The sequence below is a fragment of the Clytia hemisphaerica genome, unplaced genomic scaffold (assembly GCF_902728285.1).
Source record: "Clytia hemisphaerica strain Z4C2 unplaced genomic scaffold, Clytia hemisphaerica genome assembly, whole genome shotgun sequence".
Taxonomy (NCBI): domain Eukaryota; kingdom Metazoa; phylum Cnidaria; class Hydrozoa; order Leptothecata; family Clytiidae; genus Clytia; species Clytia hemisphaerica.
The window spans coordinates 1-50,963 of NW_027103443.1; the positions used below are offsets into that span (position 1 = coordinate 1).

At 35.1% G+C, this 50,963-nt stretch overlaps 3 protein-coding genes across 3 annotated transcripts; all 3 read left to right on the plus strand.

Moving 5' to 3' along the window:
- Positions 1–5,389: 5,389 nt before the first annotated feature.
- Positions 5,390–13,238, plus strand: LOC136798159 (ubiquitin carboxyl-terminal hydrolase isozyme L5-like; the record flags this gene model as incomplete). Its single annotated transcript, XM_067054740.1, has 10 exons — positions 5,390–5,522; positions 5,686–5,791; positions 6,321–6,446; positions 6,720–6,781; positions 9,078–9,208; positions 10,307–10,370; positions 10,654–10,768; positions 12,202–12,297; positions 12,561–12,659; positions 12,847–13,238. Coding segments are annotated over 10 exons (1,004 nt in total), but the record flags the coding sequence as incomplete, so codon positions are not given.
- Positions 13,239–16,103: 2,865 nt separating this feature from the next.
- On the plus strand, positions 16,104–38,707 carry LOC136798172 (valine--tRNA ligase-like). The gene is made up of 27 exons (XM_067054753.1): positions 16,104–16,482; positions 22,583–22,667; positions 22,806–22,882; positions 23,235–23,258; positions 23,463–23,590; positions 23,772–24,138; positions 24,368–24,476; positions 24,715–24,803; positions 24,967–25,057; positions 25,401–25,543; positions 26,157–26,260; positions 26,713–26,794; positions 26,947–27,023; positions 27,264–27,525; positions 27,780–27,905; positions 28,184–28,311; positions 28,787–28,911; positions 29,171–29,301; positions 29,563–29,718; positions 29,902–29,966; positions 30,656–30,791; positions 31,045–31,156; positions 34,314–34,398; positions 34,778–34,868; positions 36,837–36,950; positions 37,792–37,827; positions 38,129–38,707. The coding sequence occupies exons 1-27, from the start codon at positions 16,153–16,155 to the stop codon at positions 38,207–38,209; spliced, it is 3,354 nt and encodes a 1,117-aa protein (XP_066910854.1). The 5' UTR covers positions 16,104–16,152; the 3' UTR covers positions 38,210–38,707.
- Positions 38,708–41,076: 2,369 nt separating this feature from the next.
- On the plus strand, positions 41,077–49,943 carry LOC136798166 (uncharacterized). The gene is made up of 5 exons (XM_067054746.1): positions 41,077–41,162; positions 41,371–41,504; positions 46,000–46,209; positions 49,161–49,388; positions 49,836–49,943. The coding sequence occupies exons 2-5, from the start codon at positions 41,385–41,387 to the stop codon at positions 49,902–49,904; spliced, it is 627 nt and encodes a 208-aa protein (XP_066910847.1). The 5' UTR covers positions 41,077–41,162; positions 41,371–41,384; the 3' UTR covers positions 49,905–49,943.
- The last annotated feature ends 1,020 nt before the right edge of the window (positions 49,944–50,963 follow it).

Below are 50,963 nucleotides of genomic sequence, written 5' to 3' on the forward strand. Positions count from 1 at the left end.
TTAACCCGATTTACTGGAAACGAACCGGACTTCCAAAAATAGCAATTTCAGGTAAGGTCGGGTGAACCTGATACACCCGAAATTGAACCCGAGTTGATTTACCAGGGAAGCGACCAAGATTCGATTCCCACTCACAACAGTTCACTTGGAAAAAAACGGAAATCTGGGAAGTTCTTTTCCGAAAATCAGAAAATTGGGGAAACTTTTCCCGAAAATCGGAAAATCAGGGAAAAGTTTTTTCAAATGTCAAAAATGCTTGAGAAATCAAACTTTTGAAAAATTGCGTGGAATGCGTGAGAGTTGGCACCTCTGCTTACTCAAAGCATCTACACCGTGAAGTTGGGTAACTTGCATCAGTGGAGGCTAACATGCATAGCCCTCAAATGAATGACCTGTCTGGTCCTTAAAATACAAAGTTAAATCAAAGCAAAAATGGTAGAGTAGAGCTGCGAGCGAATCTGCGTACTGTAGTTCATTTGTTTTGAAATTTTGTTGCTTTGATTGGTCAGTCATTTGATAGCGACTCTAGAAGTCATGCAACATTCATTGACGTCAAACCAAATGTTTCATTTTTCCGTGAACTTTGAACCCTTCTAACTTTTTTTCTATGTATCAGGGTTCGAATTATAAACTTTAAGAGCTTCGCTTTTTTTTCGAGCAAAGCGAGGTAAAAAAGGAGTACCGCAGGCGAATTCTTTTCACTGTTTGCGAAGCATTTTCATTATTTTGCAATGTTGTTTAGAAGAAAATGCGAAAGTATCTTCAATGCATTTCTCGAGAAAAGCGAAGTAAGACAACTTGAAGTAAGAAATTATAGACAAAGCAAAGAAAATTGAAGTTTTGAAGTAGCGAGTAAAGCAGATAAACGAATGAAGAAAGTTGCGGTAGCGAGTATATAAAGCAATAGATGAACAAATGAAAAAAGTAGCGAAGTGGCGAGTAGATAAAGCAATAGATAAACGAGTGAATAAAGTTGCGTTAGCGAGTATATAAAGCAATAGATAAACAAACGAATAAAGAAGCGAAGGGGCGAGTAGATAAAGCAATAGATAAACCAGTGAATAAAGTTGCAAAGTAGCGAGTAGATAAAGCAATAGATAGACAAGTGAATAAAGTAGCGAAGGAGTGAGTAGATAAAGCAATAGATAAACGAATGAATAAAGTAGCGAAGTGGCAAGTAGATAAAGCAATAGATAAACGAATGAATAAAGTAGCAAAGTAGTGAGTTGATAAAGCAATAGATAAACAAGTGAATAAAGTTGCAAAGTGGCAAGTTGATAAAGCAATAGACAAACAAGTAAATAAAGTAGCGAAGGAGTGAGTTGATAAAGCAAAAGATAAACGAATGAATAAAGTAGTGAAGTGGCAAGTTGATAAAGCAATAGATAATAAATAAATGAAAGAAGTAGCAAAACATGTGTTTTTCTAATTTTTTAACTTCGCATTTTTGAGCTACAAAATCTTTTTGGGTCGCTAAATCTAAAACTCACTTCACATTTTGCGAAGTGCGAAGCTATGATGCAAACCCTTGTATGCTTAAGCGTTCCGGTTTTTACTAAAAGAAAGCCCGTGACCTTAGCTTTCCAGCGGTATATAACACTGTGGACACGGGCTAGACGGGAAATTGGTAAATTGCAGAACATTTTTGCAACATTTAAGAATTTGAATTCCGTGGGAGAAAAAATAGTTGCTATTGTTGATGAACAAATGTTTCTGGAAATGGAGGAACAAATAGTTGAAGGCAGAAACTTTGTATGTTTATCAGAAAAAGGGTGAGGAATAGACCTTTTCCCCTTTCCATCCGCCATATTGAATTGTATGCAAAAATTATGGTAGTGGAATTACCGTGGTGAAATTCCCTTCGAAAGTATGCAAAACATATGCAAAAAGAAAGTATTTTAATATAAAACTTACATGCATAATTGACATTATATTAAAGTGTAATCTTGTAGAAGAAAGATTAAATTTGCTTCTTTTGAAAACTAGAAATAATCAAATTCACTCAACTCTTTAGAACAAGCACTTCAAAAAACCATAACATTAGACATAAACTAAAGTGGGAAAAATCACCGGCGAAGGTACAAAAATAATCCTTATTCGGCTGACGGCAAATTATTCTCCTGGGAATAGAACCACCAAAGGATTAAATCAAAACATTGATGTGAACCTGCTGAATGTGTGACGTCATAATTACTGATTTGAGTTTGCGTGTTTTGAAAGTTTGATGTATGTACTCCCTCTTGGTGGAATTTTTTAATGGCATGAAAACAGAATATGCAGTGTCTTTAACAATAAATTTCTAAAAGGCTTTTGTTGTTCTGTAAATATTTCTTTTTGGGTTAAGAAATTCCATCTTTTATTGTTCTAATGATTATAATATTTCTTTATAAGATGCTTTGTTGTCTTTTCTGGTCTTTTAAATCTTTGTGTAAACTTGCATATGTTTTGCATACTTTCCAATTAAATCCAAGCACTGCTTTTTCGTTCCTGTATTTTTGCATACAATTCAAGATGGCGGATGGAAAGGCGAAATGGTCTGTTCAAAAATCACACTAATTCCAGTTCTTTCATTTTCATGTAGTTTTTTTCAATTTTTTGCTTCTTTAGCATGGGAATGTCCCAAAAAAAGTTTTTATTTCTGCCGAAACAGATTTTCTTTTGATTTGGGGTTCCTTTCAGAAAAACTTATTCTTTACTTATAACTTTTTGTTCCTCCATTTCCAGAGGCCCCTTGAAAATGGGTCCTACCACCTCTTCTGGCTCATTTCAACCTTTTCCAAGCTATTTTCTTCAAAAACAAAAATAAAACAATGCAATGTCTTTCAAAGCTCTACAAGATAAGATAGGTTTTGAAAAAAAAAATTAAAATTTGAAAAATCTTCTGGAGTTGCTAAAAGTATTTGTAAGATATTTAGTATATATATTTATGAAAATAACGAAAGATGTATCATTTTTTGAAAAAAGAAGATATTGCATTATTTGTTTTATTTTTGTTTTTGAAGTAGCTTGGAAAAGGTTGAAATGAGTCAAAAAAGTTGGTAGGACCCATTTTCAAGGGGCCTCTGGAAATGGAGGAACAAAAAGTTATAAGTAAAGAAAAAGTTTTTCTGAAAGGAGAAACCCTAGTCTACACAATAGACAGATCCAGGCTTTTAGGCCTTACTCTTGGTCTATAGGCACTGCTATAGGCGGCCACTAGTGACCCCCACCGGGAATTGCTTATTAATAGGTTTAAACATAATAGACAACATTCACAAAAGATGTTTATCAATAGAGATTTTAAATAAAAGAATGTTTAAAACACAGCTGATTGGCTTAGGTTTCGAAACTCTCTATTGTTTCATTAAAACCTCATTGCGCATGCGATTTATCTGGAGAATTTCAATATTCAAAACAAGAGCAGTGCTCATAGCCCGAAGAGTAGGAGTTTTACGCTCGAAACGAAGGAAGATATGACGTAGCCTAAGAAACCCCAAATGAAAAGAAAATCCATTTCAGCAGAAAAAAAAACATTTGTAACTCGATGAAAATTGGAAAAAGCTGGTTTTTGACTGTTTCTGATCCTAAAGTGCTATTTTTTGGTAAAACTATGCAATTCATGTTTGGATTTCTAGAAAGCTTACCCATTCATTGTCAATATATTTTTTATTTGAAAGTAATAGCTTCATGGAATAAAGAGATAATAGTCAAATCGTGTAGGATCATTTTTCAAAAAAAGAAAAGAAATTGTTTATTATTGGATTTTGCACCTTACAGATTTTCAAAACCCCATATCTTGAGAACCGCTTGAGATATGAAGCTGAAATTTTCAGGATCTTCTTTTCTCATTAAAGGGATATTTGATAAAAATCTCAACTCTTAGAGTCTTAGAAAAAATGGCTCAAAAACAGTATATAATAGACGATATCGGCTTTCCGAATTCTCCCCAAATGATTACCCATGATGCATTGTGCAAAAAAATCACGGAAAGTCGATATCGTCTGTGAATTTTTTTGCGCAATGCATCATGGGTAATCATTCGGGGAGAATTCGGAAAGCCGATATCGTCTATTCAATTTGACTGAAATGTGCCAAAAAAGGGATTTTCTTTAATTTTCTCTTTAGTTTTTTCTGATTTCTTGTTGGACCTACCCCGGTGGAGGTCCTATAAATTAACCTTTGTTCGTTCGTTCGTTCGTTCGTTCGTTCGTTCGTTCGTTCGTTCGTTCGTTCGTTCGTTCGTTCGTTCGTTCGTTCGTTCGTTCGTTCGTTCGTTCGTTCGTTCGTTCGTTCGTTCGTTCGTTCGTTCGTTCGTTCGTTCGTTCGTTATTAGCTTTCCTCATGATTGGCTCATTAGTTTTTTCTGATTTTTTGCACAAAGATGCATAACTATAAACCCTCGAATGTGACGGAGCCCGATAATTTTTTTGGGCAAATTTGGGCCAAAAACGGCAAAAAAACAGGTTTTTTGGACTTGAAAAATTAGGTCGTTAATTTTTTCTGATTTTTTGCATGGAAGTAGGGTACCATCGTAGGTAAAAGATGGCTTAAGCAGATTTTTGCAAAAAAAATTTGTTGGCTCAAAAAATGCATGTTTATCTATAAGAATCACTATTAATAAGCATACACCAATGTTCTTAGTCAAATTACTCAATTTTTTTATGAGATAGATGTTTTTTTGCTCAAGAGGGCTTACTTTTACAAAATATGTGTGTTTAGACATGAAATTTTGGTTGCTTGGCGTGTTTTTGTAGGAAAATAGGCCAAATTCGATATTCTTTTATAAGCACATTATCAATTACTTAGGTATTAGCTCTTCTCGAGATTGGCTCTTTCATTCTTTATGAATTTTTGAGCAAAGATGCATAACTATAAACCCTCGAATATGACGGAGCCCGATTTTCGAAAAAACAAACTTAGGGGTAAATTTCAGCTAAAAAACGGCTAAAAAAATTTTTTTTGGACTTTGTGACATATTGGATCATTGTTTTTTCTGACTTTTTGCATGAAAGTAGGTAAAAGATGGCTCAAGCAGATTTTTGTAAAATAAGAATTTTTCAGCTCAAAAAACGCATCTTTATCTATAAGAATCACTATTAATAAGCATACATCAACGTTCTTGAAATTACTGAATTTTTTGATGAGATATGTTTTTTGCTCTCGAAGTCTTGAATATGAAAGAATATTTCAAGAGCATGAAATTTTGGTTTCTAAACATTTTTTTATAAGAAACAAACGACTAATTTTAATAGATCGTCACTATTTGTGTTCTGAATGATTGTTTCATGGTCACGCTTATGTAGATATCAATTATATATGTGTTAAATGCGTAACCAGGTAGGTCTATAAAAGTATCACTTGTTTATTTTTACATTTCTTTTTCCATTGACTAGACAGGTAAGTCCATAAGAACATCACTTATTTTATCCACTTAAAGGCAATGCTGGAAAACAAATCAATAGTACAAACCTTATTCTATTTTTAGGATGTAAAGGTTTGCAAGTAGAGGAACTGTGGTCGCTTGACTCGTTGCAAGATTTGAGGTGCTTTTATATCTTATTATTTTTTCTTCAAAATGTAAATTTGACCATCCAATTTACTCATTTATGAAGTCTCAAGTTTAAGTTAGTGCAATTTAGAAAGCTTGGAGTTTTTATCTTTTCTTTACTTTTCGATGGTTTGAATTCAATGGGTAATTTCTTCTAGTCCAGTACATGGCTTGATCTTTTTGTTCAAATGGAGATCTGGGGAAGAGAGTGATGGTTCACTGGTACAAGATAGTCGTCTTGATGAAATCTTCTTTGCTAAACAGGTAAATAGATATCACACATTCTTTTTATTGGCAAATTTCTTTGATCCTCCAATACCTTTGAACTCTGCTCATGTATGTAAACTACTATTGCTTATAAAGGTAAATGGAATTTAGATAGTAGTAGAGGGCATTTTGTAAAATCGCTCGATTGTTTTTATCAAAACACTTGTTATACATTTTTGGAAAGCTAAGGGGTATGGAAATCGAAATTACAATGTTTCCAATTTTTTTTCGGACACTTTGGTGTGATTTCCGGACAAATATGACGGTCTCAGGCAAAAATCATAGGGTTAAAAATTAATGAAAATTTTAGCTCAAAGTTTTAGAGAAAACGGAGACCTGTTGTATATTTTTGGAAAGCTCTCAAAAAATTAAGATTAGAGATATATTGCAAGTATAGGTGATTTCAGTACCCAACTCGAGATATTGAGCTTCAAAAAGCGCAAAAACTGGACAAGATAGCTGTTTCTGGCTGAAAAACACGGTTTTCAAGGGTTATAGATAGTTTCACTGTTTAATTCCATTAAAGGTCATCAACAATGCTTGTGCAACGCAAGCTATCATTAGCATTCTACTCAACCTCTCACATAAAGATGTTCAACTTGGAGATAACCTAAGCTCTTTCAAAGAATTTTCAAAACAATTTGATCCAGCAGTAAGTATGTAGGTGTTTGATGTTGATTTCAGTATCTTGCCGTTAAACAAGGAAAACTTTTTAACAAATTACATTTTAAGAAATTTTTGGAAAATATCTTTTGCTCAGCTTTATTAAATGTTAATTTTTCACAATTTTTATTTCAAATTTTGATTTTAGCGAAACAGGAATATTACTAGGACATGATAAGAATATGTACATTTCAGGGAAAGCTTTTTTATTTTCTTTAATTTTCCCTTTGACATATTTAAACATCACCTCGATATATTTCAGCTTAAAGGATTGAGTTTGTCGAATTCTGACGTTATCAAACAAGTCCACAACAGTTTCGCTAGGTATGTGAAAAACACAATTGTTTTGTAGAATCTAACAGTTTTGTGTTGCGTCCACATTCAGAAATATAATATCTACCATTCACAGTCAAAGTCAACCAATAAACCTTTTGAAGCTCCTTAAACATAATAAGGTCCCACAGACCTTGTTGTGCATCCAGGAATTTATGTTATCTTTTAGGAAGTGATATCCCTCACCCTTCCCAACCACCAACACTGCAAATCCAATTAAGAGGTCATTTCGACCCATCTTAGTTTCAATACAGTTGACTCTCGCTAATTCGAACTCGAACAGGGGAATGTTATTTGTTCGAATTACAGAGAGATTTGAATTATAGCAAGTATTTTAAGAGGGTTTCTCCTTGACACGGGGACTGAGAATATGTTCGAATTACAGAAAGTTCGAATAAGCGAGAGTCTACCAGTGCTGCAAATAAGGAAATTTCAGTTGGCCTGTAATTTTTTGAGTGCCACGAAAATAATTTGAGCATTAGAAAAGTCTGAAATGACCTTTAGATTGGCTAAACACATGTATTAATTCAAAATCTATTCCTCTTTTAAGAAACGTTATTAAGTCATGGCTGGAACCCTCCCCCTGGCCTGAGGGGGGGGGCTAAAAGGTCAAGCAGCAATTGGTACCTGATTTTAGCCTGTGGCTAGGGGGGACTAACCATGTTAGGGGTCACCTAAATTTTTTCAGATGGACCTGGGGGCTAGATTCTATGTTTGGTGATTGAATTATAAGCAGCCTACCAGACCATAGGTTGGCACTTTCTTATCTTATATTTTAATCTAAGCAATGCTCAAAAACTGACAATTTGGTATCTAATTTATTATCTGCAGTGCCGTAGCAACTGGGGGGGGGGGGGCTATGCCTCCAATAATTTTTTCAAAATGGTTATTTTGCAAAATGCAAAGTTTTTCTTTTTTAATTTGTCATAATTGTCTTATAAGTGCGTGTTTTGAGTGCATTTTCAAGCAATCTAGAGCTCAAAATTTTCAAAACTTTCCCCCTCGCGCCTCGGTGGCCAAACCATGGTTGGCCCTTGCGGTGTCACTAAACTTCAGTCCCCCTAATATAAAAATGTTTCCTACAGCACTGATCTGTAAAAATTCTTTAATCCTGTTGCATTTACTTAGATAAAAAATCTGTCTGGCAAGGGACCTTGATAATCTGGCATTATTCAGTACTTAGCTTATCTCTTATTTCTTAGGGCATTTATTCTATTTAGCAATAAGCTAAACTGACTGCTGTATTTGTTCGATTGTTTGAAAAGGATTTTCAACGAAAAGATTTGACGTGTCATTGGCTTAGCAGTCTAAACTTAAACTCCTATATCAGGATTAGAAACTAGGCTAGTCTTACCTCTTTTATCTTTTCCTTTACAACAATACAATGCTGCGCTGATAAGTTGACACAACACATGTACATTGACAAGTAATCCCTGAGAGAAGTTTTTATAGAAATCAGCAACAAAAACGAAAGTGGTCTCTTCTACTGACTGCTTCTCAGCGCTCCTTCGCAGCTGTTTATCAAATTTCCACCAATGAGGTTGCGGCATTTCAAACGGCCCTTCTTTTTGGCACCCGTGGCCTTTCAGTGCCTTGCACGGCGGGCGGCTGTAAAATCCCACCCTTCATATATTTGTTTCAATCCGTGATCCGTGCCTTAGGTTTTTTCTCATCTTCAATTTACTGAAGAAAGCGGGATTTTGATGCGAGAGTTAGATTGTCAGCAAGGTGCCGTAAAAAATCATTGAATAAAAGAAGGACTTAAAATCTTAAATATTTTCATTTTGAAGAATAGGTGCAAAAAAGTGAAACATAGAAAAGTTTCATTTTTCATTGCATTAATCGAAATGGGGGATTTGGAAAATTTTCTATGTTTAGTTTTTTGCACAAACCACTGTAACTATGGGCAAGCACCCAGTTAATAAGAGGCTGGCTTGAAATCGAAAATGAAACCACTCAAAACGAAAGTAAGATCAGCCCATACTCGAAATCCCGTGATCTTGATATACGAGTTTAAGTCTATACTGCTTAGGGGTCATATAAAATATTTGGCAACCAGGGGTTACCTAAATGTTAGGGGGCACCTAAAACCTGCTGCCAAGCCATGTAAGTATTCATCTAAGCCTCTAGTCTTTAAATTTTAACCGGACAAAATGAAAGATTGAACTTCAGATTGGCCGGTTAGTAGAAACTACAAAATGACCGTTAATTACCAGTCACCGGCCGTTATTTGCAGCACTGCTACTGTAGATTTTTCATTCTTTTTTCGTTTATTTTTTTTGTGCAGACAACAAATGTTTGAATTTGACCAAACTGTACAAGATGAGGATAAAGATTCGTATCATTTTGTCGCTTATCTTCCCATCAATGGACGTATGTATGAGTTGGACGGTCTAAAAGAAGGTCCAATCGATCTGGGTATGTAGATGCTTCTTTTATGAAATTCTGTGAGGCAACACCAGTTGGTCTCATTAAGGTCACTTAAGAATTTTATAGAATAAAATATTTTATAAAATAAAATCAAATAGAATTATCTACCAGCTGCGTCAAAAGTAAGTTTACAGGTTTGTCAAAAATTTTGGGAGTTTACAGATAAGAATGTTTTGGCGATTCATTTTTTTAAATTTTACACTAGACTTAACATGGTATGAACCCCCCCCCCCAGAGATTAGGGGGGACCTAATTTATTTTTTACCATATTCTGGCTGGGGGCTGGCAAAATTTAATTTTTTAGGGGGTACCTATATTGCTGGGGGGACCTACAATTGCATGTGAAAGATCTGGGGGCTGGCTTTGTTTAAAATTGGGAGTAATCTTTTTCTGCTTTCAATCCACAGATTCATTGTTTTAGTCCAACTTTATTTTATCTGTTGATCGCGGCTGAGAGGTTTTATGTCAGGGGGTACCTAATTTTTAGGGGGGGGGCTAACTTTTCTGGGGGGACCTAGAACCCCTCTGCATACCATGCTTAACTTAAATTTTAGTGTATATAACTGTAAAATCGAAGGTCAATCAAATGTTTTGTTGAATGACCTCAAAATTTTGACGTCAAAATTGTCACAATTCATTAAAAACAAAGCATTTCCTTGTTAGGTGGCGGAAGTTTGCGAAATGCATGGTTGATAATGCTCTACTTTAATGGGATAAATTTTCGCGGGGATTAATTTTCGCGGATTTGGGTGTCATCCGCGAAAATAAGTCCCGTTGGAAATTTGAAAAAGGCCCATCCGCGAAATATTTCTAAACAAAACTCAAAATATGTCAAATAAATACTATTTGAATTGTTACTTGCATCAAAGAGGCGCAAATAATGTGTATTTCAACAACCAATATGCATGATTTGACAGTAAAAGTCACAAAATCGAGAAAATAATGCCCCCCAATAGTGCCATCCGCGAAAATTAATCCCCGCGAAATCTTAAAATTTCGCGGATGAGCTCAACCGCGAAATTTAATCCCCGCGAAAATTTATCCCATTAAAGTAGTTAAGAGAAACATTTTCCATTAATTTTTCAGGTGCGTCAACATACGATAAATGGCTTGAAAATATAAAACCTATTATTGAAAGACGAATGCAACGGTAAGATAAATACTCATAAATAAATACTAATATACTCGATTCCAAATAATTGCTACCCTTTGTCACCCAAAATCAAAAAGTCAAAAAATCAAAAGTCAAATTCATGTGGATTATATTTTCTCTTTTACCTTGATTTTAAAAATTAAGTGCTTGGGTTACGCTTTCTTTGGAAAATTTGAAAATAATGAGGCACTTTTAAAAAGTTATTTTCTGGTATGAAAATTAGAATGTTGCAGTCAAAACCGAAGTGCAAGTCTTTTTCATGACCTTTGATTTATTTCAGTTACTCTGCAGAAGAAATTCATTTCAATTTGATGGCTGTCGTATCAGATCGCCAAGACCTATATTCAAAACAAATCAACGAGCTTAAAACACAGAAAGATTCATTAATGCAATCGGTATGAAACATTTCACAACAATACACACCCCTGTCTCACAGCCCCGTTGGAGCTTTCTTCTTCAGTGGGGAAAAAAACCCAATGAGCATAGAAATTATATTGTTCCAAGGTTAAAAAATCCAGTGTGGATGGCTTTGGGGTGCAATTTTAAACATTGAATTTCAAGTGGGGATGAAATCAAAGTCAGTTTTAGATTGAATGAATTATTTTGAGACTTGAGAGTAACAGATGATGTTATTTTTGACTGACTCCATAGATACCCAGCGAAAAAATACCTTTGTAAAAATTACGCGAACGAAGGGAGCAAGAAAACTTTTGGGTATTTTTTTCTCTTTTTGGCTGAAAACTGCTAATTCTAAAGTGTAAAAGCAAAGGGGTGCCAAAATTAGTAATGAGATACGCCTTTTTCCAACCCTTGTCTTTTAGCGCCCTCCACTGCCCCCCCCCCCCCAAAAAAAAAAAAATCGGCCGCTGAGGTGGTAGCTACTCTCCCCTTAGACTAGAGTCTACTTTTGGCTGAACTTTGCTTTTTGATAATTTGTTATGACGCTGAGTCCAGTGATGTAGACTAGGAGCATTTGGCGAGGTCGCCATTTTGAAAAAAAAATGTTAAAAATCTAAATAACAATAAAACTACTTGGAGTTGAAAAATATAATCAAAAATGAGAAACAAACACGATGAATAGATTTGCAATCCCTTATTCTCAAATAAAAACATTGCTTCATACTGTTTTTACCTTCCAAAAACAACTAAAATCTGGCGGACTGTTTTACAGTCCGCCTAGGCAAAAGCATATTACAATATACTACCGGGCCACTTAATCGCGCCATCCAGTCTATAAAAAAGCTTTAAGTGGACCCCGGGCTACTCCCCTGTCACCACGCTACTGTGATGACCCTAGATAATATTCAAGTTTTGAAAATATTTATAGGAGTTCTATTAGATTTGAAATTCTTTTGGTCTTGTGAGGCAATTGTGAGTTTGGCATTATGGATTTATGTGCAACTGTTCTTTTAAAGTGATACCATGAACATATAAAATACTGGACGTCTATCTTCTTTTGTGTCTTTGAAGTGAGCTTCGTTGCCTCCTGCATTTCAAACTTGTAATAAAAAATCCTACTTTATTTCGTCATAATTTTGACGCTCAATTTTCGGGAAAAAAAATTTTGAGCCCAAAAATAGGTTTTTTTGGACTTTGTGAAAAATCTGTTCATTAGTTTTTCCTAATTTTTTGTTCAAAGATGTAAAATTACAGTGTGCTAATATGAAAAAGTTCCTTTTTCGAAAAAAATTTCTACGGCCTAAAAATGCCCAAAAATAGGGTCAATATTTTTTATTTTGACCAGTTATGTCTTATGTTTTTCATTGTTTTAATGTTCAGTTTTGATAACCAGGTAGGTCCATAAAAGTATCACTTGTTCCTTTTATAGGGTATGGAAACTGACCAAATCAAAATAATCGATGATGAGATTTCCAGATGTCATTCGATGTTGGAAAGAGAAAAGGAAAAATTACAAAGATACAAGGTATGCACACATTTTTTATAAGCAACAGAGTTGCTAAGGGTCCAGCGCTGAGAATGGCCAGATTGAAGCATTGGTTGAGAAATAATAAGCAAAGCTAAATTTAGTGCACACTTATCGTGAATATACTTTAGAACCAATTATAAAAAAAGATGATTATTCTTTTAAAATTAAAAGGGCGAAATAAGCCAAACGTAGAAGCTTCAAGAAAATAACTTACTATTTAAGGCTATTGTGTTTAGTTTAAAGCCTTTCTTTTGTTACAGACTGAAAACGTCAGAAGAAAGCACAACTATCTACCCTTCATCATGGAGTTGTTAAGGATACTGGCTAAGAAGCAACAACTCGTACCCCTTGTTGATAAGGTGATAATTTTCATCAAATTTTAAACATTATTTTTCCTACCAATACAGTCAAGTCAATGCCATTTTCTATTTTTTTCCCTTCAAAAATCATTTTGCAGGTTCGGTAAGATTGAATATCAAACTTTTTTTCTTTTGCAGCGTGCATAAAATTTATCAAATTATTTACTTCCTTGTGTATTTATTCCAGGCCAAAGAAGTCACAAAAACACGACGTGAACAAGATAAAGCAAGGAAACGAAAATTGGAAGAGAAAAAATAATCGAAGGGAACCTTGAAGAAACTTTGCAGGAAAGTTCTGCGTATGAATAAAAGGCGATTAAACATTCTCCGTACGATTCGGCCCTGAATTTGTTATTTATTTTGAAGGCGGCGAAGAATATCTCGTTCACATCATCTTCATAAAAAATTTAATGACAGTTTAATGTTGATTTAATGACGTGACTTTAGTGAATATAAACTTTTTAATAGAAGTTTTTCAGTTAGTTTCAGATAGTTTTTCAACTTGGATTTTTTATTACATAATGCATTTTAAAATGAAAACATTATCATTGGGCGAGATGAAATCACTTTGGATTAGCATATGTTTGACTTTGTTTTCATCCTTCAACACTTTCAAAGACCTCTCCATGTTGGGTCAAGCTGGAGTTTTTACAAGCTCTTGTTTGATTTAGTTGGTTTTGGATATCAACAATTATAAAATAATATAATGAAATAAAAAACGATTTAATAATTTTTTTCCGAAAACGCGTTATCTCCATTACATTAAATTACCAATTAAAGTCTATTCACGATAAGTGTGCACTCTTTTTTCTTTTACCTATAACTTTTGAAGGAATTCTTCAATCTTTATAAATTTGGTATCAATGGAAAGATATTAGTGAGTGGAACAATTTAAAATAAAAAAATCTTTAAAAAAATTCCAAAAATGAAGATGAAAATGAAGAAGAAAAAAATGAAGATCTTGTAGAATACTGCTATAACTTTCATTTTCGCTGGAGAGATTCTTTGATCTTAGAAGATTATCACTGTGAAAAAATTTCATTAAGATATTTATTCAATATAAAGTTATGATACAAAGTTAATAAGTGATTGACCCCAAAAAACAGCAAAAAACTGCAGAAAACAGCGTTTTTAGACGTCAATCAGCTTATAACTTTGTTTGATATCTTTTGACTGAATGATTATTTTTGAGAAGTTTTTTCACAATAATGACGTTCGATGATCAAGGATTCACTTCACGGAAAATGGTAGTTATAGCACTTTTCTACAAGATCTTCATTTTTTTCTTCTTCATTTTCATCTTCATTTTTAGAATTTTTTTGAAAATTTTTTCATTTCAAATTGTTCCACTCACTAATATCTTTCCAATGATACCAAATTTATAAAGATTGAAGAATTCCTTCAAAAGTTATCGGTAAATGAAAAAAGAGTGCACACTTATCGTGAATAGACTTTAGTGAAGTATCGTAAATTTAAAATGTTTGATCAAATTAAGTGTTGCTAATTCTACCCCAGATCATCGTCCAATTCCATTATACTAACTCAACAATTGGTTTCATTAGATCAACTCTTGAAAAACTCAATTGTCATTCATAAATACTACTGTATGTTATAGTATCTACTGATGGATCTTTCAGTTTTCCATAAAGACATCCCCGATCAAGAGTTTGGAAACTTCTTCTTTGATATTTTTATGTTTAGCAACAATAGGTCTTAAAAGTTCTACCATCTGTTTAGCAAAATCAATAGCAAATTGTGTGAAATCTGCTACATTGAATTGAACCTTAAACTGATATCCACACAAGCTGTCTTCATCGCAAAACGTACACATCAAATCATTTTCAATCTTGAATGTATAATTACCAGAACTTATAGACTGGCATAGTCTTTTCAGTATGTTTTTATTCGGGAAAGTATCAATACCTTCTAGCTTACTTAAAGGGTACGCCATAGCTTCCACTTTAGTATTAAAAGTTTGTAACAGTACAAACATCTCTTCTACACCAGCTTCACTTTTAAATTTATCAAAGGCTTCGGTAACCAAAGAATCTTTCCCCTCCATTTTCTTCACCAGCTCTTGTTCATTTTGAATCGCTTCGAAAACGCGTTTTAACGCTTCTTGTGGTGCAACAAAAACAGTAAACCAGTAACCAGGTAATATATGATGGCTCCCTAACGGTGTGCCAGCTACTTTACCGTTATTTATCGTCATCTTACGATAAACAGAATCGTTCACTAAATCGTATATCGTGTGCGACATAACGTAAGCGTCATTAACACGACTGACAAAATTCGTCAAACATTCTTCCGTATTTATAATCGAATGTCCACCCGTTTTTAACATCTTTTTGTTTCCCAGATAATCTTACAAGTTGATTTTTTTTCAAGTAAATCGACTCTATATTTGAAAATGATGAATAATATTATAGAGCGCGAGAGTTTTTTTCTCCCCATATTTTCTTCGTATGAATGAATAATTTATATACTCCTCTATGTTGGCTATCATCGTCAACGAGAACAAAAGACTTTCGTAGCAGATGCAAATATTTTTTCACAATAATTTTCTTATCTTTTCTAGGGTTGTTTATTATAATGTATCCAACAATAACACTTAAAAATCTTCTCTACCCTCGGGAAATAGACCATAGGGATACGCCCTTTTCCAAGCAACACTCACTTAAGAAGCCCCCAGCAGTCACCTTTCTAATCACGCAAACAAAGATCCAAATGATGTTATCACAAGTTAACTTTCCTATCTGTCACGATCACGCTGGTTCCTCCGATTACGTTGGTTCCTCCGATCACGCACTTTAAAAACGTCAATCATGCCATTATAAGCCCGACTTTCGAACTTTGGACCCTTACCGGGACCAAAAAGGAAAAAAACAAAGCAAAATTTTGGGAATCTTACCCTTAGCGGGACAAATTTGACCAATTTTGACCAAATTTTCATCTTTCAGAGGATAAAAAGTTGAAATTTTCCTATTTTTCCGACCCTTCAGTGGGACTGAAATTTGATTTTCTGATTTTTCCGACCCTTAGCGGGACTTTGGAAAAAAAGATACCCTTAAGGGCGGCAAATACCGTACCCTACATTTGCCTAAGTATCCCCCCCCCCCTCCCGGGATTGCATTGCCCCCATTGGTAAAAAAAATCAAAAATATCACCATCATGAGATTTGGCAACTGAACCTTAAGGTCTGGGGCCACTTGATACATTTCTCATCAAAGAACTGAAGAACGAAAGAAACATTCAAAACAAAAGCACGCGCAAAAAAAGTTTCAAAACTTGTGAAATGAAAGAAGAATAGAGATAAAATGCTGCTTGGCTCCTTTACGTCGCAATTTGTTAAAGACATGGGCGCGCACACGAAAAAGAGCCGTGTTTAATCTGTTTCGTAAACACACCACGAGTTTTGACTTGATCAGCCCGACTGCACTGAGTAAGATAGCAAGTTATCGAACGTGATAAGCGAGGCAGTTTGAGGAAGTGGATGAGGCAAATGGTAGTCACTTTCGCTCTTCTGAGAAATTGCATCAGACAAGTCAATTCTTCACAATTTTTCATCAGCTCAATACGATCTAAGCATCAATTTTGTTTAAATGGTAGTCTAGGGGTACCTAGACGTCAAATATCATCGAGTTACTTAATACTTACAAAGAAAATGAGTTCAACTGAAGGGGAAAATCGGCCTCCTGCAGAAAATGATTGCGAAGAAGTTGTCAAGACAGCTAGCCAGCTGAAAAAAGAAGCAAAACGACTTGCAAAAATGGAAAAATTTGCCAAGAAACAAGAGCAGTCAAAGCAGAATAAACCTAAAGAGGTATACCTTGTATTTTGTACAGTAACCTTTGTTGAGGTTTTTCTTTATTTCATCAACTTTCACTTTTTTTTCCATGCCATGCATGCAGGGGCAGGTGGCGTGTTAAGGTTTCGATTGAAGTGATCGGTCAAATCAATCGAAGTCGATCGAAGTGATTGTCGAATCGATTGAAGTCGATCGAAGATTTACATTTTTTTCCTCTTTTTATGATCGACTTCTATCGACTTCAATTAACTTCAATCGACTTCGATTGACTTCGATACGACCCTCGACATGGCCCGAGAATTCTCAAGCCTCTTCGGGCCCTGTTCGGGCCGAGAGACCGTATCAATTCTTTTGGCCCGAACATGACCCGAGTCATTCGGGCCATGTTCGGGCCATGTTCGGGCCATGTTAAATGTTAAATTGATTCAGCATGTCCAGTCAAACAAAATAGTACAAAATAAGATTTGTCTGTTTTGTTTATATCGCTCAAAAAAACTTTACGAGCTTCCCGTGGACACGCTTCAGTTTAAAACCAGGACCAGTTTACTAGCAAATTTTTCCACCCTAAGTATATTTATAACCATGTTTTCATACCAAATAAGACATTTAATATTTATATGAATTTACAACATTCATATATTTAATATAATTAAGAGAAACCAAGTTTTTCTCAAAGAAAATGTTAAAAAGATTCAGTCCTGAAATTACACGCCTGTTTAATTTAAATCATGTTTTCAAAAATTGGCCCGAGTGTGGCCCGTGCGTGGCCCGCGTGTGGCCCGAACACGGCCCGAGAATTCTCGGGCCAGCTCGGGTCATACTCGGGCTTTACGCGAATTCCAATAAAAGTTTTGGCCCGAGAATTCTCGGGCCATGTCGAGGGTCGTACTTCGATCAACTTGCTTGTCGTTACTGTTGTAACTCGCTTGCGGCAAATAATTTCACCCACCTTGTGTCTCCTTTGTGCCTTAAGGTTGGTCTCCACTTACGCACTGGGATAGCTCTTCTTTGAGCAAATTCCACGCTATTGGTCATAGGAAAAATGAAGCAATTCTATTGGCGTGATCTGCCGTTACGATCACTCGCTTGAAAAGCAAGCGCGCACTGCGTTTTTCTCAAAGCAAAAATGATTGAGGCCAAAGTTGCGATCGCAGCGCGCACTAGTGGAGACCGACCTTTAGGCTCGAAAGAAAATATAAATCGAAGTCGATCGAAGTCAATCAAAGTCAATCGTAGTCAATCATAGACAGGAACCCGTCTGCGTATTTTTTTAAAATCTGATGAATACTTGACGGGTCAGAGCTGTGAGTCCGATTTTGGACTCAAAAAAATTACAGTGGGAAATTCGAATTTAGCGCTGTCCTCACTTACTAAAATAAAAACCAAATTTCGGAACTTGCGCTTTCTTTAAGAAAGTGTGACCAGTGAAACAATAACAGGATTTGATTGGCTGTGTTTTCAACCGTTATTAGGATATGGAAAATTCAAACTGTCAGCCCATACCATGCTATATATTTCGCCATCAGTATATAGAATAAGAAATTATAGCATGGATCTCCAGGCTAAGTCGATCAAAGATTTAAGTTTTTTTGATTGCTTTGATCCCTTCGATTGCTTCGATTGCTTTGATCGCTTCGATTGCTTCGATTGACATCCCCTGGAATCACAAATAAGGCAGCCATAAAAAAGTAGTTCTATTCGCGTAACCGGCATGCATCATTTCCAGTGCGGAGACAGGGGAAAAACCAAGAAAAGCAATTTTGTTCTATCTTTTAACAGTTCCATCAATATGCCAAAAACATTTTGTTCAACCACCTTCACTTCAAGATAGGCCACCATAGAATGAACTTCCTTTATTTACTTCCTTCCTTTTATTGGATGAACCATATTCATGTGGCTTTCAGCCTTGCCCTCCGTCGCAGAGGCTAATCAATTTTAATGACTTTTTTGACTAAGGGATCTGTGACAAAAAACTTTCTAATTTTTTATCGGCATTGGGCCGATAAGCTTCAGACCCCCTCCCCCCCTTGCTCTTATCAACCAAAATTTTTCGAAACTAACTTTTACATCTTCGAAAACACAATTCTTTTCAATCATGTCCGCCATCGCATTGATGTCGCCTTTCCACCCGTCATCGTTGAATTGCACCAGCATTGAGTTTGTTCATACGAGCATTGATATGATATTGTTAATCAAAACGAAAGGTAAAAAGACGCAATGAAGTTGCAACATTTCGAAAGAAACGGCAGCACGCTGTCCAATGAAAAAAGGGTTTTTTTATCAAAGCTAATTCAAAACTGTACTTTTAAAGTTGCTAATTTGTGCGCAAGGTAAAAGCAATTGAAATTGTATGCTTTCAGTGAAGTTTGTGGATGAAATCAGAAAGAAATTGGCTGAAAAGATTTCCGTCCCAATACTTGTTTTTTTATCGGTATGTAGCTGGACCCCCCCCCCCCCCACCCCCTTATTGGCCCAAATAGAAAATAGTAAAAAACGAAAAATCCTATTTTTTATTGACGTAATCTTGAAGCAGGGGTGTCTTTTTTTACAAGGAAAATACGATTCATTAGGGGAGGTCGTATTGGGGCAGGGAGTCTTTTCATTAAAATGAAAAGAGTAAAAAGAAAATAATTTGAGCACAAGTGAAGACCACAAAGCAAAGGCAAGGAACAGTCTTACTTCAGAAATATAAATGGTTTATAATATAAAAAGAGGCTCTTTTTTGGGTCAGCCCTTTTATTACAGTTGTCTAATTTTATTAAAAGGTAACATTATTCAGGTCTTTAACTTTATCTTTTTGAATGAAAGCAAGCAAGAAAGAAAGAAAGGAAGGAAGAACTCAAAAAGGTGGTAAATCCCTGGGGAAAAACTTTTGGAGAAAGCCAATGAAGCTTCCAAAAAGTTTGTTTTGTTTCTTTCGGTTGCCGGCAAACGCATTGACTGGTCTTTCTACCGGACTTTAGCCCGATCAGCAGCGGCTGGCCGCGGCCGTGACAGAGGCCGCTTAGAAAGCCGCTTTAAAGTGAAACGAGAGTGGCCGATCCATAGCCGATAGAAAAAGAGGCGGGACCGGTTAAATTAAAATCTTAGCCGCTAAAAAGCCGCTTTTCTACCGCTTTTTGGCCGATCGGTCTGGACCGGTCTTTTCAGGTCCTTAAAATCGCTTGGGGAGTCACATACAACAAACCTTTGTCATGCTGACTAATACAAAAACTTCCAATCACTACTTCTCTGCCATCTTGTTTCACTTTAAATGCCGTGTTTTAAAATTCCTTAGCTATATATGTACGGAAAAGGTTTTCTCCAGGTTTTTTCAATCCCGGCATAAACTACGAGGGGGGTTCTGCTCTTTTCCTTTCAGCGTTGAGCCCCAAGGATACTTAACCGTAAAGAGATTTTAAGATTAATGTTGAAATGCATATTTTTTTATAAATTTAGGCGATATTCAACAAAAAATAAGGTGGTTTTAAACAAATGTTTGACAAATTGGCGTTTCTTTCTGTTCTAATATATGCAAATCACGTCGAAAAAAAAGTATAATTCCGCCTTTACTTTCACTTATGTGTTACGCGATTCTGATTGGATGAATACCGCTCGCTAACAAATTCTGATTGGCTGTAAGTCTTTAGCTTCAGGATTCTGATTGGATAATTTCCCACACCACGGTTGAATTTTGATTGGTTGAAAGTTTCTGAGCGTGAATTCTGATTGGATGAATAACTGAATAGTAAACAATAGTATGTAAGTATTTTGCTTATCAAAACCTAAAGATTTCCAGGGGTTTTTATTTACTTTGCAATAATGACGATAATTAGGCCTACAAAACACTGAGAAAAAAAACCAACATAGAACAGGTGTATTTTCTAATGCAGAAAATGATAATGTGAATCTTTTTGAAATTCTATGTTAGGATTTTTTCTCAATGCCCCGTAACTATGCCCGGGGTACCCGTTGCTAAGACCTTATGTTAAAAACGAAAGCGATTACGGCATAAATGCATCAAAAATAGCAATTTTCGTAATACCTCAAATATTGATACTTAACTGTACTGAAGGGAGGTTCAGTCAGTATAGACCTAACTCTTCATACAAAAATTACAGGAAACTTATTTTTTGACTTTGTACCCTATGCTGCACGCAAGCACTTTAAGCTTAAGTCCCGTAAAAGCGGGACAAAAATCAGTTTTTTGAAGTTAGCAAAAAATGTCACATAGAAGATCTTTCAAATTCAGTATGTGAATAGACAGTAAAAAATACAACTTTTCTATTTTTCCTTTTTTTTGCAAAAATTCTAGAAATGAAAATAAAGGGATACTGATAATTGAATACTACATGTTTTTTATAAGCATAACATTTATAAGCATACCAAGACCTGAATTTGTCTAAAAAATAAGCATATTACAAGCATCTTACTGAGCTTGCTTTTGAGGTGTGTGAAAGGAAAGTGAAAAAATTTTTTCTAATAGATGGAAAAGAAGTCATTGTAATAGACAATATCGGCTTAACGTGAAAACTCAGATTTGATCCCCGAATATTGCCCACAATGCTCTGTGCGGGAAAAATTTCACCGTGAACTTTTTTCTGCGCAAAGCATTGTGGGCAATATTTGGGGATCAAATCTGAGTTTTGCATTAAATTAACAAAAATTTTCAAGCATTCAAAGCATTTTGATTTAAAAAAATACAAGTGTAAACCTGGAAATCATTCACAACTTTCCTGTCATTACTTATTTCCCTATCCTCATGTATAGCAAGTGTATAGCAACGACAGATTTTGGAAAAATTGGAGACTCTAATTTTTTGGAAAAATAAGCATATGATAAACATACTTCAAGCCTGAGTCTGAAATATCTCTAAGCATAACTGAGCTTGTTTCCCAAAAAACATATGCTTATAAAAAAAGACATGTATTCACTGATGATCCGCGGCACTATCGTGAAGCTAGAATTACTTCACGTCTTTTCGCTTGAGATTATGATTGACAGATTAAAGTTTTTCACCCGCGCAGGAGCTGGCGGGTGTTCTGCAAGCGTTCTCGGCTCAATCCTTGCTAAAATGGTAGACATAGCTGTGACAGATCATTTTGATGAAAGTTGTTGGATTGTCTACAAGGCTCTTGGCAGAATATCGTTTGTTTGATTGTCAATGATGACAGTGCCGTTATTAATTTTGTTAGATCTGACAAATTGATGTTTGTAAGTGCACCTTATAGTTTTGATTCCAATTGAAAAACCATATTCTAGTTTTCATATTATTAGATGCGTTTTAGAGCTTCAGAGCTAGCCTGTCAGTGGCCTTTAAATTGATCGATTATTGATCTACAGTATTGGCACTAAGATGATTGGTTGATCACAATCGCTAGCCAATAACTTTGTCCAATAACTGCTTAATACAGTGCACTTTGAAGAAAACATTGTTCAAAAAATCTTATCATTTGATAAAGGATTGCCAAGTTTACAGGCCTGTCCACGCTGATGTCAGAAATAATGGATCTCGTCTCATCTAATTTCTAACACTGGAATGAGCCAAGAAGATTTCACTAATGGACAAAAATACTCATTAAAATGCCAAATATATGAAATTATAAGCATGCAAACCTCTTAACTTTTCTAATCATAGAGCGAACTTTGTTATACTAACATACATCTCCTGTATTCTTTATACCTCCATGGTGAATTGACTTCCATTTCACCTCTTTTGTCTATCGTTCTTTTTGGAAAGTGGTTTATTAAATGCTAACTCATTATCAAGGGACCTTGAATTTTGTTCACACTGGAAAAACTAAAACAGGGGGAAGTGACCTTTTGCTTTTGAGTTTTTTGGTCCCCTGTAAAATTTGGTTGTGAAATAGGCTGAACAAATTTTGGTTGATTAGCTGGCTGCTGCACCTTTTATTTTGTTTCAAGCTTTCAATTTTAATTGTCTTGGGAGCTTGATTGAGAAAACTCTCATTAATGTTGTTGCATATACATCCTGTAGATGAATGATGTTGTTTTTCTGAAACCTTGATGTACCTTATTGTTACTAACTGATTAGGCACCCAAGGGTATTGAAGTAATGGGAAAATTCATGAGAAGGAGAATAATTATTGATACATTATCGTTGGTGTATTTTCAGGAGAAACCTAAAGCAAAGAAGGAAAAAGTTACAACCAAGCAGGTCATCACTTATGATATCCAAACACCCGCTGGTGACAAAAAAGGTATTTGACGAAGGTGTCCTGTGAAAAACAGAATTGAAATTTGCAAATTACATATTTTTTATTATACAATGATCTTTATCAGCAACTGTCTAGATTAAACTAAATTGTCATTCAAAAAGAATTTAATTTCTATTTCAGATACAAAATGTACACTACCTGATGCATACAGTCCATCTTATGTTGAAAGCGCTTGGTATTCTTGGTGGGAGAAAAAGGTTTGCTTTTTAAAAAACACTTCTGTGTGACATACTAGTGTTGTCCACCAAGTTTGTTAGTTCATCCCTTATTTGCTTTGGAAGCCATTTAAGATCTAAACGCAAACTGTACTGATAAAGTCTTATGTTCTATATTTACAAGCATTAAAACTCTAAAAGTGTCTACCTCTAGAACATCATGAATCAATTGAAAAACAACATTTATTTAAATAACACTTTCCTGATAGCTTCACAGCTGAGGAAAAGGCTCAACATTTTTATATCATAGTTCATATACTGATGATAATCTTCCAAAGGACCAAATGTTTTAAGCTTTTTCTAGGTTTATAAAAATGTCTTATTGTTTTTGTAGGGATTTTTCAAACCAGAATATGGGGTAAGTAATTTATCAATATCATATTTCTTTCAAGCTTTTAGAAAGTTTAATATTGAAATTTTTGAATGTTTTGTTCAATATTTTACTTTATCAATCATTGAGCCCTTTGCAACATATTGAAAAAAAACCTCTTTTTGAGACAAACGAAATCCTTTTATTATCATTTCTCCTAAAATTGATCTCTTAAACTTCGCTTATTTTTAGAGAGAATCAATCACTGAAAAAAATGATAAAGGAAATTTCACTATTGTTATCCCACCTCCAAATGTCACAGGAAATCTTCATTTAGGACATGCCTTGACTGGGGCTATTGAAGATGCTGTTACTAGATGGTTGGTCTCTTCCGTCTCATATTTCATTTGCTTTCAAATTATATGTGAAAGATATTTTTCACTCTTAAAATTGAAAATCTGAATTGTTCTGTTTACTCTATTTGGTAAGTTTTCTGTCTGAGCTGTGTATCGAAATATGAAATTTCAGTCTCAAAGGTTTTACATTGTTTTTCCTATCCAGGCATCGTATGAATGGAAAAACCACTCTTTATCTTCCTGGTTGTGACCATGCTGGCATTGCAACTCAAGTTGTTGTTGAAAGACAGTTGAAGAAAGAACAAAATCTTAGCCGTCATGATCTTGGCCGTGAAAAGTTTGTTGAAAAAGTGTGGGAATGGAAAAACAAGAAAGGAGATCGTATTTATCATCAAATTCGAAAACTTGGTAGTTCCGTTGATTGGGAAAGAGCCTCGTTTACTATGGATGAAAAGTTATCAAAGGCTGTCAAAGAAACGTTTATTAGATTGCATGATGAGAAACTGATTTATCGATCAAACCGTCTTGTCAACTGGTCTTGTGCTTTGAATTCTGCAATTAGTGATATTGAGGTAAGAGTATTCTTATATTGTCAGATTTATACTAAATTTTTATTTTCTAATATTTATTGAAACAGTTTGAAAAATCTTGAAAAATACATTCAACTACATGCAGCAATCTTTCCAAAAATCTCTCTCAAACCTTTAAAAATGCTTGGTAAAGTCCCTGATATGAACTGCTTCATCTCCTTTGCGTGAGAGAGCACTCCTTTACTTAGATTCTTTGTTTTTTGTTCAAAAGGTTGACAAAAAGGATATTGGAGGAAGAACCTTACTCAGTGTACCTGGCTATGAACAGAAAATTGAATTTGGTGTTCTCATCCACTTCACCTATCCTGTTGAGGGATCAGGTATACTGTTTTTTTCTTTCTCAAAAAGTGAAATATTTGGTTGGTCATCAATCAAATTTTAGAGCTCTAAAAACGTATTGACAAAAGTTCATATTGGTCTAGTGTGTTAAATCTAAACAGTTTAAAAGTGGAATTGTTTTTTAGAATTATGAAATAGTAACATTTTGATATACCCCATGTCGTCCATGTCATTATTAGTTTAGATTTAAGAAACAATTGAATTGCTTCATTATTTCAGATGAGAAGTTAACGGTAGCTACAACACGTATTGAAACTATGGTTGGTGATACTGGAATTGCTGTCCACCCCACTGATGAAAGATATAAAGTATGATGTGTTATTTTTTCATCGTAATGAAACTCAATAAAAGTGTTATAATAAGCAATTTGGCAGGATAGATTAACAAGTATTTATACTATAATCAATACATTCTGATCACAGGTTGCAAATTTCATATTGTTCACAACAACTTTTTTTTAATCTTCTTCAGCATTTGGTTGGTAAACATGCATTGCATCCGTTTTGTAATAGAAAACTGTTGATTGTCGGTGATGAAGCAGTCGATCCAGAATTTGGAACTGGTATGGATGTTTTGTTTTCAAATATCATAGATTGTTTTGAAAAAATGTAGAACTTTCTATATCCTATGTTTTGAAATGCTGTTCTTCGTACAAAGTTAATATTTTCAAAGTTAGCAAAAAGTATTATCACAATTTGAGAGTGAATGAATCATGAATCTACAATTATTGTCATAATATTTGAGACAAAGGGGGATTCTTTGCAAAAACTTTATAAGATCAAATGATTGTACCAACAAGGCAAATACAAAAAACTTTACACAGACACTTTGGACATCAATGTAACATTATTCTTTGTTATGCTCCTTTCATATATTTAACGAGTCAAAATTCTCAATTTCTTCAGGTGCTGTCAAGATTACACCAGGTCATGATCACAATGATTATGAAATCGGAAAGCGACATAATTTACGCTTCATCACCATGATGGATGATGCTGGTCTGTGCACTGATGTCGGTGATTACAAAGATGAATACAAGAAATTCATTGTAAGTGTACTCAAAATTGTTTCTTTCGATACATTCATTTAGATTCCAGTATGAGAAATTTTGAAGTCCCCTCTTCAATAGGCCTTTTCATAAATTATTTAGAGTGCAACGACTACCTCGTCTGGAAACCATTACCAAGGTGATCAAATCCCTTGAGTCTTCAGGTGTTGCTTTTATAAATAGAGTAAACTTTTTATGAATTCCTCTGGGAATCAATTACCATAGCATTATTTTGAAAACGAAGTGAGCATTGCTCATTTATTAAAAGGTGTATGCTCAATATTTCTCATCTTAACTGTTATCCTTGGTGTTCATTAAAAAATGTACGACTTTGTATTTGATTCTGAAAGTCTTGAAAATGTCTAAATTTTCTTTGTATTTTGCGATAGCTTTTGAATAGGTGAAGTACCTTTAACGTATGAGTGGTCAAAATTTAAGTTACTTTTTCTTCTTTACAATTCTAAAAAGCTTAATTGATATAAACATACTTACTCAAAATCCTAATTCGTATTTTTGAAACACTCGATGGATATCAAGGCTTTTCTAGTGAATTTGTCTTAGTTGATTTTGATTTTCCTAATGTAATGACAATATTTCATCCGTTTCTATGCAGAAAATGAAACGTTTCGTAGCCAGATATGAAGTTTTGAATGAATTGAAAGCCATTGGTTCCTACGTCAAGACCGAAGATAATGCTATGGTTGTCCCAACTTGCAGGTAGCTCCCTTATGGTCTTAAACATTAAAGTCTTACTAAACCCATTAAAAAACTAAACTTTTTGGTTTTATCGTTATGGTTTGATGTTTTAAAATACCCAGTGTAATAAAATATATGGTTTTTAAACTTAGCAAAGTTCAGAATAAATGAAATCATTGTCAGCAGTTTGTCTGTAGGCTTATTATCTACCTAGAACGTAGCACGTCGATGAGTTTAACTCCAACAAAGACACCTATCAGCCTTTAAAAATCTGCGGAGCCTAGATGAGTCCAGTCTACCAAGAAGAAATGACGTTTAAATTTTTGAACTCGTCGCAATGACTTTCTCATAGACACAGATCTTTGACCCCACTTTCTCATAGTTCGTTACCAGTCCTCTCTGACGTGACCGCAACGTTATGGTTTGATAGCTTTGTTATGATTCAAACCCAATTTCCTCATTATTATTTGCAGTCGCTCAAAAGATATTGTCGAACCGTTATTGAAGCCACAGTGGTATGTCGATTGCAAAGAGATGGCTGCCAAAGCTGTTTCGGTAAGATAAAGAAGGCTTGATTCTTAAGTATATCTTACTTTGATTTTTAAAATTTAATTATAGTCTTCTGATGTAGAAAATGTAATATTATGATCTAAGTTCCAAATAATGTATCTAGTTGTTCTTGTACAGTATTGAAATCTCTATATCAGGCTGTTCGTGATGGAGATCTCAAAATTATTCCAAGTATGCACGAAAAAACGTGGTATCAATGGATGGAGAACTCGAGGTGTGTGTAAAATTTGTTGATTTATATATTAGGCCTAAGGGCTTTAGTGTGTTAGATTATTGTACATGCAAGTTTTTTTTTGTTATTAGAAGCTTTGTAACCAATGTTAATTGCTTAAAAACAAAGTCATAGTTTGGTCATTATTCTCTTTTCCATAATAACTATATTTTATATATTATATCATATATTAATGATAATAAAATATGAAGTTTAAACGGTCTCTTCTCCCCCAAATCATAGAGATTGGTGTATTTCACGTCAATTATGGTGGGGTCATCGTATACCGGCTTACTACGTCACCATTTTGGGTGAACCATCCGGCTCGGACGAAGAAGAAAAGTATTGGGTCAGCGGGCGCTCGGAAGACGAAGCTCTTGAGAAAGCAGCTAAACAGTTCAATGTTCCAAAAGAAAAGATTCACTTGAGACAAGATGAGGATGTTTTGGACACGTGGTTCTCCTCAGCCCTTTTTCCTTTCTCCGTCTTCGGATGGCCTGATAACGTATGTATTATGATGAGTTTTATTTTAACAACTATTATCCCTGATGCCATTGAGGGGGGAGGGGTTGAGTTCAAGGTTTCGCAAGGTTTTTCATATCGTTAAATTATATCCTTATAACAATTTTGCGATGGCTTTTGATAACAATTCCTAGTCTTCAGCTCGGTTTTTGTTAGCTTGAAGTGGTATTTTTTTTATTTGCTTCAAATACGTGTGAGCTGTAATCATGTATCGATTTTTTACTTTCCTAACTATAGACGGACGAGATGGAAGCATTCTACCCAACCTCCCTTTTGGAGACTGGACACGATATTTTATTTTTCTGGGTCGCTCGTATGGTCATGTTTGGACAGAAATTGACTGGAAGACTACCATTTAAAGAGGTTTGTACAACATGGCTAACTACTTCTGAAATCAAGCAGTATATTTCAATTTCGCACTTTTTTTATTGATACAATCAAATAACGACGTCTGTTGACTTAATAATAATCTATTTGAACTCTGCAACATACCTTACGAAACCAAAATTTAAAGAGCTAAGAGGTTGTTACGATCATTGACCTTTTATTGAATATCTAAAGTAGGTAAGAAAATTCTCCTAAAAAGAAAAGAAATCAAATGTTTAACTAAAGCATTTTCTCGTTGTTTTCGCCTTCTTCAGGTTTATCTTCACGCCATGGTGAGAGATGCATACGGACGGAAGATGAGCAAATCTCTTGGAAACATCATCGACCCATTGGATGTCATCACTGGTATCTCACTACCAGACTTGATGGGAAGATTGAACGAGTATGTTTCTATGAGTTACTTTTGCAGCCACCGGGAATATTCATCCGCCAGAAAGGTTACCAGCCAGGTTGCATTACCCAGACCTGATAAGTGGTCCTAATAAGGACGAAATACATACACCTGCTCTGCGAAATATCTTGACATATTTAAGACAGTTGGATAGAAAATCTTATTCCTTTCAGTTCCTTTACATATATGTACAATGGCTTGGCCAAGAGAAAGTTTTTGCGGTTCTGTGACAACTTTTATTATCTTTCTAGGCTTGCCTTTTTAAGCTTTGTAAATTGAATTTCACATAAAAAGATCCTGCCATTTCTTCACCAAAGTGCATGCACCCGTGGCTACGCTTCTGATACTTTTTATCGGCATTCTCATTCAACCTTAATTGATGCGAGTGTTATTTTTGAATGTGATTGAAAGTGTTTATTTTGTGTAGGATGAGACTCTTTTCTTTGATTGAGTACTTTCCATTCAGATATAATCTGGACCCAAAAGAATTGGAGAAAGCGCAGAAGGGACAGAAGGAGATGTACCCAGACGGTATTCCAGAATGTGGCACTGATGCTATGCGATTCGCTTTGTGTGCTTACACACTTCAAGGTATGAGTGATCATTAATCGTATTTACAATCAACGGGTTTAAACCTAATCACCTCCTATATACTATTTATTCGCTGGTGCAATTGCTTAGTCGATCGCGTGCTTTCATTTTTCAACCAATCATATTAATTAATCTTGAAAGACTCTGGGTAAAGCCTTCGCATAATAACATTTTATTGACTTGCAACTGTAACGTATTGTGTTAGTTGACTGCTAACTGTACTTCGATTCTCCATGATTTCTCCCCCCCCCCCTTTTAGGACGTGATATCAACTTGGACGTTTTAAGAATGCAAGGATATCGACATTTCTGTAACAAGCTTTGGAACGCTACCAAATTCGCCATGAGGAATTTCACACCAGAATTTCTCCCAAGAAGTAACTTGAAAGAGGTCAGAATGTGGTTCTGATAAGTCAGTTCTCAATGATTTAAATTACTTGCTTTGTGGGCCTTTTTTATAGGAGCTCTATTTTCACGTATGGAACCTTTTGTCCGAGGATCAACTAAGTTAATTATTAACGCAAATGAGGAAAAAAGATTCATGACGAGGACTTTTGATTTTAAACAAAAATCGCCAGAATCCTTTTCATAGTCAGACTGATAATGAATGGTTTAGCGTTTTGTTTAATGTGCCATCATTCTTTTTCACTAGCTTTCCGGACAAGAAACTGCAATGGACTTGTGGATTTTGAGTCGCCTATCGGTAGCTGCAACTCTCTGCAACGAAGGATTCCAATCGTACGAATTCCCGAAAGCAACGACCGCTTTGTACAACTTCTGGCTCTACGAATTATGTGATGTTTATTTGGTAAGTCTATGTGACATATTGATTTGAGCAATTTCTTTTACCTTGAAGGTTCTTGGTATTTTTCAGATGTGATGTGAATTATTAGTCAAAAATATTTTTTATCAATCCGAGCTACCACCAAAAGCTTAGCATATCTTCAATTAACATGTATATTTTTTACCTACGTAAAATTTTAATTCACAGGAATCGTTGAAGCCAATCTTCCAAGGTGACGACGAAAAGCAAAAGATTTGTGCACAAAATGTTCTGTATCCTTTCATACTTTTTATCTAGTGATTTTAATTTTGGGTCTCTTGAGGACTGGTTCTTCCTATGACCTGTTCTTCTTATGGCCTGGAATTCAGACTAGCTCGGCGAAAGTTTACGATTTTCCAAAAACGAGTCTTATGTGCTGCAAGTTGGTCACTGCTCTCTTTACAATCACTTCTTAAACCAGGCCATATTTTAGAAAGGCAAGGCAGCGTCCGTTGTTGGACAAAAAAAGCACTTTTCCCAGTGATTTTCCACTAAAATGGCTGTTTTTACCAATATTTTAGTAATTTCAAGAGGTGCAGTGTCCGATAACCGGTCACTTAAAGGGCATGAAAAATGGCCTGTAAACACGCTGGTTCATCAAATTCTTGCCTATTCTAATACTCGCCTAAAGGGGGACCTACTAAGCCCCAATCAATACGCCGTCGGCAATAATTTTACTTAGAAAAGATATTGTGAATAAATATCGTTGTCTTTTTAAACACCGTTGTCTTTATAAACACGGCTATTTCTCGATTATAAGTAAAAGTTTGACTAGAACTTGCACAAAAAGCCCGTTTTAAAGGTCCTCATAGAGTCACAGATGTGAATGCAAACGGTTAATAAAAGCTATGAGTAAAGAAAATTATTTCTGTTTTTTTCACACTTGAGAAGTTTTTCTTTAACTTTCTTTGTATAACTAAAGATACACGTGTCTTGATGCGGGGTTACGTATGTTGAGTCCGTTCATGCCGTACGTTACGGAAGAATTGTATCAACGTTTACCGCACAACAAAGAAACAGTCCCTGAAAGCATTTGTGTCGCTTCGTATCCTAAAGATGTGAGTAAATTATTTTCTAGGCTTCGAATTTTAGTTTGAAGTTATACTATAATAAATAAACGTTCGAATCCCTCTTTAATGTGGATTCTAAGCCCGTACTTATTTTAACCGGTTAGACTGGTACCATTTTGTCATGACTTTTCGGCTGGGTTTCCGTTTCAAAGTCAATACTGAAATATTTGTCCTTTCATTTTCGATTTTCCCTCGATAAGGTAATTACGATTTTTATTATGATCACATTCAATTCTTGCAGTGGAATTTACGAAATGAGGCAATCGAAAAGCAGATCGAACACATGATGGAAATCGTCAAGACCATTCGCTCCAAGAAGGATGAATACATGAGCAACAAATCTAAGTGCTTAGGTAAATTCTGGTTTTGAGAGGTTCAGAGGTCGTTACTCTAACTTCAGCATTGAATGAATACCAAGATAAAATATCCCACTTGATCTTTTGCATGGAAACACTCAAAATAGTTTACTAATAGTTTTATTGTTCAAAGTCTTTAACAACACTCAAATTCCGCTATTTCTGTCTTTCTGTGAGCTTGACCTCCGAGAAAAACTTGGAATGGTTAGCCTCGTTTTGTGTTCAATAACCAGTATATTTATTTTGCGCCACACCCCAAGTCAGGTTAGTTGAACCCTTGTGCATAAACCTAAAAAATATTTCGGTTGGACCCGCCAATCCCCGAAAACGAGGGCTGGGTTTAACATTTCTCATCTAATATGATCAAAATTATGTTGTAGTAATTAAAGTTCGAAATAAAATTATCAATAAGCCCGTTTTCATCGAGTTCTTAAAAAACATTTTTAGAACGTTTAAAACAAAACATATGTAAAACGTTTTAATAGAAACGTTTTTCAAACGTTAACCTTTAGAAGCCGAGAGACGTACCACGTACGTCATATATACAGGCCGAGAGACGTACCACGTACGTTTTGATACTGGGGTCCTTTCGAAGTTAAATAAAATAAAGACCAGTTTGAATTTTTCTATTCTGTAAAATTTAGCAGACAGGATAGGGGTGAAGGTTCATTCATTCAAAATTTTACGGGTCCTGCTTTTATACATCTCGAGATATCGGAACTCAATGTCGGTGTATTTTTCAAATGTCAACAAAACATCGTTTTAGTGGTGTACCGTAAGTTGGTCTAATGTTGACATCCCTCTTCTAATTTCGACACCCTTATTTAGGGATAGGAATTATAGGAAGGTCGGAATCGCTGATGGAAGCTATTTTTCTTTCCTTGGCGATCGATTGGAAGAAAAATTTTGTCTATCTATTAGCGATCCCGACCTTCCTAATATTCCTGTCTCTAAAGAAGGGTGTCGAAATTAGAAGAGGGATGTCGACATTAGACCAACATACGGTACAGAGGGTGTTTGATGGATTTTTGGACTGAAAAGTCATGTTTATGTCTGGTTTTTTCTTGGTTTCAGCATATAAATATCATTATATGAGATAGAGAACCTTTATTGGCAGTTTCTATGTGGTTTGAAGGGGTTTTAGGGGGGTATTTCCTGACATACATGCCTATCTCTAGCTCCAACAACTCAGGGCTGTTTTGCCTCAGTTTTTCCACTCTTCTGGTGTTTTATTGCTTGAATTTACATGATAGAGAGTCTGTTATGATTATTGTAGTAATTTTACAGGCTTAGGGTAAGTGCAGGGCCAATTTTAGAGCAACAGGACCACTTAATTTACCTGTTGTGGCCAGAGTGTCGATTTTGGTGGAAAAGTGTGCTTCACCGAAACTTAGATTCTGAGATGAAATGAGCTTCTTCAGCCCTGAAATTTCACACAATGGTGACTTATAACATAAACTGAAACAAAATAATTTTTCTGGGGCCAATCTTTACCTTGTACCCACTTTTTTCATTCAATTTGTCAAAAAAAAAAGAAAAAAGTGAAAAAATCGTAAACATGGAATTTTTACTGTTTTGATTTGAGGCTGTGTAGTCAGGTTTAAAAGGGTGATGAGGCGTCTTTTTGGTATTATCTGAAAAAATAGATCCTTAGCTTTTCAAAATGGGTTTACTTTTTACTTAAGCTTTAGCGGTTCAGATTTTATGACATTTTCCGCGAAACCTCCATTTTCATGAAAAAAACAGCGGCAGCAGCGCGCGCTGTTTTTAAAAACAGCGGTGTCTAAAGGTTAAACGGACGTTTAACAAAACCAAATTTTGAGAAAAACGTTAATAAAACGTCCTCACCGAAACCGTTTTATAAAAACCTGATATGAACGAGAAAAAAAACGTTTTCGAAACGTTTTGTCCCGGCTGGGACCAGCCTCCCGCTGCAAAACTCATGACGCGGTTCTGCCAAATTTCCGGGATGTTAAAAATTTTCCCGAGCTTCAGAGCTTAAGCGTGTCGGATAAAAAATTCAGCATCTGGGTGCCAATTAATTTTGCTTTAACCTTTACCACGCCTTCTCTTTGGGAACTTCACCCCGTGCACGCCTTCTCTTTTTGGGAAAAATGACAGTTTTACGCTTTCCGTCATAACTTTTGATCTACTAAACCGATTCAAAAAAATAAGCCCATTCTGGAAAGCCCAACTATCCTGCTTTCCAAAAATGTTAAAATAAAGGATTTTCCTCTATCAATGGTGACACAGTAGTCTTCTGCCTTAGAGTTGAAAAAAATTCAAAACGCAATTTGTCATATTTTTCAAAATTTTAAGTTCCGGTTAAAAAAAAGTGAGGAGAACATTTGCGATACCATAGTTTTCTGGCTCATTGTTTCCACCATTATAACTACAACTGCTAGCCAAAAAAAACACAATCATACCTTTACTAGAAAAGGCAGAATTCATTTTTAGAAAACCTTGGTTTTCGAGAAAATTTCCACGTAAATCAGAGGCACGTAAGGCAGAGGCCCCTTGAGGTAATTTTTATGGGAAATATCACTAAAAACAGCTAAAAATGACTTTCCTATCATCAACCAGCATGAAAGCAATAGAAATAACATAGTATATACACTTTGAAACTCTTTGCAGCCTTATCAGAAGCCTTAACTTGGGTTTCGGTGACGGTCGATGACGTTCGACAAGCCTGCAGTCCTCACCCTTAATGTACCGTCATACTAAAGAACTTACCTCAAACACTGACTAAACTACAAACAAGCAATACATAACATTTCCAACCAATAAAACAAACCATTTTCCACTAAATAAACATAAAAAGTTAGTTACAGCAGTCAATGAGCTCATAATTTTCAAAAGAATATTTTGCCTGATTTTCCAGTTTGTTTTGACAGTTAAAATCGAAAGTAGGTGGTTTCAAACTATTGAAAATAGTTTGTTTACATTTTCTCTCAGTCATATAAGACATTTCCCGGGATTTAAAGGCGTCTTTAAGGCGGTAGGGCGGCTTTTTTTTAAACCGCACGAAAAACGTATATTTACGGCTTCGGCTATAGCTTAAAACGTAAATTTACGGCTTCGGCGTGGTAAAGGTTAATACTTGTTATGATCTGACTAATTCAATATCTGATTATAAATCTACTCTCGTTTTCAGTTTACGTTCGTCCGCACCAAAATTATTCTAAAGAAGTTGTTGAAAAGCTGAATGACGTCATCAAAACACTGTCTCAATCGTCTGAGTAAGTATTCCGTGCAACTGTACCTGGACCAGCACCGAGCTGTCCAAAAACTTCGCACGTTTGTTGTCTTCATTTCTCAGCTAGAGGAAAAATTTAATTGAAATTAGCTTTTGAATTTAGTCCAGTAGTTTTTGAGTTGTGAAAATATCTAAACATGTGATCTTACTATAGTTGATTTTTTTCGACCGGATTCCATAGTGCGAAATTTGTCAACTTTATGAATTTTTCTCGGGTATCAGTTAAAAGAAGTCTGCTCAAGGTCGTGTTGGATTTAGAGAAATCGATTAAGAAAACTTTTATGAGTATTTAGCAACAATGATTTAATATGCTATCAACTATTAAGTATCTTATGATTGTTATTGGTCTTTTTTCATCACAGAATTCAACTACTTGGTGAAAAGGAGGAAGCACCCGGAGGTTGCGCTATCCAACTTGTTGGTGATAAATGTGAAGTCTTACTCTCACTCAAGGTAATGGTCCTATTTCTTCACATTTCTTTACAATTTTCATCATTTTCTACTGGAAAGCTGTGAATCATCTGTTGATAAATCTTTGATAAATGAACAAATAAATACTTTGAGATTGACAATTCTCTTCTCGGGTTTCCCAGCTGTGTTGAATGACTTAATGCTACGGTTTGGTGAATGATAAATATACACTCATTTTTTTTATAAGCATTACGTTTATAAGCATACTGAAGCTCAAATTTCCATAAAAATTAAGCATATGCTAAGCATACCTTGAGGCTCAGCCAAAGAAATTTTTAGAATCATAATTTCCAAAACTCCAGAAAATAACAGAAGAATGAAGAAGAACTGGTAGTACTGTATTATACAGAATCCAAATTAATCCCTATATAATATCAAAAAGCACCAAGTCAAGAGAGAAAGTGTAGCAGTCTGTTTTTGAAACATGAACACAACACTATAAAGATTCGAAATCATATGATAACATTTCTCTCAATAGTGCCAAAAGTCATTAACATTGTGTACAAAGGCGTACAAGCATGAGACTTTGCACAATTGTAGTTTAGGGGTCAAAAATTGATTTAAATCTCAGACCCAAAAAATTGGCACCTGTTTGTGTATTTTACAGACCAGAACAGATTCCCAGGCTAAAATGAATTTTTGTTCTCCAAAGTATGTCATATTACATACCGTTAGAAAGCATTTTTCTTGTCGTTTAGAAAAACATTACAACCCATATCTGAAAATGAAGCCAAAAAAAGTTATTGCGGAAAGCTTTTTAAAAAATGCAGGAAAATGACGTAATTGCTGACGTCAGCAAAAACTCCAGGACCACCTAAAGACGTTAATTTTTGTGAAATTCAATAATGCACCTCTCAGGTACTAGATACAATTAATTAGATCAGATGCAAACTTATTTTACAATAACTTTTCGAGTATGGTTAATAACTTTTCGAGTATGGTTAGGGTGGGAAATTTTGCCTTAGAAGTGCTTATCATTGGCATGCCCGATGCAACCCATTTAGCCAAAGGCTTTCGAAGGGTCATAAAAACGCGATATTCAATGTCAAGTAAATCTAACTCTCAACCAAAGCTATCCATTTAGACATTGAAAGGTCCTCTATTTAATTTGATAGAAATAAACTTTTTCGGGTGGTCCTTGAATTTTTGCTGACGTCAACAATTACGTCATTTTTCTGCAATTTTTGAAAAGCCTTCCTCGATAACTTTTTTTGGCTTCATTTTCAGATATGGGTTGTAATGTTTTTCTAAACGAGCATGAAAAATGCTTCTCAACGGTATGTTACATGACATACTTTGGGGAAAAAGAAATTCAATTTAGCCTGGGAACCTGTTCTGGTCTGTAAAATACACAAACAGGTGCCAATTTTTTGCGTCTGAGATTTAAATCCATTCTTGACCACTAAACTTCAATTGTGCAAAGTCTCATGATTGTACGCCTTTGTGCACAATTTTTACACAATTAGACCGTACTACAACATTAAAGAGAGGGGAAATGCGTGAAATTTTTTACCCCCCCCCCCCCCTCCTTCATAATTTTTTTACCAAGTATAGGGTTAAGCATAAGTCGAGGCTCAAAATTGAGCTTAAGTATAGTGAGCTTCAGCCGAAATTTACCGTATGCTTTTTATGAAAAAATGAGTGTCTCAAATCTTTTGTCGTTGGGCTCGATTAAGCAATACACTTTTACACTTTTTCTATAAGAAACTCCAATTTTTGGGTTAGGGCTGAGGTTGCTAAGCTTAGCTCATTTTCAGAAAGAATTTCTTTAACTACCCCTGATAATTATACCATCTTTATGATTATTGGGTCAAGGGATTAGCAACCTTGCCTTAACAACCTAGTTGCTTATATAACAAAAATGTATATCAACTACCTATAGATCACAACCCTTAGTATATAAACTTCCAACTAATTCGATCATTTACGAATTTACCAAATCATTTCCAGGGTATTGTCGACTTCACTAAAGAAATCCAAAAGCTTCGAGTCAAACAAGAAAAGTCTGAACAATCCGTTAGCAAACTTATCGAAACCACGAAGAAAGACGACTATGAAACCAAGGTAATTGCGTCTTCGCCTCTGCAGAACTTTGCAGCCCTGGTTTTTGGGCCATATCAGGGTCACTGGGCCATGTACGGGGTATCAAAAAAATTTCGTTTGTGTCTTTATGTACGTTTCAAAGTTAGCTGAAATAATTGGCGTCGACAATCGAAGTTTCGGATGCGAAGAGTAGGCGTTCAATTATCAATTGACAATTGTTACCTCAGTGGTTTTATAGTGCGTGAGCTTAGTTCAGCATTAGAACTCATTGTAAAACGAATCGCACAAAAACAAGGTCCATAAGGCTTGTCATGTTCTTCTAGTTGGACCTACCCCGGTGGAGGTCCTATAAATTAACCGTTGTATGTTCGTTCGTTAGTTACCAGCTTTCCTCGAGATTGGCTCATTAGTTTTTTCTGATTTTTTGCACAAAGATGCATAACTATAAACCCTGTAATTTTTTTGAATAAAAATAGGTAAAAGATGGCTGAAGCAGATTTTTGTAAAAAACGAATTTTTCAGCTCAAAAAACGCATCTTTGACTATAAGAATCATTTATTAATAAGCATACATCAATGTTCTTAGCCAAATTATTGAATATTTTGATGAGATCGATGTTTTTTTTGCTCACGAAGTCTTGAATATGAAAGAATATTTATAGAGCATGAACTTTTGGTTTCTAAATGGTTTTTTATAAGAAACAAACGACTAGTTTTAATAGATCGTCACTATTAGTGTTCTGAATGATTGTTTAATGGTCACGCTCACGTAGATATCAATTATATATGTGTTAAATGCATAACCAGGTAGGTACATAAAAGTATCACTTGTTATACAGTGATTTTTAATTCTCGACTTTCAGGTTCCAGAAAAAGTTCGAGAACAGAATCAACAAAAGGTAAGAGAAATTCCCGTAATGCAAACCTTCCAAAAACCATGATAGAGGAGTAAGGGAAAATCGGCATTACGAAGGACGACTTTTTGGTATATTTAATGACTCCCTTCCAGACTCAACAAATCACTTGAGATTGTCGAACCTTATGGTGATAAGACAAATCGAACAGTAGTATTTCGATGTGTAATTTTATTTAAAAACCTGAAATTTGTTTAATTTTTAGAATAATTTCTCAACATAAAGTAGAAAGTGTTCTGTTACACAAACCTGAATTTTGAATATCGTTATCTTTTCACTTTTTTAGATTACACAACTTCACACCGAGATTGAAAAGTTGAAAATCACAATCGATACATTCGAGCAAGCTGCGAAAGATGCCTCGTAAACATCAACTCGACGTTTTCAAAATTATTATTTTAGGAATTCAAAAATACAAAATGTCTTACAATTTTTTATTTATAATTTTACCAAAAAGCTATTTTTATGCTATACCGTCCATAAAAAAAAATATCATCTTCTATTACAAATAATTTATTTCCGCCCTTATTGGTACCTTTTTGTCACCTGCAAGTTCCTATAAGGGTAATACCTTATCGGGGAAAACTTCGTCGGGGAAAAGTGACGAAACTTTGGACAAGTGACGAATATTTTCCCCGACGAAAATTTTCCCCGGCCTTAATGCGTTTACCAACTACCAGCAAGTGAAGAATTTTTCCCCGACGAGAATTTTCCCCGATAAGGTATTGGATTTTAGAATCTCATGTAGAAGAATTTGAATAGATATGGTCATCTTTGAGTCTTTTTTATCCCCTGTGTATGATTCGAATTTCGAACAACAACAACAATCGAATTTTTGAATCAAATACTTTTTAATATCTACAAAACATGTATTACTTCTGAACATGATTTTTTTCTGTCTGACCATGAACATATAAACGACTGGACATCCATCTCCTTTGTCTTTTTGTAGAAAAGGCTGCTAGCTTCGTTGCCGCCCCGTTAAAAGCATAAAATGAAACAATAGATTTTGATGATATACCACTTGGGAATACCTTGCTAACAACGTCAAAACTTCGACAAAAGTCTCTGTTGTTCTATTCTTCTCAAGTGGTTTATCTATATCATAACAAAGATAACAGAGACAAAATCATCGTCAGCTTGTCAAAACTCCGACTAATATTTCTAAATTTTGACTTAAAAGTGTCTAATACTCTTAGAGAGTGTCAGAGTGTCACATTCTAATTTCGATTTTCTTATGAAACAGGCTCTCAACTTTGGCAAGCTATTTTTTTCAAGTCATAAAAAAATTATTTGAGTGACAAAAGGGATTCAAAAGTATACACCCAGTTGAAATTCTGCATTTTAGAGTTTTAAATGGTGATAAAATATATTGCAAACTTGTATAAAAATTCGAAAATAAATTTTTTGTACATTAGGAGTAATGTTCAAGCTCTATCAATTCTTTTACCTAAATAATTCAAAGAAATAAAATTATGACGGAATATTGTCGGATTTTTCATACCAACTTTGAAATACAGGCGGCAACAAAGCTCGCTTCAAAGAGACAATAAAAGATACACGTCCAGTCGTTTATATGTTCATGGTCTGATTGACCTTTTCATAAATTACGTCACGAACATCACATGCCTCGTATTCAACCAATCACCATGGTGATTATGTCCCTTAAGACATTAAATGATTTTTTTATGAACAGAAAGTAGTTTTAATAAAATCCGAACATAACTTGCCTTCGTTTTGAAATGATTGCCATGGTGAATAACTACTTTCTGTTCATAAAAAAATTATTTATTAAATACGAGGCAAGTGATGTTCGTGACATAATTTATGAAAAGGTCTATTTGATTAGCGTTTAAACTAGACGACACTATCGTCTGTTTACCGGGAAAATATATATGCATAGAGTTTACAGCTGTTAGGGCGCGGTTTACGGGGAAAACAGCAAGGCAGAGTTTGGAAACAAACGTTTAAACTATAATCTTGTTTACGTTAAGTAAACGTAAATAATAATTGCATGACAAAATGATCGACCTTCCAAGTGTTTCATTTCACAGAGTCAAAAGTAAGTAAAAGTAGAAAAGTAAAAAAAAAGTATAGTTCCATAACCATATGTATACATGATAATTATGAGGAATTTCATATCAGCATTTCGTGTGCGCTCTTCTTACACGTGGGCAGGGGAAGAGGAATCTACAGTTCAACTTCGTATTTATTTATCCGAGCTGTAGGCGTGATGATACTACTGATTTACGGTAGCGTTCTAATCGGAGCTAGATGATTTTTTCTGAAATCTGACATAGGGCCCCCCGACATACATCAAGTAACAAAAAAAACATTTCTTTCTGCCGATTGTTGTTTTTTTATCATACACTGTTGAATGCAATGAACTATAAGCCCGAAGGGCCATATCCTAAAGATGCGCGGCCTTGAGCGGCCCGTATCGTTTTTATACAAATTCCAGATTGAAAGTAAAAATTTCCGCTAGATTTAAAAAAATATACCGCTCCAAAACCAAGAAACCACTAAATTCAATCCGTCGTCAAAATACGGCGTACATTCTAAGGCTTGACTTTTTCTTGCAAGCAAGAAAGGTTAAAGATTCGCTTCTGTGGATGGTCCTTCGGGCTTATACTTATACTTCATAGGTTGTTCATTGGTAGTAGAATGGTCGCTCTGCTGTACCAGCCAGAGTGTATCTCACGTTTATCGCTTCGTGTAATAAATAGTACGGCAATGAATTTTTGAAATTAGCTGTGTGTTTGTACAGACAATACACTCTATCTACTCCTCTATGATTCAGCTTTCAACGTTCAGGGTCTGATGTATTCAATCAACTAAAACGAGATGACGAACAATCGAGGCAGGCGGGGGGTGTAAGTGTGTAGTGCAGTGGCAGAATTCAATGAATCACAGCTTTGTTTGAAATGATTTGCAATGAATTTATAGTCATAAGCAGAAACAACTTAATAAACAAACTGTTTGTTACCTGAAGAATATCAGCGTCATTTTGTTTTCATTATTACACAACGTGCGTTTGTATAGGCATTTCCTAGATTCTTTAATTTGGATTATATTTTTGAATAAATATCCCTCAAAACAATTTAATATGATTTTTCTTAGTTTTTGTGAATTTATTAATGATTTCACAGGGTTTCTAAGAATGTTTTAATTGCGCTTATACCAATTTTTATCCCTACAGAGCATGTTGCGCGGGCAATTTTTAACTCGGGCCCAGTTTTTTCTACGCGGCTACGGCCCTCTTTTACCGCACATGTCAACATCTTTCTTTCTTTTTAGAGGCTGTGAACCGAGAGTTTGAGGTAAATTCACTACAATATTGTTCAAAATGTCACAAATTTATCCATTTTCCAAGGAGCAATGGGACTCAAAATTATTTCACTCATTTTTTGGATATTATGATGTTTTCCATCGAAGATTTTAGTTGTTTTGGCTGTCACATTGATTGTACATCTGAAAAAATAGAGCAGCATCATGATTAGTAAATTTCTTTCTTATGGATTCGTTCAGGTAAACCAGCCAACATGTCTGGATGGGACGAAGAAGAAGCTGAAGCTCCAGCAGCAGCAATCGAAGTTCAAGAAATCAAATTATTTGGCAAATGGAACCCAAGTGAAGTTCAAGTCAGCGATATCAGTTTGACTGTAAGTTTTGATAGATACTACCAGGGGGGATGCCAATTGAACTGTTCGATGCCCGATGGCAATTCTATTATGGTTCAGTAAGGTTTGATTGTAATTAGACATTCAATATGTGATGAGCGCGACGAATATGCGATCTCAATCTTGCAAGGACTAGGCTTTTTCATAGGACAAAGTAAGTTGAATGAGAACAAAGTTCATATTTGACATCGTGGCACATGATAAGGTTTTTGATAAGAATGTAGCTATTTTACTCAGATGGTAATTTTTCAAGCCCCTTCAGAGGTTAACTTTGTGTAAGAAAGTTATGGTCATCTGTTTTCAGGAAAGTCCTACCCAAAAGTGGTTAGTGGTGTTGTCATGCTCAGGACTTTTTCAAGCTCAAAATCAATAAGTAGCCTGAAAAAATCCTGGGACCGTACCATTGAAACACACTTCTTATGGCGCGCAAAAGCGCTATAAAATACTTTTTTTTTATAATACTTGCTTTTCAAAAATATAATTCATCTTTTAAAAAATTATACTGTCTTTCCTAATATCAAATAAGTTGAAAATAATTGTCAACAACAACAATATGCTCTACCAGAGGGAGGGAGCCTTATAACAAAACAAAAATTCAAAACTTCATTTTTTGTAGTACTTTACGATAAGTTTCACAATCATCAGCTACATACAAAATGATCTAAGTAGTTGGGTTGTAAAATGTCTTCAAATTATAATAAAAAATTGAAACAAAAGAAAAAAGATAGTGCTATTCTCAGGGGTCCGTTAGTCCATTAGTATCTTTTCAAATATATAATACTTCTTTTCAAATGTAATACTTCATTTCAAATATAATACGTCTTTTCAAATATAATACTACTTTTTCAAATAAAATAATAATGTGAGTTACGAGTTGGCCCTGCAGAGTTAGGAGTTAGTTTTAGTGGGTTACGAGTTACAAATGCACATAAATGTGATTTTTTAAGATGAAGATTTCAGGTTCAGTACATGGAAATCACAACTTGCAACAAAAAGGGACAGAAAAACCAGAGTCAAAAGTTCCTGACACACGAAGCAATAAAAGCTCTGCGGGGGGGCATTGACTGAACCTTTCCAGTTAGCAGCAGTTTTTAGCACATTTACAGTCCGCAGGAAACACTAACAAATGAAACTTATTGACTGTCTATATCAATCATTGCTGGTAGAAAGATGGACTCCCTCTAAATGTTCTATGACAGAAGAAAACAGAAGAGGGGGTGGGTACCTGCCCTGGACCCTGTTTTCTCAACTCTCTCCCCCAGCCCCATGCAAACAAGTGATTTGAATGTTTCTTTGTAATTCTTTTTTGAAGGCTCTTTGCTTGAAAGGTATATCTCAGTTTCGAAGAGTGAGTCCCTGTGATTTATTCTGATCTTCTAGAAGAATGTTGTTTATGCTCTATCCTAAGTTGGTTATGGACTAAAGTTGATTACCGATTCTTCGTTCAGTTTAAGTTTTAATCACTGTGTAATAATATTGCCCTTAATTCCATCATTTTTCAAATTTTTGCTTGCGAATTAGCTTTAGGCAAATTTCAATATAAACATAGTCAGAATTTTGCAAAAACTGCAAATCAAATGTTCCTGGCGAGTGCATAAAGAAGCCATGGTCACAAAATTTCGAGTTAACTAAAAGTATTAAGGTCACAATCAAAGATTTAGGTACATCCTCCAGGTCTGGCCATAAACAAAACCTCCCACGTGCCAAAGTAGCACTCTATGTTACAGATTATGGCGTGCTATTAGCATTCTCAAAGGAGATTTTGTACAAACTTGTATATTTTAGAAATAGCACTCGCAAATCATTTTAGGTGTGTACCAGCGTGTGCGAGTGCAATAGCACGCCATACAGGGCCAGGCCTGATCCTCACAAAAATGAGGTAGATAAATCAGTCTATGATGTCACTAAAAGTTAGTTCGAAATTTTAACGTCTGCACCTGAAATTTTCAACTCACAACTCGCACCTTTATTATTTCGCAACTCGGAAGGACCAACTCACAACTCATACTTTATCAAATAAGTATTATGTTCAAAAAAGAAAAGCGCACCATACACTACAAGGTTACTAACTAAAGATTTTTGGACCTACCTAGGGCGTCCTTTAAATTAACCTGTGTCCTTCTGCCTGTATGCAAGCTTTTCTGAGGATTGGCTTTTTCAATTTCTGGCTGGAAATAAGCTGGCAAAAAGTTTTTTGGCAATTTTTGAGACTTCTTCATTATGTTTTTCTGAATTTTTGCATAAAGATGTAAATTAGCAACACTCAAATATGGTCCTATACGTTTCTTATTTTACTTCCTTTTATATTTCCATTCAATAATTATCATTTGGTGTAGTTCCAATATACATTGCTTGTTTTTCAATGGGTTTTCCAAGAAAAAATTATACAGGGGCAGGGCTGCAAATAATCGTCGGTCATCGGTCAATGTCCGACTGAAAAAGCTATTTGACCGACTGAAAATCTTTTGTTTCGGTCATGATGTCCGAATGAAAAAAGAATAAACCATTAACTTGAGAGTTGAAAATAAATACTTAGCCTATTCTTTTAATACTCGCTTCCTTTGTAGCTTTCAGGGTGTTTCTAAGATCACTTTTATCAACCCACTTTCTTTGTATATAACTCTTTTAAGGGTGTTTCTAAATTACTTTTGTCAACTTGCTTTCTTCGTAACCTTCTTTGTTTCTAAGATCACTTTTATCGACTCGCTTTCTTTGTAACTTTCAAGAGTGTTTCTAAGATCACTTTTATCGACTCGCTTACTTCGTAACTTTCAAGAGTGTTTCTAAGATCACTTTTATCGACTCGCTTACTTCGTAACTTTCAAGAGTGTTTCTAAGATCACTTTTATCGACTCGCTTACTTCGTAACTTTCAAGAGTGTTTCTAAGATCACTTTTATCAACTCTCTTTCTTCTTAACTTTTAACAGTGTTTCTAAGTTAACTTTTATCAACTTCCTTTCTTCTTAACTTCCAAGGGTGTTTCTAAGATCACTTTTATCGAATCAAGTTCTCTGTTATATACAGTAACAAACTGTTCAAAGGCAACTTTTATTTTTCCTACTCGTTTTCTCCGTAACTTTAAAAAAAATTACACTGAATGACCGACAGGATTTTGAGTTTGACCGACAGGATTTCATTTCTTTCGGACACGATGTCCGATTGACTAAAAATGTTTATTTGCAGCCCTGCCAGTCCCTGCAGGGGTATAAACAAACTTTTTTGCCAATTTATCTGGAAATTTCATAATAACAAATCTAGAAATAAGGTAAAACTCGCCTGGAAGTTAAAATTTTCTCTGAAAGGGGCTGGAAACAAGTTTTTGTCATCTCTTGAGGGAAGAACCCCCTGATCCCAATCAAAAATAAACCCCAGTTTTGTGACATTTTTACTGTTAGCCACTAAATTGACCATAACTTGAGAAAATATATCCTACACTTAGGATTGCTTTGGTGGTTAAGCTGAGGAAATTTAGCTATCCATTGCATAAAGGACGAATATTTGTGGCTTACTTAAAGGCAAGTTACAAGGAAATGAAGCGTGAGCAAAAAATGTGGCTGATCCTACCAAGAAATTTTGAAGGCTGAGTTCTCAATAATGGAAACAGTCAGAAATATACTTTCTTTTCAGCATTGACAGCAAAGGGCTAAATTTCTCATTAGCTGCACTGATTTGTGGCTTACAGTTTGTTAAGTGGGCAAAAATGTGTCTCACATTATTTAAGTTTTTGACACTCAATCATTAAAGTATAACACCTGTAGGTGTAAAAACATACAAAAATTTTGTTGTAAGTACAATTTTGTGGCTTATAAAGTCACATTAAAAATTATTGAAAAGTAAGCCACAAAAAACTACATTTAACAGCTAGTATGTACATTTAACATTTTCTGAAAAATTCAACCTTTCCTCTGTCAAGTTAAGAAAGTCCCATTCTAAGATCTCTTATCTAATTTGTGTGGCTTACATTTCTAAAACATATACAAATTTTGAGTTGAAGCCACATTTTTTGCTCAATTAACGAGAAAAAAAGTTTAATTCATAATGTCTTAGTATTTCCCTTAACATTGTAAAATTTCAAGACTTATCGATTTTTTAAGATTTCGTCAGCTATGAGAAAAGGTTGTTTTTGGGCATTTTTCAAAATGTCACACTGTTTTTGATTGGGATCCCCTGTAAAGCCTTTATGCCTTCAATTGACTATCTCTTGGACAAGTTATGTCAATACAGAACAATCCCAATCAAATTATATGTCAATGGCAACCAAAAACAAGTTTTGTTAAGAGCAGAAGCTTTTCTATTTTATTAAATCATTTGCATGCTTTAATATGTTTCTCACTAACACTAGAATTTAAAAGAATACCTCATAACTATGTTTTAGAATTATACTTTTACTTTCTTTTGACTGTGGCTATGGTATTGAATTTACTTCAGAGACAAAAAACTTTGTCAAAATGTGATACAATATTTTCTACCGTTTAGGATTACATTGCTGTCAAAGAACAACATGCCGTCTACCTTCCCCACACTGCTGGAAGATATGCTGTCAAGCGTTTCAGAAAGGCACAATGTCCAATTGTTGAACGATTGACTAACTCACTTATGATGCACGGTAGAAACAATGGCAAGAAATTGTTGACTGTCCGTATTATCCGACATGCTTTTGAAATCATGCATTTGCTTACTGGAGAGGTTAGTAGTTTTTTGGGTCAAATAATTAATTTAAAGCAAATTGGCTACTCATTGTACTTCAAAAATGTTCCATCTGCCTACATTTTTGTATTGAATTGATCTCTGAAGATGTTGCTTGTGTATTAATATTCATATCTTGGCTACTTGGGGCTGTTCCATTAAAAAACCATACAGTGGGGGGGGGTGGACGAACCTTTTCAAGTCAAAAAAAATTATTGAAAATATGTAGATACCGCTGGAAAATGAGAAGATTTGAACAAATACCCTTGGAAAAATCCTTTTGATGCCTTAAAGTGAGGGTGGACGAACTAAAATCAGTCTTTTACCCCCTGGAAATTTTAGAATAACTTTTAACCCCATGGAAAAATGAAAAAACACCCCCTGGAACTTTTTCTCGGAATACCCTCTGGAAATGTTCGTCCACCCCCTGTATGGATATAAAATAGAATGACCCTTGGCTATCTAGATTAGGTTCTGAACGTTTTGCAATGATGTAAATTTTACACCTTGACATTGTCATGGATGATGTTTGATCGATAGGACTGAGCAAAACTAATGCATTAGCAGGTTATTTCACATAATTTCTTCTCGTTGTAAGATACAGTCAGGGCGTTGCTTCTTTTCACAATTGGACTGGGGTGTCAAAACTGACTGAAATCAAAATCCCATATTGAAGCCTTAATTATGCTTGGCAACATCCTAATTTTGTCATGTATGTTGAGCTTTTATGGAAACAGCTCTCTTATTAAATCTTACATTCAAGCTAAGTCAACAGTAACAAAATGTTCTTTCTTTCAATCTCTGTTGCATTTAACTCTTAGAAGGAATCCCAAATTTGATTGAAATTGAAAAGACAAAACTTTGTTTCCGCTGTTGTGTGTTTTGTTAATGTAGTGTCTATAATAATTTCATGACATAAATTTAAGCCCAGAATGTTTTGCTATGATGTAAATTTTTTAACCTTGACGCTATCAATGGATGATGTTTGATCGATAGGACTGAGCAGAACCACAAAATAAACAGTGTTTTTTTTTTTTTTTTTTTTTTTTTAATTTAAGATGCAGTCAGGGCGTTGCTTCTTTTCACATTTTGAACTGGGGTGTCAAAACTGACTAAAATCTAAATTCCATATTGAAAACTTTATAATGTTTGGCAACATCAATTTGTCAACACAGCTAATTTTTCATGGAGATAACTCTCTGTGTTCATACTTAAGTTTGAGGTGGTTTTGGGCAGGGTCATGGGATTGCCTTTGACACTTCTAATAGAATTGAAGACTTTATTAGATGACCAATACTAATCACTCTAACATACAACCATTCTGTTCCACAGCATGAACAGTGGGATGGCCCCATGTTAGTTCACACATTTAAAATTTTAAGCGTGAATGAGAGAATATGACTGTTTACTGTCTTTATTTCTCTATCAAAATTTTGATAAATTTACCTTCTGAAATAGAAATTCTACTCGGGAAATAGGTCACGGGATTGTCTTTGATACTTCTAATAGAATTGAAGACTTTATTAGATGACCAATACTAATCACTCTAACATACAACCATTCTGTTCCACAACATGAACAGTGGGATGGCCCCATGTTGGTTCACAAAGTGTGCAAAACTAACCGCAAATTTTCAGGATTTATTCTTTCCCTTTTTTCTTAGGAAGTCATGGCGTTGCTTCTTTTTCCCTTGTGAAACTGGGGTGTCAAAACTGACTGAAAACAATGGAATTTGCGCCTTTCTTCATAGCTTGGATTTTCATAATTTGATGCTATAAACAGGCAATTCCAATATTCTTTCAACTTAGATTATATTCATTCGTCCTGTTTCTACGAGAGCAGTGAAAATTTCAAGCACTTTTTTGTGGCCGTTATACGGCCAAAAAATACTCAATTTTGAATTGAGTTTCAAAACTCAATATTTTGAAACTCAATATTTAGAGAATTTGTATTTTGTGTACAAAACTGTCAAAAAGATGAAGATAGTGAGCAAAATCAAAATGTATTCTTTTCATGATGATTGAAAATAAATTCAATTCAATACATTTCTTTCTATTTTCGCAAATGCAATGCTTAATCCTTGAAAATAAACCCTTCATAAGTGGCCTTCAGGGGTTTCATAAAAAGTTTTGGTTACTTTCGAAAACCAAAACTCAATTTCTAAGTCAAAAAACGGCCAGTGACCAGAGTGCTTGGAATTTTGCCTGGAGAGAGCTTTTTCTTTAGTCCTACTCCTGTATTGCCAGGGCGTTGCTTATTGTCTTATATAGACTCTGGGTGTCAAAACTGGCATAAATAAAATTTCAAAGAAAATGTTTTACATTTGCATTCTTCTATGTGCAATGCAAAAAAAGTGTTTCTTCGATACAACCTTGGCATGTCTCTAAGATTGAATGTCAAAGGCGATTGATTTTGTTTAAACCATTTGACCATTCTGTTCCACAACATGAACAGTGGGATGGCCCCATGTTGGTTCACAAATTGTGCAAAACTAACTGCAAATTTTCAGGATTTATTCTTTCCCTTTTTTCTTAGAAAGTCATGGCGTTGCTTCTTTTTCCCTTGTGAAACTGGGGTGTCAAAACTGACTGAAAACAAAGGAATTTGCGTTTTTCTTCATAGCTTGGATTTTCATAATTTGATGCTATAAACTGGCAATTCCAATATTCTTTCAACTTAGATTATATTCATTCGTCCTGTTTCTACAAGAGAACTATTTCTTTAGTCCTACTCCTGTATTGCCAGGGCGTTGCTTATTGTCTTATATAGACTCTGGGTGTCAAAACTGGCATAAATAAAATTTCAAAGAAAACTGTTTACATTTGCATTCTTCTATGTGCAATGCAAAAAAAGTGTTTCTTCGGTACAACCTTGGCATGTCTCTAAGATTGAATGTCAAAGGCGATTGATTTTGTTTAAACCATTTGACTATCGAATGTTTACATTTTTAGAACCCACTCCAAGTATTGTGTGATGCTATTATCAACAGTGGACCTCGTGAGGATTCTACCCGTATTGGTCGTGCTGGTACTGTCCGTCGTCAAGCTGTTGATGTTGCTCCATTAAGACGTGTTAACCAAGCCATCTGGCTCTTGTGTACTGGTGCACGTGAAGCATCTTTCAGAAACATCAAATCTATCGCTGAATGCTTGGCTGATGAACTTATCAACGCTTCCAAGGTTAGGGTCAATACAAGATTCTGGCACTGAAGACCAATAAGCTCTTCCGGAAAATTTTTGTCCGGGGGTAGTGAGAAATCTGCAAAATTTGCCTTGTTTAATAGGCAAACTGGCTCTGGTTAGGGGTGATTTTGAATGTCCGGGGGTGATATTCGTTGTCCAGGGGGGGGGGTTTCCAAAAAATGTTTTACCTTCACCCCCCCATATTTTAATTTTTTTTGAAAGAGCCCAATGTATCATATACACACGAGAGATATAAAATCTTTATCTTGAACATTTTCAGCAGTTGATGAAAATCTTTTTAAGTGATGGTCATTCATTGATAAATGGCCACGTGATACTTGATCGATAGGACTGATGCTGAAAACATTTTAACATTATAAGATTTTCGTTTTCTATTAATCTTCTCAATGCAATACTAAAACTTCTGTTTCGTTTCGCATTTAGGGATCATCCAACTCTTACGCCATCAAGAAGAAGGATGAATTGGAACGTGTTGCCAAATCCAACCGTTAATTCTTTTTCCAGAAAAAATATAAAACATACACCATCTAATCATACTTGGCTTATCTCTTCTTTTCGTTGCTGTTGTAGCACGCTACACGCTTTTTAGACTTATCTCGGAGGTCTTTTAATTAAACCTGACATTCACTTAAAAGTGACTGATTTTGGGCCAAAAATTGCTAATGTGTTTTAAGAATTTGGAAAGTTTCTTCGTCAGTTGCCTTCAGATTCCATGGAGGTATAAAGAAACAGGAGAAGTATGCTATTGTAACCATGCTCGCCCTACGATTAAAAATATTACGAGGTATGCATGCTCATAATCTCATATATCGTGCATTTTTAATGAGCTCTTTTGTTGATAGCTAAATTTTATTGTCTAACTTAAGTGTTGGAAATAAGATGGGACGAGATTCATTGTTTCTGACATTGGTGTAAGAAAATATTTGGATTAAAAAAGGGCCTGTAAACTTTGCAATCCTTTATCAAATGACAAGATTTTTCGATCAACATTTTCTTCAAGGTGAACTCTATTGCTTAATACTTTCCTCCAAAATTCTCCAGCGACTTTTTGTCTACAAATTGGGTCTGAAATTGTGTGTGCTTATAAAGAACTTTTCATTTTCTGGCTTGAGAAAATATCTTTTCAAAACAAAATTTAATGGATGACAAAATTGAACGCAAACTTATTTCGTGGAGCTAAATTTTATTTTATTCTCGTATATTAGAACATGGTGGCCACGCTCCTGGAAATTCCTGGAATATCCTGGAATTAATGTTTTCTCCTGGAAAGTCCTTGAAACTCCTGGGATTTCTTGTAATTTTTCAAAATGTCCTGGAATGTCCTGGATATTCTAAATTCTTTGAATATATTTTTTTTTCAATCGACTTTTTCCATTGGATAAAGACATCCAAAAACCTCCTGAGATGGTTGAGGTTGGTACTGGTGCAAAGCTACTTGTTCAGGCATACAAGAAAACGCGTAACTACAAAAGTGGTCTAGTTCACACATTTTATAAAGGAGCAATTTTGTTTTTGTCAAATCTCGCACACCACTTTATCGAGAAATGTCCC

Excerpts from the sequence above, each read along its gene's own strand:
- LOC136798172 (XM_067054753.1), top strand. The coding sequence starts at position 16,153 with ATGAGGCAAATGGTAGTCACTTTCGCTCTTCTGAGAAATTGCATCAGA. Across the intron at positions 24,804-24,966 it reads CCACTGATGAAAGATATAAA|CATTTGGTTGGTAAACATGC; the intron begins GTATGATGTGTT and ends AATCTTCTTCAG. Across the intron at positions 30,792-31,044 it reads TCGCTTCGTATCCTAAAGAT|TGGAATTTACGAAATGAGGC; the intron begins GTGAGTAAATTA and ends CAATTCTTGCAG.
- LOC136798166 (XM_067054746.1), top strand. The coding sequence starts at position 41,385 with ATGTCTGGATGGGACGAAGAAGAAGCTGAAGCTCCAGCAGCAGCAATC. Across the intron at positions 41,505-45,999 it reads TCAGCGATATCAGTTTGACT|GATTACATTGCTGTCAAAGA; the intron begins GTAAGTTTTGAT and ends TCTACCGTTTAG. Across the intron at positions 49,389-49,835 it reads AACTTATCAACGCTTCCAAG|GGATCATCCAACTCTTACGC; the intron begins GTTAGGGTCAAT and ends TTTCGCATTTAG.